The sequence below is a fragment of the Amblyomma americanum genome, chromosome 2, assembly GCF_052857255.1.
Source record: "Amblyomma americanum isolate KBUSLIRL-KWMA chromosome 2, ASM5285725v1, whole genome shotgun sequence".
Classification (NCBI taxonomy): Eukaryota; Metazoa; Arthropoda; class Arachnida; order Ixodida; family Ixodidae; genus Amblyomma; species Amblyomma americanum.
In genome coordinates, this window is record NC_135498.1 from 108630585 (window position 1) to 108702673 (window position 72089).

At 46.7% G+C, this 72089-nt stretch overlaps 1 protein-coding gene across 1 annotated transcript; it reads right to left on the minus strand.

Moving 5' to 3' along the window:
- Positions 1 to 9270: 9270 nt before the first annotated feature.
- LOC144118950 (monocarboxylate transporter 12-like) lies at positions 9271 to 51096 on the minus strand. The gene is made up of 6 exons (XM_077651709.1): positions 50841 to 51096; positions 50411 to 50532; positions 21570 to 21813; positions 17710 to 17853; positions 12550 to 13401; positions 9271 to 10141 (listed from the first exon to the last, which is right to left on the minus strand). The coding sequence occupies exons 2-6, from the start codon at positions 50471 to 50473 to the stop codon at positions 9651 to 9653; spliced, it is 1794 nt and encodes a 597-aa protein (XP_077507835.1). The 5' UTR covers positions 50474 to 50532; positions 50841 to 51096; the 3' UTR covers positions 9271 to 9650.
- Between the last annotated feature and the right edge of the window lie 20993 nt (positions 51097 to 72089).

Below are 72089 nucleotides of genomic sequence, written 5' to 3' on the forward strand. Positions count from 1 at the left end.
TTCTTCTTTTTGTCTCCCCTTCCTTATAATGATCCTAAAAATACTTGTGGCCGCAAGCACCTTCTGAGAACGCTGTGTTCAGCGCCTTTTGGTACTTTGTGAATATTTTAGACGTCGATTGGCTGAAAAAGTGCAGGACGTAAATGTGAGTACTATTTGCACCTTTTTCATCTGACAACAGTCTTCACCCAAAAGAAAATTCACAGAAATCTGAACTATGGTGTCACTTCTTTGTCAATAATATACCAATCGATTTGGGCCTTTTTTCAACAAAATAAACTTTGGTTCTTACTCGGCCTTACTCGCCCGACCTTGCACCGTCGTTATTTTACTCTTCTCGTGTCATGGAGGTAGACATGAAAGGAAATAATTAGCCGACAAGCAGTTTAGTGTAACTGCTCTAAGTAAATGATGGCACCCAGAACAGGATCAGAGGGAAAAGGTCTGCAAACAATTTCCACGGATGTGAAGGCTGTTTTAGCAAGACTGGTTAACTTTTGTTGACCTCTCCAAACTCCGCCAAAAAAACGCCCATAACTTTTTATCTATCCCTTCTATGCACATTTAGTAAGAAAACATTTTGCGGGTTAGTGCTTACATGAACCGCGCAAGTGTCCCCTCTCGCATCCCAACGGGAAGACACTATCGACTATTATCAGGTGCACGGTATCCTATGTGGCTGCTCCACTGCGATAATCATTACTGAAGCATTGATTTAGCCGCTATGTTTAGAAATGGTCTAAATTATAGCGCACCCACTCACTGTGCGATGTTCCTTGATGTTAAGGGCATCCAGGTGGTAGGAACTATTCCACAGCTCTCCCTACTGCGACTTTTTCTCTTTCCCTTCAACAACTTTTTTCATTTCCTTCTTTGTTGCGCCTTTTGCTTCTGCATAACCACACACGCACACGTATCAGCAGGTATGTGCACGCACACGAGCATGAAATTCATTTCTAAGCGAGTTAAAGCAATTAGTGCAGTGCGTTATCTAAAGCTGAGCGCACACATTCCTACGATGTTATAAAGAGAGATGTCCACAGGTGCGCTAGCTTGTAGTTTTTCGATTTAATAACGTGCAGCGTGCGTTGCTAGCTTCCGCAACGGTGACAGTCCGGCAGTCGTCGGCCATGCAAGGCAGCTGATTCTGCCCTTTACCGCGCGCCGAATGAAACCACGGCCGTAGGGGCGCGTGCAGCCACGATTACGCATCGCGGCAACCTGTGGTTCAAGTGCGCTGGCTTCGTTTCGCTGTCCCTGTTTAGCAGAGGTGAGCAAGCACATTGCACGCACGCGCACACACGCATGCGTGAATGAATCTTTATTTTAGTGTGATGGTCGTGGCCTAAACGAAGAATGAGGATGGTGAGGGAAAAAGTAGGCGCTACATTTCTCACTATTAGTGAGCCCACAGGCCAAGGTTCACCACAAAATACTACAAGAAAAGTAAAGTGTTAGTACTAATAAAAATTCCAATAAGAAAGGGTGTCAAACTGGGAGACCCGATCTCGCACATGCTATTCACCGCCTGTTTACAGGAGGTGTTCCGAGGCCGGGTTTGGAAACAGTTAGAGAAAAGAGTTAATGAAGAATACCCAAGTAATATGCGATTCGCTGATGATATTGCCTTGCTAAGTCACTCACGAGATGAACTGCAATGCGGGATAAATTAGTTAGACAGGTGGAGCAGACAGTAGGTATGTCTTAAAATTAACATGCTGAAAACCAAAGTACTGTTCAACAGTCTCGCCAGGGAACAGCAATTCACAATTCGTAGCGAGGTGCTGGAAGTAGTAAGGAAGTACGTCCGCTTATACCAGGTAGTGGCCGCTGATCCAAATCATGGCAGGGAAATAACTAGAAGAATAAGAATGGTTTGGGGCGCATATGGCACGTTCTCTCAGACCATGAGTGACAGTTTACCAATATCCGTGAGTAGAAAACTATACAACAGCTGTCTTACCGGTACTCACGTACGGGGCGGAAACCTGGAGTCTAACGGAAAGGGTTCAGCTTAAATTAGGACAACGCATCGAGCCATGCAAACAAAAATGATAGCTGTAAGGTTAAGAGACCGGAAGCGGGCAGAGTGGGTGAGGGAACAAACGCTGGTTGATGACATCCTAGTCGATATCAAGAGGAAGAAATGGGCTTGGGCAGGGAATGTAATGCGGAGGCAATATAACCACTGGCCTTTAAGGGTGACTGAGAGGATACCAAGAGAAAGCAAGCGGAGCACGGGGCGGCAGAAAGGTTTCTTGGATGATGAAATTAGGAATTTTGCGGGGATACGGTGGCCGCAGCTGGCAGTCAGCATCATCGTAAGCCTGACTACACCCACTGCAGGGCCAAGGCCTCTCCCATGTCTCTCCAATTAATCCGGTCCTTTGCCAGCTGCGCCCACCCTATGCCTGCGAACGTCTTAATCTCATCCGTCCACCTAACCTTCTGCCGCTCCCTGCTACGCTTGCCTTCTATTGGATTCCACTCCGTAACCCTTAATGACCAGCGGTTGTCTTGCATTCGTATCACATGCACTGCCCAAGCACATTTCTTCCTCTTGATTTCGACTAGGATGCCATTAACCCGCGTTTGTTCCCTCCCCGACTCTGCTCGCTTCTGGTCTCTTAACGTTACACCTATCATTTTTCTTCCCATGGCTCACTTCGTTGTTCTTAGCTTAAGCGGAACCCTTTTAGTTAGCCTCCACGTTTCTGCACCGTAGGTGAGTACCGGCTAGATACAGCTGTTATACACTTTTTTTATACAGCTGGCAAAAGTCGGGAGTGATTGGAGGGACATATGGGAGGCCTTCGCTCAGCAGTTATCGTAATAAGGGGTATGATGATGAAGTTGCGAGCAATGTCCGCGAGATAAATCCAGTTTTTCGGGATGCCCGTTTACTGTTGCTCGAACCTGCGCCGGAAGCTCGCGAGGCTCGGACTATCCAGAGCAAGTGTTGGAGGTCGGGAAAGGTATCAGTGGCACTTAACACACACATTGCTGCACAATATTTCCAGAGCCACAGTCTTCGTAACCACGCTTGGCCTCAGAGCCAGAGCCGCATTGGTGCTTTCCTTCCCCTGCGCTGCGACCACGTCCGCCATGTACGTAGTGTCAGTCCGGGCTCTGTGGACGAGCATTTTCTACTCCACGCTGCGAACTATGAGGCAAGGAGTGAGGTTTTCGCGGTGAACTGAAATGCAAGCGCTGCCTTATTCGTTCCGTGTGACTACCGCGCACCTTTTTGTGGTTTTGTGTTCCTTCGGAAGGTGAGCCGTGGTGGCTACCAGAGGGTTCCTGATGAGCGACCGGTGTCTAGTAAAGCATGCTCGTTCCAGCGCGAGGAGCCCCCTTGCCGATGCCACCCGCCAGCCCGGTACCCTATACAGCAGCACCTCAATGCCGTGTAGATCCTACAAGGTTATAGCTAAAAGCGTGATTTAGAGAGAGCCGCGAGTGCAGGGCTCGAAATTTTGTGGTTTCACGACTATTACCGAGTGCGGATACACCGTCCGCTCCAACCTGCACTCCTCGATTTTCAACGGTGTACCTTATAAAGTATGCAACTCTGGACCTTAGCCCTATGTCTGTTTGATTCTTTGAATCCAGCGTAGGCGACCGTATTGAAAGTCTTGCATAAATCAAGCACCATAAGATTGACGGTGATTCGGTGAAGGCAACGACGAGTGAAGACGACGGGGTGCCGCAGGTAAAGTTTGGAAAGGTATCGTTTTTTTTATAAGGAAAGAAACTAAAGGAATTAAAAAGAGCGCTGACACGGGCAGGTTGGTTTATTTTCTTTAAAAAAGGCGGTAAACAGCGCTTAAAGACGGCCCACAAAAAGATAACACACCAGACAACTGCCTTGCTGTCTTTGTTTGTCCTGTCTCTTAGCGCTGTTTCTCGTCTTTTCACTGAGAATACTTGCCCCACTAACGTGATGCTTACGGATGAAGTCGAGTATTTTAAGGCAATGAACATGGAGAAAATGTCCTATCGTGAAATATACTCGGAAAGTATTTGAGCGGCGAGTCTACATCACAGATCATAACACAAACTAGGAGAAATGACAAAATGCCCCCGGCAGGAAAGAAATGCGAGCTTTCCCCGTATCTCTTCTCGTGAGCTACAACGGGTGCTGTATACCTTGGGTGTTTAGGTCACTATAGTTGATATTTTCTTCAAAACTACACGACCGGAGCGACATTATGAACAGCTTCAAAGCGATACGAAAAATCTCTCCTTGCGCAGCAGACTTCACTGTTCTATCTACTGGAGGTGTTAAGCAGTAGGACTCAGCGCTGCAAAGCAATATTTCCTTGCTGTGCGCTTCTTCTGCAAAAAGTAAGCTTTTAGTGCGACCGAAAATCGCACACTATCTGGTTTTGCTCGCCTGCGCGTTTTTATATGAGCAAGGATTTGGGCTGTAGTGTAGAGGAGCAGCTAATTAATATGTGCTAATGTTTTGGCTGATGTCTAAACATACAAAAGTATTAGTAACTGAAAGCGCAGCAGTGCAATATTATTAGAGAAAGAAAATAAAAAGAATATAATAATACAGAGGTGTACTGCTGCTGCACAAAAAGATTAAGAATTATCTCACTACGCAATATCTAAATTACATTGTACAACACCCTAAATTTTCCCAATGGCAAGCAGTCTCGCTGTCTAATAAAAATTCTTAATGTGCGCAGAAACCGAATAGACGAGAAATAGGCAGTCTGTTGACCGTATTGAGTACTGCATTAGGCGAAAACACATTATCGAACACGATTCTGGGAGGCATACTGTTCACAATAGATTGCTTGGGAATCATACAGTCGCATGCCTTCTTATTTCCCCTCGTTTAAAAGGCAAAGAACACGCGTCATTTTTACTGCATTCGGATGCCCACAATGTAGCAGTGCCTTTCCGAAGAATATAGTCATTTCTGCAAAGATTAATATTTTAAGAACTCTGTATTTAAATGACTTATTTTAAATCAATATGATTGGTTAAAGTGATGCCCTCGGCGATAATGCAGTCATTCAACAAGCTTAAAGCTACGATCTCCACCAAAATCTACATTTATGGCTACAAAAAAGGTATACTGTTTTTCTTTTAACTTTTGTAGCGGACTGGCTCCACGATTGAGCCACCCTGGTGAATTCATTAACCAGCACGCTATTAATAGTGTGCTGAGCAGCCTATTTCGCTAGCCACGTCTTGGCGCAGCAGCTACGACGCACTACTCGCCCAAGATTGGATGCGAAATAGGATCTAACTGCTCTTTCTTTCTCGCCTGAACCATAGTCAGCCTTTCCCATTCATTGTGCCTGCCCTGTCTTCAAGCTGGAGAGGAGCGCAGCGATGTAGTGTTTGCCGGCTGGACTTCCACGGCTCTCCGAGAACACTAACCGCCGCTGGGCAAAAGTCAGTCGATCCCGGGTTGCTGCGGAATCTCGGCTTTAGGTTTAGTGTTGAAGAGGTCTGGACGCCCGTCTCTTGAATATGTTCTTAGGCTGAGTGTTTAATACGTGGTGAACATGTGTGAGTTTACAAAGACGGAAGAAAGCGAATGTATCAAAAGTAGGCAGGCAAACTGCCCAATTCGTAGCTATCCACCTGGGGAGGAGTATAAGGAACAAAAAGGAAATAAAAATATTTTCAACTTTTACGCTTGCTGCCTTGTGCACGATGCTCAGAAAAACACCTTAGCTCCGTTTGCTCGGGTTATCTGAGACGAAAGCACTGATGTCTTGTGCCCAATCTGCTCACCAAAGAGAAGCTCAAGTTGCGGCTACCGTGTGCGTCTCGTTTCGTTACACCTCAATAGGGAGTGTGCTAGTCTGATACGCAAGTCATTCTTGACTGCTGATCTTTCTGTGTCGTTCCGGTTTTTCCCAGTGCTGAGCAACCGGCCAGAGATATGTTCCTTTGTCAAAACTCTCCACCGTTCCTGACATTGTACCTTGTTTTCTCTCCCATCGTGAAAGTGTTCCTGCCAGTACAGCTCGACCACAAATTTTGTGCGGAACCTAATAAACATAAAAAGTAGGCGTAGAAAGTAGAAATTAGGAAAGTAGGTGACCTATGCTTCAGGGCTGCCATATCCCAGATCTGAATTATATCTTGTGAAGCTGTTGTAACGCGTTGCATTTAACAGACACGAAAATAAAAAAATTCAATAATGCTTAGCAATGACTATATTTCCCTAAAGTGATGTTATGCCATGAATATATACCATTTAACCTAATTAAAATCTCAATTTTTAATCCCAACCGTTTTCCTCTCAATTCATTCATGATGGCTGCATGAATCCACATTTGCGTCGCATGTAGTCACGTTTGATATGCAGCTGTATTTTGTGTCTTGTCGCATGAGGCGGCTGTACAAATCGGTTTTCTCCAGGTTTTGCTCAGTGGTGTAATTACTAAGTTTATGCTTGTGTTTTAAAGTAGCCAGCACTAATGCGTACAATGTTTTACCGCATTTGAGTTCGCTTCATTATTCCCAAAAGAGAGCATGCAAAATGGAAAAGAAAGAGCTTGGAAGGACGACTCTTATGTCCAACTGTCTCGATAAAACATTTGAAAACTGGAAGATTGTGAGATACTGTTATAGAAACATTGAAAGCAATGCCCCATTATTGTGACGAGTAGCAAAATGTTTCATTTCAAGTGTTTTGAACGGTCGCATCGAACAGTTAAGGCTGCCATAGGGCAGTTAGAAAACCAGTGGGGAACGCTTTTGACGATAGCGAAAACTTTATTGTAAAAAAATTACAAGTCTGCCATCATGTGATCTGCGGATATATTCATTGTTGTAGTGAAATCTTACATTCTATAAAAAATTGTGTTCATAAACGGTTTCCCGCTCAAAACTGTATTTGTATAGATTTGTTGGGTATGAAAGCCCACATTTGCGGTCTCCTCTTGGTAGCGAACACAATCTGGGTCAGCGTTAACAAAGATTGGGGAGGGACGGAAGCGGTGACGCTGATATTTTCGAATGGTGAACGGTGGCGCCGCCGGCAATTTCATAGTATGGTGCAGCACCGGCTAGAACTGTCGGAGAATTCTTGCTGCAGAACACTTCGTGTACCCGGTTTGCAGCCATATATAATGTGTGCTAAGCGGACTTTGTCCTGACACTTTAGAACAGGCGGCCTTTTTAGAACATTCGTAGCGAAGGGTTGTTAGCTACTGACTAGGAATCACTCAAAATTTATGTCCTGGCGGTGCCTTTGGCCCGGCGTAAATGCTATAGTTAAAGACGAAAAGTGCACAAAACGCTCTGTGAACACACTCATCATTGTATACGGATGGTGTCCTTCAGTCCCGCTATTATTCAGTGATACAATTCGTGCATTCTTCATATTGTGGTTGCATTTCTTGCAGTGCACTCTGTTTGAAGGCTGTCAGTTTTTCGAGACGACTTTATCGTATAGCGAGCATCGGACTTCTCCGCTGAAATACTGCTCCGTACATTCCCTGGCACGAGGAGCACAACCTTACAGTCCAGATCACTGCATCTGTGCAACGAACTCTTTTTCCCGCGTTTTTCCTTTATGAGGCATTTTGAGTACAGACGCAGCTGCAAAAAGTACCTCGCATTATGTGCGTCAGGCGTACCTTCATCTCGCCACTCTCGCTCGATGACTCATAGGCAGAGGAAGTTCATGATAGTAACATAGTAACATAAAGACGGCACGTGTACCTGATTTCCTCACAAATCGGGTACGCACAGCTGCTCGATAAGGGCAAGTTATGCAAACTGAAGAAGAGTGCACGCAGAGCCGGGGTGGTCGTATAGTTCGCCTTTATCCAAGAACTGAACAGACACACCAATCTTTTATAAATGTCCTCAGTGAAAGGTTCCTTGAACGGCAGTGCTGCCTCCTGTACCATTCACATGCAAATGCTATCTTCAAAGAGAGGAACGCTGCTCTGTGCTATTATATGCCCAACGTGTACGACGCGTACGAGTAAACCTTGTTTTGCTTCCATTGTTCTGTGGTTCTATGAGGTTTAACGACCCAAAGCGACTTAGCCTTTGAGGGATGCTGCAGTGGAGGGCTCCGGAATAATTTCTACCAATAGGGACCTCTAACGTGCACTGGCATTACGCTGTACACGAGCCCCTAGCATATCGCCTCCATCGAAAATGCGACCGCCGCAGCCGGGATCGGACCTGCGTCTTTCGGCGTCAGCAGCCGATTACCATAACCGCTGAGCCTCCAATATTTTGCATTCAACGAGGATATTGGAATCTATATAACGTTTTAGTTTTCTTCGGTGACCAAATTCTGTGAGTAAGGTCAGTTCCAGGCTCGTAGTACGCATAGAACACATTGCAGCTGGACGAGAAAAACCACACTCACTGCACGTATCGGCATTTGGCAAATTATTAATGACTAGCTCGGTGTTACCACTTTTGTTGAGGCACATGGAATAATATACATTGTGTTTAAACTGCCACTATCTCTTTTAAGTGGCAGTCGAAAATAAATAATAACTACTCGCAATCTCTTGTGAGTGAAGAAAGTAACTAAAGGCAGATGGACTATTAAAATATAAGCCATAGTCAAGTTAATTTTTCAAAAAACGGCACAATGTTTAAGGTTGACCATTGTCTTTAGATTGCTTACTCTGCCCTTGGAATGGGAAGACAGCAGAAATCGTGTGATTTTGGGTGTCTGGACGGAAGGTGTACTCACTGGGCAAACAGAGAGTATTTTTGGACCGCAAGTTTCCGTTGCCGTTTGCCCTCGTTCAACAGGCCCAGCGCCAGCGACGTACTTTTTAGTCGTGATTAAGAGCTGTGTGCTCACCTCTGAAATTATTATCCAGATGGCCAAAAATGATCTCCCTCGATAATCAGCTTTGTTGGTAATGAGTTCCAGAGAGAGAGGTGGAACAACTTTATTGTGCACCCCATCTATTAGTCGGTTTGTGTCGGTGGGTTGAGGCTGCGGCGTGCGCAGTAAGGTTGTTAATCAATACTGGTGTGGTGTGGGCAGCGAGCAGTGGCCACAAGTGTGCTTAATTCACGTAGGTCGTTTTACTTCGAGCTTGGGTCGTGCGCGAAGGATCGCTCTACAGCTCTCGTTGCCGTTGGTTCTCCTAGTGAGTATTAGATAAAGGATGCAGCGATTGGGTTTCGTGATTTGTAAGGTGAACTCCTGCGCCGTGGATGTGTCTATATAATATTGTCCTTCGAGAGAAAGGTAAAGAAAGATTTTGAGTTCTAAAGAAAATAAGGCAGGCTGTATTTGATGTGCCGTTGTTGACAACGGCCAATTTATTTTTTCAAATATATATTTCGTCTGTAAAAAAAGTTCTGCTTGAATAGTGCTAACTAAGAAGTCAAGGTACTGCATACAGACACGTACGAAACATTCATTTATGCCTACACCAAAACGATGTTGCTCTATGCCGTGTGAAACAAAAAGATAAGAGGTGTCAGAGCCTGTAATGTGGCAAGGCGAAGAGGATAGTTGGCATTGCACGACTCCGTACCTTGAATGCGCTGAGTGGTTAAACGGACGAAGCGAGAAAACGACTGTGCGTGGCCCACAGTCGAGCGCCACGTACAGTGTTTTTCTGGCTTATTTCTTGTAACAACAAAGCTACTTAAGGCCACAGAATCTGTAATGTGACATCAACTCAGGAACCGCCGACGATCTTCCGCTCGCTGTTGAAATCAACCACGCTTCCGTAGTTCGACACTGCTGTCGTGCACACCGGCTGCCGCTTGCTAGCAATCTTAGCAAGTACTAAGCTATCACAGTTCTGAACGGTCCGGTCGCGACCACTTATTCCATCAGGGTACGCCACGGATTCCAATGTTTTGCTCGTAGCCCAATCACAGCCTTCTTGATTACTTCTCGGTGCCGCCGCGAAGCCGTTGCAGTGCTTTGGTGCCGGAAACTCGCGAGGCGGCGTCGGCTGGCAACGATAACTTTCAACAGTCGATACCAAGTATGAATCTTTTGGGTCCGCAGTGTCCGCTTTATCTTTCGTAGGCGTGCTCCAGGAAGAATTTCGTCGACGCTCTAGGTACGCAATCACCAACCACATCACAAACAGGACCACCTGCATCGCTCCGAGCAGCCTGTATAGGTCGTCGTACGAGCCCAGTGTGTCCCGGAAGTAACCTGCGCGTGGAGGTAAAACAATTAAAACAGTATGAAGCTTACTTTGAGCTTAAATCATGAAAGAATTCTCGGCTATAGAGGCATCCTAAGCTACACTGCAACACATACTTATGTATAATGTCATTGATGACCAACTAAAACAGAAAAGAACGTATGTGACGTCTCAGGACGCGGCCGTATTTTAAAAAACTGTCAACCTGAATTGTAACGCGGACGAAAAAACTGCCACATGAATAGCAAGCAGTGCGAGTACACCTAGCCAGAGATGGTTGAAGATTAGCGCATTTAAATTTCATAAATATGAACTGAAGTGTGCTAGGTTAAAGGTATAGACCAGTCTTCCATTCCGTTCCAGTACTAAGTATATTTGTTGTTCCTTTTTCTAAGCAATTTAGCTTGTTCTCTTCTCATTTATTGCAACCTGGTTGTCATAAACACTTAGTCATTATATACCCCAGCGGCGAAAAAAAGGAAGAGCCACGTAGACTTCCCGCCCAGGCAAGCAAGCATGTAGACAAATGCTAATTTTTGAAAGCGCGTTATTACAACGTTAGAATGCAATATAAAACTTCGCTTTGGTTAATGGACGCAAATCCTGCCTAAGTGCCTCTCTCAGAGCATTTATTAGGACACGCAGACTATCCCTACTTGTACTAAAACGAATGTGAGCAAGTAGGATATCTTTTAAAACAAAAACTGCTTGACTGTTTCAAAATCATGGTTTGCATACTGATGGGCAGCGCCACCGACTATCTTTAACGGACAGAACAAAGGAACCAGGAGAAAGGTGCTCAACATTTCTTATTTTATTTTTCTGGAACGAGCGACAAGTTGCGCGCAATGTTTTGTTATGTAGGACCGTCTGAAAGTGGATTTTTATACGTGAAACATGTATGCGATGCTTGGAAATATTTTTCCATGAAACTTAAGTCCACCCTTAAAGGGAGCGATCATCAGATGTGCACTGTTAACACCGAGCGCTTTTCACAGAATCAAGAGCTTACTTGTAACTAAATTTTAGTTCAACGGGATATTTATTATGTAGAGACGTAGGCCAACGAATATTGCAAAGAACCCTGTCATTGAAAAAATAAATTTCTGTTAAATTGAGGAGGAAAAACGGCGTGCAAAGTGACGTCCTCTGACGGATCCCCCTTACTCGGAGCTAAGATAGGATAGCCCGCGCGCAAGGCACTCTCTCGCTGGCGGCATCTTATCTACACAGTGCGCTGCAGCGCGCTTGACCTAGAAGGGTCGTTGCAGAGGCTCTCCTTAGATGCGACACCACCTGCTTTTTGAGTAGCGCGCTTAGCCTTCACTAGAGGCACTGTGTTCAGCTGGAACTTCCAAACGTGTGCCGGTCTTCGCGCACCACAGACCACGTAGACGAACCATCTCGCAGAAAGAACTTTAATGAAAAAAACTCGGCGACGCGAAAACTAAACCTTTCGCATTCCCACACGCAAGCCGTCTTAACTGCTTTTACCAATTTCCATGTCACAACATATTTTGTGTGATAATGTTCTGATTAATCTTGTTTTATACCAACAGCTTACGAAACCTGAGCGGCCAAAATTAGTGCTACAATATTGTTGTCCACTCACTGCCAGAAAATATTCATTGAGTCAAAAACTGTTCTTGGCTTTACTGTATTTTATTTATAAACAAGACATTTCTTCCCTCATTAACCCATGTTGACCTTTGTAATGTATATTTCTTTTTTATTACGGTGAAGCGCTGCACATCGTCATCATCAGCAGTAGCCTGACGGCGGGCACTGCAGGGCAGAGGCCTCCCCAATATGTCTCCATTTAACCCTGTCGTGTGCGAGCTCAGGTAACCCTATACCCGCAAACTTCTAAATCACATCTGCCCACGTAACCTTCCTATCCCCCTGCTACGCTTGCCTTCTCGTGGAACGCAGTTCGTTACCCTTAACAGCCGTCGGTTGTTCCATTTGCATTTTATGCCTCTCCAGACCAATCCTTCCGCTTGACTTCGACTAGGATGTCATCAACCCGTGTTCCTTCCCTAGTAGACTCTGCCCTTTTCCTGTCTCTTAACGTTACCATTTTCTTAACCATAGCTCAATGCGTTGTCCTTAACGTACGCTGAACACTTTTCGTAAGTCTCCACGTTTCTGCTCCACAGGCGAGTAGCCTAACAGCGCTACGCATTCAAATTCGAAGCGCATATAAAGACAGGAAGTGTGCATGCATTCCTTCTTCTGATTCGTATTATGCGAAAATTAGAAAAACACCAGCTCGAGCAGCATGACTTTTGGCTTTATACGTACCTTGTAGTGGTATTTGTATTTGCCTTATTACTTTATTTAAGATAAACGCGACAGTTTAGTTGTCTTAGAAGGCGAATTAACCCTTCGAAACTAACATCGATGGACATCTTACCTATCAGAATCGGCTTGATGAGCAGCAGCGGAACGACAAGAATTCCGGCTACGCCGTAGCCCACCGGCAGGTGATCCATTCCAATATAATCCGCCATGAGCACGCCATGCATTGTCATGCCGCATCCATTGAAACACGCAGCAAGCAGAGTGGCGATTACTAAAAAAGCGTAAGAATTGGCTTGCGGCAGAATGGCGATGGAGGCCGCCGTGAGGATAGCATTCCCGCCCACCAGTGTGCTTCGCCGGACAACTTTGCGATCTGCAAGCAGCGGCAGGCCGATGCGTCCTATGGCGTCCGTGAAAGATAAATACGAGAGAAGAGGCACGGCCCACTGTTTTGAAATACCTTTGTCAACGGCAAAGTCGACAATTGTTGTGAGAAATATGTCTTCATTGTAGCACATCACAGTCCACGTAACCAAAATTACGTAAAACATTGGAAGCCGCAGGACTACGCCGGCGCTCTCCAATACGCTCGGCCTCACATTTGTACTGGACGAACTAGTGGAGGAGTCGCGCTTAGCGCCTTCCTTTTTTTCGATATTTAAGTTGACGTCTTGGTTGTTTTCTGAAGTTTTCCTCTTATGGTCTTGTCGAGGAGATGAGACTGGCGGTCGTCTTGCGCGCAGGAGGAAGCTGATCGGGACGAGGTGTAAGAGTAGGCCGCCGAAAATAAGCAGGCAGCCGTCGAAACCGTACGCACTCTCCAGGGAGTAAAGGACGGAGGGTACCACCAGGGACGACAGTATTGAACCCATGAACATGATGCCATGGGCAGTTCCACGGTACTTCACGAAGCACATGCTGAGAAACACTTGCATGGTCATGCTGACGGTGCCGGCTCCCGCACCTGCGTGGACACCGAATCAATCTTTATTACCTCGGTGCAAGTCTTCAAAAAAATTATGTTTTCGTTGAAAATGTCAGAAAATGCTTACATTTCAGATGTTTGTAAAATTTGAACTGCACCACAGCTAATAAAAGTTGTATGATGAATCAACCTCCTACATGTTTCGTCATACAAATGTCATACAATTTTTAAGTGATTGTGAGAAATCTGTATGACAAATGTAAGTTTTTGCACAAATGAATGACATTTGCATGACAATTTTCTATTTGTATGATAACTGCGTGATATTTGTGTGAAAAAGTGCTTGAGTTTATTGCATCATAAAACATTTTTCAGCAGGTGGGCCGCACCTTCTGACGGTATAGATGTGTGCGCGTTTACAGGAGCTGTCAAAAATATGTATCCTCTTCTGCTATTTAACATTTTAAGTAGTCTGAATATATTTTCATAACATTTGTGACACTTTAAATTTTTCCACAAGCTATTATATTTGGGAGAGCGCCAAAAAGCTGTAGAACACTGCTTTTGGAGACATTGAAAACAAATGTGACGAAATGTTTTATTATCTACAGAAGGATATCAACAGCCAAGAGTTCGTTTGAATATGCCAATATTGAGCTACAATTGAAGCTTATTCTGAGAAAGCTACTTGCCGAAAAAGAAGTGTTTTCATGTTCCATAGTCTTTATCTGGTTTAATATGTTTGTTAGTGGTATATGCACTAAAAGTGCAAATCACACAAAGTAACCTAGATGACAAGTGGATGTCGTGTGACATACTCGCAGAAATAAAAGTGAAGGACTTGCTTTGAGCCTAGTCTAAGCGAGCCCTGAATTATTCCTACCTACGACGCAAATTTTAGCAATTGAGATATAAATTTAATGTAATGGTCAGCAGCGCGAAAGGAATACACTTTCGAGATAAATTTAAACCGCCAGTTTCAGTTGGAAGAGAACACGTCGTTAATTAACAAACAGACAGATACTAGTACCCGCGATAATATAGAGAATTACCTTCCTTCAAATTCATTTAGCGTTCATTCCTTCATTCATTCCTTCAAATTCATTCATACTGCTGATCAGTTTAACAGCTCCTTCTCTCGTGTAACTAGCAATGCAAACTCATATGTAGGTTTCTGCACTTTGCGACACAGTATTAGTGGATCAGCATATTTGCTTTTAGTTTCTCAGGAAGACCTAAGGTTTGTTGTTTCCCCCATAAAATGTAATAAATAGCCTGGAACTGGCAGTATTTCTACCAGTGACTTGCTTAGAGCATATAAGTATATTCAAGATGTTTTGCTAGCATTGCTTAAACGCATTATTATAAGTGGTGATAGTCCTGTAAAACCGTAAACAACTATACTTATACTCCTTTATAAAAGCGGAGCGCGTAATAGGATAGAAAATTATCGTCTGATTTCAATTCTGCCTTGTATTGCTCAAGAAGCTGAAAAATATTCATTGTTAATGATGACACTCTTTCTTACAATCAGAGCATTTTTCGCCTAGCCAGTATGGTTTCCAGCAACTCAAATTCTTCTAGAAGATTTGCCTGATCCACTGAATTTCTCGTTTGATAACAATAAAATGCCTTGCGGGCTCCTTCTTGACATTATCAAAGCTTTCGATAGTGTTCAGCACTGTCAGTTGTTAAATTTAGGCTTTCTTTGTAATGATTTGCGGGCGCTTCCTGGTCGTTGCAGGAAATTTCCTACAAGATGGGCGTTAGTTTGTTTCAGTTCAGGAAGTTCACAGTGCTTTTTTAGTGATTAAAACTGGAGTTTCACAGGGTTTTATAATCAGTCATTTATTATTTAATCTTTACCTAAATGACCTCCACATCATGATACCTGTTATCTTTACCAATATGCCGATGATACTTTGATTCTAGCGTCTGCCAAGAACCCCTATGCCGTAATTTTGTCCAACCAGCATACTGCTACAAAAGCGATGGACTGGTTTCGAAATAACCTATTTAATTTAAAAGTATCCAAGAGACAATTAATGTGCTTCCATAACCCTTTGAAGAGGACAACCCTTGACTACCGTCTTGTTCTGGACTGTTCTGATTGCTCATCTTACTCTTGTAGACCGCTACAGTCTTGCTCATTAGTGAGGTATCTAAGCTTGCATCTTGAGAGACACCTTTCTTAGAACAGCCACCTTGCTTACGCTTGTAAAAGACTTCGCGCCGTACCATGCCTACTGTACAACATTAGATATTAGACGCCTTTGTCGGCAAGGAAACCGATAACACATGCATTAGGCTACAGTACACTGCGATATGGAATAATAATTTATTGGCACGGTGCAGTTCACTGCCTCAACAGATTAAATTCTATATTGCACTCCCTTCTAAAGAACATAACTTACAATTTAAGTCTGAGTGCTGATATAGGTCGATTCAAAACACTTGCGGTGCCGAATCTTAATAATCTTTTGATGTAGACGTTTGTTTTGAAATACTTCTGGTCTAATGAGTTCCTACTTCCGTACGTTTCCTCCTGTTGCTTACGACCCGAATGTCGCTTTTACAGGCCACGGTGTGTCCACAGGGTATGGCACTATGACGTGCGTTCATTACATTTCTACTTACTTCAATAATTTACGCTTCCCTCCAGCACCTTTGTTACAAAAAGTAAACATAACTTAAAGAAATTATTAAGTCGTAACAGTTTAAAAACCACACTTGTGTTCTTATTTTTAGACAATCTTATTTTTAGACAAGGTTTACCTCTATTGCTTGCGTTTTGCATGTGCAATTCGCACTATACCATAGCGGCCTGATAGACATGTGCTTGTGACAAGCATTATTACAATCATTTTGTCCGCACACTTTGTTCTGTTTCTGTGCTATCCGAAAAAAATATTGTTATAGGCACTGTGAACTCCTGTGCTTTAGTGTGCTGTGAATGGTTTTGCAGCCGGCCATGCGCTGCCGCATCAAGCCAACAATGGCTTCGGCAGGCCTAAACATGTACTCGGGTTTCAGTATTGTCAATAAAAGTATTATTATTATTATTAAAATATACAGCTTTGCATATTTTTGCGGTGTTTCTAAACGGTCTCTTACTGATGTAAGATGTAATTGCATCTTCAAAAAACGCTGTGGGCATTTTCTGAATAGTTGTGCGCGCTTGGTATTGTTTCCTTCAGAACGTCAATCTCTGATATCCAAATAACAGCTTTGAAAGGATTCATAGGTAAGGAGCTGACTGAAACAAAAGAAAAGATTGAGTTGTCACTGCTGCAAAATGCACAAAGGCTAACACCCGTCCCTTAAAAGCAAAAACGACACCTTGTTTCAAGCCTGTCACTTCGATACATTTCGATTGAAATACTGCGCCTAAAAGAATGGTAGCTGGTAAAATTTTTCGGTCATCCCTCCAAAATTATATTAAAACCTAAGACTACTGCGACAACCGCCCCTCCCACCGTATTTCTGAAAGCAAATCTCATAGCGCTCATCTCAAAACAAATCTCAAAACATGCTGTAAGCTAATTTACTACAAAATGTAGCCCACCATTCACAGCTTCAAGGTGCGCATGCCAATGAATGACGTAGTTATTTATAATTTCTGCATAGATTTACTTTCTATATATTATGTAAGCCTTTACTTTATCAATTCTATACGTTTCTAAGTTAGCCTAACCAGTTATATTTAATTTTGCAGCAATTATATCTTTAAAAAATTCACCAATTTATTACATACAGATGCAGGAAGCAGCTACGAATAAATGCTCGTCATCAATTCCTTTACTCCCAGTTTCATGACCCAGAAATGACTTGGATAAACTGTATACAAGGCGTGCATGAAGGCCCTGTCGATCAGAACTACCAGAGAAGAGAACGCGTTTGGAGAATTGGTACCTCAAGGCTAAATGAAGCTCATATAGCGCACGAAATGAAGACAGGACAAAAGAAAAATAGGTAAGGGTAAAGACTAAATTCAAATGAAAAAACATTACTTGAAAGTTAGAGCTAGTCTTGTGCTCAATCACCTTTTGTTCAGTTTTCATTTTGTGTCCTGTGACTGTCCTTCAATATTTACTGCAATATTTTTTCCAGCACTAAAGAAAAAATTGACATTATTTCACCGCAAGTGCTTCATAAACCTCTCCCTCTGCGTGCGACCACTGGCTCAGATGTCATATTCCGAATGTTCCTCACTTCGCGACCTGACATCAAAATATACATATTGTGCAGTGCCAAGATATAAACACTTCATTCTCCAAGTCACAGATTGCCATTGTCATTGAATTGTCATATAAGGCTCCAGAACCTTGCGGTTGCGCCGCTTCTCACCGTGGATAACGCCTAGCGTGACCGCCATCCAGGGGATGTTTGGCGCGAACACAGAAGCCATGACCCCCACTGCAGTGACGAGCGCTCCAGCTTTAAGCGTAGGGCCGGCGCCGAACCACTGGCACAGCGGGCCAGCCAGAATACCTGGGAAGGAAGAGTAGCACAATTAAAATTAGAGTCGGAAGGTAAAAAAGCCTCATCTCTTGCGCTCTAACATTCCCCTCGTACAACAACTAATTGCACGTATTGACACTCACATATAAAAGAATCCTTCGCAAGCTTTTCATGAACGATGGCCCTGTTATTTTATCAGACAGGACGGCTGCAAGTTTGGGCGCGGAGTGGTAATTGTGCCTTTTCACTGGCGAGTGCCTGTTTTAGGAGCTTCCCTTTCGGTCAAAGTGGCGCTGGCCGTTTTTCTTATTAAGCACGAAACGCGGCAAAAAAGTAACCTTTAATGTTGGATTTAACCTCCGTGTAAGTGGAGAAATAAGCACTTGGCTTAGATGAGCCGCATCGATAGGGCTAGACCCGTCTTAGCGGGGCAGTCTCAAGGCTTTGTTGTCCATACTACAGAGAGGCGAAAAGAATGGGCATTCACGCAGCAATCAAGCGCTTTATGAACACAGATGTTTGCTTCCGAAATAAGCAGTATAGGTCGATATATTATTTGATCTGTATTAGTGCTTCCAAACCAAAATTCAATTACAAGTCATATAAAAACAGGAAACTCTCGGCTGCATTTTTCTAGAAGAGAAAAGCGAACTCGTCATTTTCCTGAGGTTTGGGTAAAGTGTAAGGCCCATGAAGCCGCGTCAAAAAAGCCGGGTAGAACAATGTCGTATAACCTCGAAAATGTCACAAAACTTCCATGTCGATGGATGGATGGATGGAAAAATTATTGGCGACAAATTTAAAATGTTCTTGACCCTCACAATTCACTGGGCGCCGTGGTCGATCCTCGGACCAGGACGCTGCTCTTGACAGCTGCCAGCGTGGCTGCGCGTAAGAGAAATCATTGCGCTTCCTCGTCCTGGCTGGCCAGCAAGTGCTCCCACTTCATCACACTCGGGTGGTCTACTTTAGGCTCTAACTCTGCCTTAGGGCAGGTCTATGTGGCCTGCTCTAGTGTGGGTTTACGCTGGCACTACGGACATTCGTCTGCATATTGTGTAGGGAAAATCTTGTGCAGTTTGTGCAGGTGCGGGTAGGTACCAGTTTGTAGTCTGCGCCAGTCTACCGCCTCCTCTTTGGATAGCCTTTTGTGTGGGGCTGCATACCGTTTCCGCTGACCCCTGTAATGATCGAGTATGTCTGAGTACGGGGGGGTAACAGGGTCAAAGGTGCCCGTGGTGCAAAGTGTTGAGTCTGCTCGGTTGACGTACCCTCGAGCTAACTCGTCTGCTGCCACATTGCCTCTCATGCCCTCATGTCCCGGAACCCATACCCATGTCTTCTCGTCGTGTGTTGAATATGATACGCGATGCTGTCGATCCTCCCTCTTGTGTAGTTTCTGCATGCTTGTCTAGAGTCCGTCACTATAGTGAGGTTCTGTCCTGTTGCGTTGCCGTGCGATATTGCCAGAGCAATGGCGGCCTCTTCAGCTGCCTCTATGCTTCAGTTTTTTATCGTTGCGCTGGTTATTTCTTTCTCTCCGTCGCCTGTTGCAACGGCGATCGTTTTGCGTTTGTATCGGTACTTTGCTGCGTCCGTGTAGACTACGCTGGGATTGTCGCTGTATTCCCTGCTGAGTGCTCAGAATCCGGCTTGACGTCTTTCGTGGTGTATATTGGGGCCCTTGTGTCTGGGGATAGGTCCTACCCGTATGTTGTTTCTGTCTTCATTATTAATTTGTTCGTTGTTATTTTGTGTGCCCAAGGGCAGCACTAATTTCTCAATTACATGTCTTCCCGTTCTGGTTTGAGTGAGTCTGTCTAGCTGAGCACTACGTTTCACTTCTTCGTCGAAGCTGTGCGATACTCCCAGTGCCATTAGCTTTTCGGCTGGTTTTGACATTGGAAGTTTGAGCGCCGTTTTGTACGCTTTGCATAGTACGGTGTTGATTTGTAGAACCTCTTGCTTGTTTAGTTCGTGGTAGAATATGATACGCGATGCTGTCGATCCTGCCTCTTGTGTAGTCTCCGCATGCTTGTTTAGAGTCCGTCACTATAGGAAGGTTCTGTCCTGTTGCGTTGCCGTGCGATATTGCCAGAGCAATGGCGGCCTCTTCAGCTGCCACAATGCTGGAGTTGTTTATCGTTGCGCTGGTTATTTCTTTCCCTCCATCGCCTGTTACAACGGCGATTGTTTTGCGTTGGTATCGGTACTTTGCTGCGTCCGTGTAGACTACTCTGGGATTGCCGCTGAATTCCCTGCTGAGTGCTTGGACTCCGGCTTGACGTCTTTCATGGTGCCCCATATCCGACCAGGGTACATCACTTGCTGCTGTCGCCATGCCATTGCCAACTGTGGCGATGTGGGCACCGACAAACCGCCATATTTTATAAATTCCCCCTTCCAACAGGCGCCTCTGGGTCTGTGCCACATGAGTTAACATTGTCGTGCTTCATGAAGGTCTATGACTGTCTATGAGTCTTAGATTGTCCTGTTTTCTCATCCCCTTCTTTTTACTGCTGACTCTTCGCACGATTCTGGCGACTTTCTCCATGTCGAGGCTTCCACAATGACGTCACTAGCGCTATCCGTGAAAAATGGTAATGGCTGCAAGTTAAAATTCTTCTCCCTAACAACAAAAACCAACTGCTTCCAAGTGCGCATTGAATGCGTTCTACATGGTCCCGGACTCCCGATACTCTCGGCTGTAATTACTGAAAACAACAAGACTTGTATAACATAGTTTTTGTGTGCTCTGACGGAAAGATTTAGTACTTGAACGCTTGCCGCCCCATATCCGCCCAGGGTGCATCACTCGCTGGTGTCGCTATGCCATTGACAACTGTGGCGACGTGGGCGCCGACAAACGGCCACGTTTTCTAAATCCCCCCTTCCAAAAGGCGCCTCTGGGTCTTTGCCACATGAGTTTACATTGTGGTGCTTCATGAAGATTACGAATAATATTGTTACGAATAATACGAATAATAATAATTTCTCTTTCACAGTGCACGCAGCTTCCATTGAAAATTTGGTAGTGCTTGCAAATAACGCCAAATAAAACGCCAGAGGTTTAAAAGTTATCAATCGCTCGTGTTTTCTTCATAGAATCGTAACTATAAGAGGATGCTGAACTGGATAATTGGAGAGGCTTCATAGCTAGATATAAGCGTGAACAGACGAGGACAGAAGAAAGGCGAATGCGCACACAGCATCCGTTTGTATATTCTTTCGTTCGACTTCGCCTGTTCATGTTGAAGTCCTACTACGAATACAATATTATGTGACTAACTTTCGGCTAGCGCTGACTTCAACCGTGCTTGTCGTATTCTTGTTGGAACTTTGGCGCTGGCATACACGCTAAAAACTCTTTTAGTTTGGTCGCATGGAAAAGCTGAGGTACGTGTGTGAGGTCACACGTGTGGCTGAGGGCTCACGTGAGTATCTTTACTCTAGGCGAAGGTTTAGCTTTTACACTATTCTTTAAACGAAAACATGGAACCAGTAGAGCAGGCTGTCGTGTCTGGCCGCCGCTGGCGATTTCGGCAGGCACTGTTCCTCAGAGACGCTGCTATCATAAAATTTATAAAAGTTTTCTGGCTCCATTTCTGAACAAACAAACAGGAACCACAAAAAAAATTTTAGTAGCGGCTCCATTTTTGTGTGTTGCGCAATTTATACAATTACAAAGTATTAGCGCAGTAGTGGGTTCATGCACTTTAGCTCAATCACACCAAACGCGACCTTACCTCCCGCGTCCACGATCGTGCCCAGTACACTGACAGGCCAAGATGCTGTGCCGTGGTCAACGTCGAAGTGGTCCATGAGGGCGACATATATGAATCCCGACGATCGAAACACAGCCGACTGTCCGAAATCCATCAGGGCAGCGATCAGGATCACGTGCCAGTGCGAGCGAAGTTCCGTCGATTCGTCACCTTCAGGGGGGTCATCGCAAGCACCCGCTTCATCTCCCGGACACTCTCCTGGCGCCTGTTACGACACATAGGAAGGAGAGGGCGGCAAGAAAATGGTAAGCAAAAACAAACGCCAGTGATATTTTCTGGAAGAGATCTTGAGCACATTCCTTAGTGCACAATAGTGCCCATCGCCTAGCTTCCGATCTCTTTGCCAGAGTTCTGGCGCAAAACACGCCACCTGTTGGGCATCACCACTAGCCTGTGCTCAAATCCTGCCCGGCTACAGGCAAAAAGTCTACAGTATCCACCCGCTGACAGAACCATAGACAAGAAGGAAGAAATATGGCTTAAAAGTGCAAAGATATGCTCCTTTATTACGCTTAATATACTGCCCATTTCGTACAGCCCTTCACCCGCCGCGGTGGCTCAGTGGTTAGGGCGCTCGACTACTGATCCGGAGTTCCTGGGTTCGAACCCGACCGCGGCGGCTGCGTTTTTATGGAGGAAACACGCTAAGGCGCCCGTGTGCTGTGCGATGCCAGTGCATGTTAAACATCCCCAGGTGGTCGAAATTATTCCGGAGCCCTCCACTACGGCACCTCCTTCTTCCTTTCTTCTTTCACTCCCTCCCTTATCCCTTCCCTAACGGCGTGGTTAAGGTGTCCAACGATATATGAGACAGATACTGCGCCATTTACTTTCCCCAAAACCCAATTAAAATTAAAAAAGCACAGCCCAGATTGCCCACACCGGGATGAGCAGTCCGACCTCTACCACAGGCTCTCGGCCTCACAACACAGTCCAGTCATACCCAATATGTTAAACCAAATGACATAGCAGTAGGAGGCCGGCTTTCTCCCCTCAGACCATCGTCATCATTAGCATGACTACATCCACTGCAGGGCAAATGCCTCTCCCGTGTACCTCGAATTAAGGCTGTCCTTTGCTAGCTGCGGCCACCGTACCCCTGCAAAGATCTTAATATCATCGACCCACCAAACTTTGTGCCGCCCCCTGCTACGCTTGACTTCTCGTGGCATCAAGTCCGTTATCCCAGCGCAGTAGCAAGCGGCAGCGCGCCCTTGACTACGGCAGCCGGCAACACGAATGCCTGGAGCGCACGGTTATCGCGATGCAGCTGCTCCCTTTTCAGCGGCTTCTCATTCTCGCTCGTGACCACCTGCCGCGGGTACACAAAGCTTCTATATCTATCTGTGCTCTCGAAACGCAGCGCCCGAAGCGCGCATCACCCCGTTGCGTTCCACGCTCCACTCCTTCCTAGCCCTTTCTTTTACCGTGCACGTGTCTAAGGCATGAGGACTGGTGTATGTCTGCGGCCACGGGAAAGCCACTACCGAGCGCTAGAGAGTAGTGCTGGCGACAATAGCAGGTGTCCACAGATCTCGCATGTGCAGTCAGTTCTGAGCGTTCAAAAACGTGCGAAAAGGCCTAATGGGTACTGTCATGCCTCTAGTTCCTTAGTTATCTCATCTGCGCTAAGTTTCGAATAAGACCGTCGTTGGCAGTAAGCTCCATTGTTTGAAAAATCCGCAAACTTTGAATAGATTGTCCGTCCCCGCCAACCTCCAGTTACTAATTTATAACTGTAACACACTAAGTTCCAGGACTTTTGAACACTGCGAGTGAAAGCGGCGAGCTCGGATCGGCATCTTCCACACTAGTGGGGTTGACAGGCGAGGGCGCGAGGGCAGAAAACTTTAGAAGCCGTCGCTTTGCCCATGTGGCGGCACTCCTATGTAGTCCTACTTATGTGCTGGTTAACGTCGAGGAAATAAGCCGTTCATTCTGGCAGGCGCCTTAGAGCCCTGCATGAAATGTACATATGCTTCCCACCAGAGTGCTACCTGAAGCTTCTCCTGTAAGCGGGCGCTTTGCCGACGCGCCGTAATCATCCCCCGCGATGACGAGAAAAGAACGCGGCATGGTTCTGCGAGCGCTGACGTGGTCGACGTTTTGCTCATCGTCGCTTATGCGGAAGAAAAGGAGGCATGGCGCCAAACAGGTTGGCGAAGCTCTGCGGCTGGACGACTGGCGCCGACACTGTTTAACGCGATGGCGTTAAGGGGATCGTGTCGCAGAAATTTCCGGGTGGGCGTCGCTGACCATCAGCCAAAATCCGCGAAAAATCCCCTGAGAAAAAGCCTAGGAGGCAGGTGGGTCACCTAGGTCACGTGACCTTGTGGCGTCATCACAGCCTGCCCACCGAATTGTGAGCGAACTGAACACCACAGCAGGTGGCTTTTAAATTAATCACTGGTCGCGAGGTCTTGCTTGCTAAGAGTAACATGGGTCGCACAAGCACCACCGGTGGCAGCGCCTGCTGTCACAGAATAGTGGCGCACAGCTTAACCACTGCCGTTCTGCGCCAGGGGCGTTATGAGGGCTGCCAGGCATTAGTGAATGTTAAGTAGGGAATGAACAATTCTGCTTGTATAGGTGTTAACCAATTAAGCCGTTCGCGTCATACCCTTAAGGTGGAGCTTAAAGGTGCACTGAAGAGGAATCTGAACTCGTCTTTCTACCGCGAGAACTTACACGTTCCGGGCATTCTTAGAAATTTCTTATTATTGTCCTGCGTGACAATTCCCCTAATTAAATTGCATTAAACGTCTCGGTTCCCGCCTTATTTTTTTTTAACTCAACGCGGTTGGTAGGAGGAGACAACCTACGCGTCAGCCAGTGCCGTGGCGGCTTGCCGCTCTTCCATCGGCGAAGTGATACGTAAATCAGAGTCCACGTGCATTTTTATTTCCGTGGGCCTAACTTGTGGCTATATTGTCTGTGACTGAAACTGTTTTATCACAGAAACCTAAAAACAAAATAAAAGGGAAAGCGAAGCCGCCGCTGGACTGGCAGAAAGGCACTCCACGCGTTGGTTGACCCCTCCTACCTACCGCGTTCAGTTAAAAAGAAAGCAGACAGCCGGGACGTTTAATCCGACTTAATTAGGGCAATCGGCCGCACAACACAATAATTCTCAGTTTCTAAGAATGCCCGAATCGTGTAGATAGAGTTCGCGCGATAAAGAGACGAGTTAAAACTCCTCTTTAGAGCACCTTTAAGCATTCTTCTCCTTCTTCTTCTTCTCCTCAAGTATTCCTCGTTTTTCCTCTTTCTCTTCTTCTTAACATCCTCGTAGGCTTCTTTTTTTGTACTGGTCCTCGGCGGGTAGCCAGGGCAATGCCTTCCCGGTTCACCGCTCTTTTTCTGTTTCAAGTCCGCGTGTGCACAAGAAATACACTTAGCGCTGATCGCGACGGTGTGGTGCCTTCTTGTAATCTGTTCCGTCCGTGTGCTCACATATGTAAAGTATTCCAGTATTAACGCTCTGTTTCGCGAATACTGATGCCTCACCGTTGTGTTGCTCTCTTGACATCAAAAGGACGATGTGTGGATTGCTCAGTTTCAAGGAATAGTGTGCCCTGCGGACGCTTTCAGGCCGTCGTCGTGTCAGCAGCTAAAAATTACATAGTAGGCAACTAGATTTGTAGATATGCATTTGCAAGAGCATGCAAACGCCTTGGAAACAAATGAATATACTAATCTACTTGACCATTGCAGAGTCTGCAATGCTTGCTTCCCACTGTTGCATTACAGTGAGGTACTGTTCTGACATTCAACATGGTGAGCACGAGAGATTATGGAAGCATATCACGTGAAGAAAAATACAAGGTTTCGGGTCAGCAAGCTGCCCGAAACCTTGAAAAAGACAAAGTACCCATAAAGCACGAAACACGTGCACGAACACGCATTCACACACTGGCCTTCACCTATCTCCCTTTCCAAACCAATCACACACACAACCCTCTAAATTGTGGAAGCATCCTGAGCATCTTTGAACATCACATTTTTCAGAATTAGTGCAAATTTTTTGAGAGTTAATGTTTTTTTGTGAAGATGAAGTGTACCATTTTGTGTTTATTATCACATTCAGAAAATGTCTTCACCGTGTGCCACAAAGTTGAAGCCATCACACGTAACTCTAGAAGCAACATTAGGCCATTGTAAAATTGCAAAACACCTGCACAATTGCACAAAGTATCCTCGTTAAATTAGGATTTCGGGTAATATAGTTCTAGAAGTTTAATCTGCAATATGACCTTTATAAAACCGTTATCTTGAGTTCTTGCAGCGAAGAAGCGCTGATTAAAGTTTATGGCGATGAAGTAACGGCAAAGTAACGTGCGGTACTTTTTTTTCGGTGACGGTAATGGTAACGCCATTCCTTTTTTCTACCTAACGTAGACCGGTAACGCGTTACTTTGTTAGTGTAACTAGTAATGTATTTAGTTACTTTTTTGCGGTAACATCTAAAACACTGCTCATGTATTTTGAGTCGCTTTTGGAAGTTAAACACCCATAAAGCAAACGAAACTAAACTACCGTTTGAAGTGGACGGCGCTGCATCATCGGCGCTATGTGAAATCTGCATTTACAAACAGCTGTTTGCATCACTTTGGACGGCCTCCAAGTTCACACTGTCACCACGATTGATGAAGTAAGTGTGTGGAGCACGTACATGTATCCCCAGGTGGTCGAAATTATTCCGGAACCCTCGACTGCGGTACCTCTTTCTTCCTTTCTTCTTGCACTCCCCCCTCTACCCTTCCGTTACGGCGCTGTTCAGGTGTCCAACGATATGTGAAACAAACGCTGCGCCATTTCCTTTCCCCAAAAACCAATTATATATATATATATATATATATATATATATATATATATATATATATATATATATATATATATATATATATATATAAACATACATCGAAGTATACACTTCATTTAAGGAAAGTTTTTTATTTTACTCGACGTTTCGATCGGAGGACCGATTTTTTGCCGGACTCTTGAAAAAGATCGGTCCTCCGACCGAAACATCGGGTAAAATAAAAATGTTTCCTTAAATGAAGCATATACTTCACTTCGATGTATATTATTTTAAGCAGTCAAGTACCTCATGTTTTCGCAACTATATATATATATATATTGTGAGCACAGTGCATGACCGTCGTCTTCATCTGTGAATACTCATCATCATCTCGCATCTTCGCCTTTTGAGGAGTGGCCGCCATATTTGCCAGCGGGAATAAAGAGCTCACTTGGTCCACAGTCTCACAAGTGGTGGAGGCTGCTCTAGATCCCGCGACCTCTCCGTCGCCACACTGCAGCTCCGTTCCGGTCGTCACCTGGTCGTTCCGGTCGTCACCTCGGAAGATGGAAACCGTCTGCCAACAACGCCGTGACGCTTCCCCAGGCCTTGCCGGTACCTCCGCAGGTGTGCTACCCCTACCTGCTTATTCCTCCGCCCGCCACCCTGACTCCAACGCCCCCGCTGCTCCTTAGTCACCTGGACACCCGACATTGACCGTCACGACCCTTCAGCGCGAGCCTCCTACATTTGCGGGTCTCCGTGGTGATGACGTCGAGGACTGGCTCGATCAGTACAATCAGGTCAGTGCCTACAATCATTGGAACTCTGCCATGAAGCTTCTCCACGTGCCATTCTATTTAACCGCCGCGACTAAGACTTGGTTCGTCAACCATAAAGATACCATCCCGGACTGGACCCACTTTACTTCGCAGCTTCGACAAATTTTCGGCACTGTTGGTGCCAGCCCGGCCATCTACAAACAAAAGTTAGATGCGCGTGCCCAGCTGCCCGGCGAATCTTACACGTCTTACATTGAAGATGTCTTGAGCCTGTGTCGACGTGTCAACAGTGCCATGTCCGAATACGATCGGGTCCGTCAGATTTTTAAAGGCATCGGCTCCTTTGCTTTTACCACGCTGGCTGGTCAAAACCCTACCTCAGTCAACGATATCCGCACCACATGTCACCGTCTTGACGACCTCCAATCCCACCGCTTGCAAGACGCCTGGGACCCCCGCCTTTCAACTGATGTGGACTTGCGCTCTCTCATCCGCTCCATCATCCGCGAGGAGCTGCACGGCTCCACTTTACCGCCGCTGGATTCCCATCAGCACCGGCCTCCGACCTCGCCATTGCGTGATCTAATCAAGGACGAGCTCGCTTCCGTCACTCGTCCCGCGGCGTCCGAACCATCTGTGCCTCTTTGTGCACCCACGTATGCCCAGGTCGCTGCGTCTCCTGCTCCTCCCGTCTATGCCTCACATTCGCCGCCCGTACAGCCGACTGTCGCGTCCTTATCCCAGCCGCCCGCAATGTACCCAGCGGTTTGGCGGCCGCCTTCGCCTCGCCCTTTCTGCTACTACTGCGGAATTCGTGGATATGTTGCCCGCGTTTGTCGTCGGCGTCAGCGCGACGAGCGTAACCAGTTGGGTCCCGTTCGCAACGACGAAACCTACTCCTCGTGTGGTCACCGCCCTACCTTTGCCTTCAATACTCCTCATCACGACGACACATACTCATCGTTTCCTTATCGGCCAACGTTTCACCCCAACGGTCCTCCCCGCTTCTTCTCTCCATCGACCTCTCCCGACCGCTCGCCGATTGTCCGCTCGTCGCGCCGCCGCTCCCCGTCACCGTTCCGGCGCTCTTCTTCGCCTCTACGTCCAGCCTCTCAGGCACCTGGTCGCAATACAGAAAACTAATATGTGCAGTTTCCGGAGGTAAAGCTGCACCACTCGCCCACCCTTCAATTCCTCCTACGCTGCCGTCGAACTTGTTAGCTGTTAATGTTGAAGGCAGCATTGTAGACGCATTGATTGACACCGGCGCCGCTGTTTCCATCATCAGTTCTGCTTTGTGTTGCCATCTTCGTAAAGTGCGCACTCCTTACTGCGGTCCTTCTCTCCGTGCTGTTAATGAAGAATCCATGCACCTTTCCGGTCTGTGTACAGCCCGCGTCCTTATCAACGGCATCCTGCACCACATCGAGTTCGCTGTACTTCCATCCTGTACTCACCCTCTCATCCTCGGCTGGGATTTCCTCCACTCCGCGCAAGCTGTCATTACATGTTGCCCTCCTACTCTGGAAGTTGCTGACTCCGACCCTTCTGACGCTCCTGCATTTCCATCTCATCACTTGATCAACACCGCGGACCATGTGCTTTATCCCGGCTCCGAAGATGTCATCTCAGTTGTCTCTGCTTACGGACATGCTGGGGACGTTTTCGCCACAGCCGTGCCCCGTCTTCTCTCCAGGGGCATTCTCCTCGTCGCATCCCTTCTTCGCTTCGTCAATAGGACTGCCCTTCTGACTGCGCTCAATACTACGTCGGAGCCCATTCTTCTGCGCGCTGGTACTAAAGTGGCTTCTGTGTCTACCATTCAACCTGTCACCGTTCTTTCCTCGCCACCATCCAGCTTCGCCATTTCGTCCCATCCTTCTTCTCCGGCAGCTATTTCCGCTACTATCAGCGACGATCTCACGCCTGCTCAAAACGCAGAATTGCTTGCCCTCTTGAACAAACATGCCACTTCTTTCGATACCCAGTCGAAAATTTTGGGCCAAACATCGGCGGCTACGCATCGCCTCCACACTGACGGTTAGCGCATCATTCGCCGCCGCCCGCATCGTGTGTCTTCTAGTGAACGAAGAATTATTCAAGATAATGTGACCGACATTCTCAAACGCCGCATCATACGACCTTCTTCAAGTCCTTGGTCCTCACCGGTCGTGCTGGTACAAAAGAAGGGCAATTCCGTAGGCTTTTGTGTCGACTATCGCGCCCTCAATAAGATCACGGTCGAAACGTTGATAAATAAAAGTAACTTTGAAGAAGTGCCCACTTCTCTTAAATCTTTATTCTGCGGAGCCAACGCAACCTACGTTCGTAACATATATATATATATATATATATATATATATATATATATATATATATATATATATATATATATATATATATATATATATATATATATATATATATATATATATATATATATATATATATATATATATATATTATACGAACGTAGGTTGCGTTGGCTCCGCAGAATAAAGGTTTAAGAGAAGTGGCACTTCTACAAAGACACTTTTATTTATCAACGTTTCGACCGCGGTGCGGTCTTCTTCAGGACTGTAGTGGTCTCGCGTCAGATGGACGTTACTATACTAGTTTTCGCGCGTTTTTTTTTTCCTTTATTTCTATTTTTTTGCTTCCTCCCCCAATATTGTCCCTGTCTGCTCCCCGCACCCCCGTCTTTATTTTTATTTTTATTTTCAATTTTTTGAACTGTTGTTGCTATTTGCGTGTTACACTCCTTTCTCCCTCCTCTTGAGCTCACAAACTTAAAACGTCCATCTGACGCGAGACCACTACAGTCCTGAAGACCGCACCGCGGTCGAAACGTTGATAAATAAAAGTGTCTTTGTAGAAGTGCCCACTTCTCTTAAATCTCTCTATCTCTCTCTCTCTCTCTCTCTATATGTATATATATATATATATATATATATATATATATATATATATATATATATATATATTTATAGCACTTGTACATGCAGTATTCAATCCATGCATATAAGAAAGATTCCACGCGTATGAGGTGAAAAATTTTTTGGAACTGCTACTCACAAGTACACGTAGAAGAGGCCCCCTTTCCTGTTCACCTTAGACATACTTAACTTTTTCTTTTCCTTGCATTATGACCATAAGTGTAGTTCTGTATATAAATATTTATCTAAAATTTTTGTTCTTTTCCTTTTTCCAGTATTAGCACTCGTCATACTACGGTCGATAACCACGGATCGTACCTTTTTGTTTGTTTAACCGTAAAAGGCTGTTTTCAGTCTTCCTTATATGGGGGGCAACTCAAGGTCAAACCGAGATATTGTTCCGCAGTCGCTGAAGAGCCGCAGTAACGCACATGCCAAGAGAAATCGGTACACACGAAAATAAATTATAAAACAGGGCACTCGTACGGAATGCCGCAGAGGTTAAACGGTCGGTGGCGAAGGTTATCCCGCAGTCAGGATATGAGCAGGCACACGTGGGGTCAACATAAAGCAAGCATTCAGCGGAGAGCGGGCTCTGCCGAACTCGGGAAACGTGAACAACAGGGTCGTCCTTGCTGAGGCGCAGCGCAGGGCAAAGCACCTACAGGAGCACGCCTCTGGAGTTACTAACGAGCAGCTATAAACGGTACAGGACACTGAAAAAGAGAAAAATTATACAGCCGCGAGCATCATTACAGATCGCCGGCACACCTGCGCGCCCTATCGATATGCGTCACAGTCGAGGCTTCAATGTTGCGCGGCTGTAGAGCAGGACAGCCGTTGCAGACTGGCACTTCCACATGGAGCCCTGTACAGGACAGAGATCAGACTTAGCCTAATGACTAGACGCAGATAACGATAGAGCTCATGTAATGTTGTAAGGACGAGTTAGGAATGTCTTGTAAGGCTAAGAGCCACATAGTAGGGAAGAGGGCGCAAGGAGAAATGCAGAAAACTGGTGGAAATTAATCTTGAGAGAAGCTGTCAATGCAGAGCGCTTAGAACATGAAGAGAAGGAGTTGACTAAAAGAAGGACCTTACATAGAAAAGTGGGCTGAACTGTACGCGGAAAAACGCGAGAGTATTCTGCCGTACTTCGTATGTACTTCTGTTACCTGCCTTACGCCCTAATTTAAGTTTGAATTCTAAGAGACTACGCCCTTCAGGGGATTTATTTACTCGACAAAGCATCGGCCCATTAGCGAAGAGATATTTTCGCCCTTTACTAAAACTTTGTGTCCTTACTGACTGTGTTCCGGTGGAAGAATTCCATTCCATTGCCTGCCGGTTTTTTTTTTCGTCGCTTCCTGTCGCCCTGCCGCTATCACTAGCAGCAACTCTCGGTGGCCATGACTCAGTTATTGATCCTTGTATTAAGCACACGTGTATGCTTACTGAAGCTTGTGGAACTGTGAAGGCAACGTCGTAATCAACACGTGTGTTCGAAAAGCTAATGCCATGAACTGCGCATATACCTTACTTTTTTCCTGTGGCTTGTTTTGAACCAAAATGTAAACAGTATTTAACCTGTGTGTGGTTGTGGCTTGCCGGAGATAACCACCGTGAAAGCAAACAAAACCATCACTGTTATCATCCGGAGCCAGTAGCAGCGCAAAGTATAGCTAAACAGCGTGTAGTTTTAATCAATACAATACATTTACAGTAAACAACTTGATACCTCTAACCAAAATTTTTAATTTAAACGCCCCGATCCTTCACAGCCGGCTCTACTCCTTCTTCGGGGGGGGGGGGGGGGGGGGCAGGGCGCCGTTGGATTGCGTTTTTAAGCCCATGATTAGTTATCAACATTACCAGACAGGAAATTCTGTCGAAATGTTTAGTTTCCAGAAGCTTATATTGCAATCGGCAACTAATCTTTGCTGAAGCAAGTCTTATGGATAGCGCATCTGTCAGCACGAGGTTTTTCCTGCGGTAGGTTTATTACGCTTTGGTTAGTCAAAACATGCATTGTCACCACTAACAACATACTACCGATATTGCGACCAGTTAAGGTCACTGTCTTCTGCTAAAAACAAATACGCAAACAGTCATGTACACATCATGGTGTCGAATTGAATGATCGACCTGATCGAATAATCGAAATTCTGTCTACACAAAGTGATCTCGCAAGAAAGGTACCCAAGGAGCAGTTCTCTACTCGCTCTGATGCTGTGCTTAGCTGTGGTCTCGCAATTTCGCAGCATCAAAACATAATTCTATTGGTCCAAGCGACAGTTCTGTGTTCAAAGATAACGTTCATTCGTCTTGTTTTAGTTCGGAGAGAGATTGGATTATCGAAAGATGGCCGTTTGTAACTTTTATCTCCGCCTTTGCCGAGGAGACTCAATGCTTTCTGGGCCTCTCCGAAGATACCGGGCTTGTTTTCAACAATTCCGCACCGCCGGTGCTGTAGCTATTCCAGTTATCTGAATGTCGGGAAGAGGGGGGCACACAAAGCTCGTTGATTTTTTTCTGTCGCTAAGAAAGTTGAGCATGAGTTCTGTAACGTTTAATGATTTTTTCGTGGCAACGCTGAAATAATTTATTCTAGATTTTCACTCCTTTTTTTTCTGACTGGATATGTTCAATATTTCAGTGACGTTTTATGGGATCGGAGTGTAGAAGAGCCTTATGTAAGGTTACTGGACGGTATCTATAAGGACTGCACAGCTACCATAGTCCTCTATAAAGTCAGCAATAAAATTCCAATTATAATGGTGTCAGGCAGGGAGCTAAAATATCCCTAATGCTATACACCGCCTGTTTAGAGGAGGTGTATTCCGAGGCCTGGATTTGGAGCATTTGAGGATAAGAGTTAAAGGAGAGCACGTAAGCAATCTGCTATTCGCTGATAACATTGCCTTGCTTAGTCACTGAGAAAATAAGCTGGTAAGCATTATAAATGAGTTAGGCAGAGAAGAATGATCAGTCTTAAAATTAACATGCAGAAAATCAATGTAACGTTCAATAGTCTCTAAGAGAACAGCAGTTCACAATTCGGACCGAGGTGCTGGAAGGGGTACAGGAATACGTCTACTTAGGGCAGTTAGTGACAGCTGATCCGTATCATGAGAGGAAACTACCCAGAAGAATAAGAATTTGATGGAGCGCACATGGGAGGTTCTCTCAGATCATGAGCGGCAGTTTACCAATATTCCTCAAAATAAAAGTATACAACAGTTGTATCTTACCGGTACTCACCTACAGGGCAGAAACGTGGTTCAGCATAAGTTCAGCATAACTCAAAAGGTTCAGCATAAGTTAATGACAGCGCAGCGAACCATGGAAAGAAAGATATGTGCAACGTTGTGAGACCGGAAGCGGGTAGACCGGGTGAGAGAACAAACGCTTGTAAATGACGTCCTTTCCGAAATCTACAGAAAATAAGTGGACTTGGGCGAGGTATATAATGTGAAGGAAAAATAATCGCTAGTCCTTAAGGGTAACGGCTTGGATTCCAGCAGAAGGCAACCGTAGCAGGGGCGGTAGAAAGTAGATGGGTGGATAAGATTAAGAAGTTCGCTGGAATATGGTGGCCGCAGCTGGCTAAGGACAGGGTTAAAGGAAGAGACGTGGGAGAGTCCGTTACCCTACAGTGGGCGTAGTCAGACTGATGGTGAAGCTGTTGACGTGATTTGCGAGGGTGTGAAATTGTGACAAAGAAGTTTTGTCTTTTGTAAGTAACATATTTGTTCTGTCTTTTATTTATATTGTCACGAAGTGGTGACTGCACTCCGGAGAGCAGAAAAGCTGGGAAAATGGTGCCTAACCAAAACTCTTTCTTTGGACTCTCCTGCGCCCACAATGGACTGAATTACTCGGCGGCGGCGTATCAACAAGCGTGCTCGGCGGTCGTCGAACAGAATGCCCGCCGCTGTCGGCCGGCCTCAATTTAAAGGTGATAGCGAACTTTCGAGATAAAGCATGAAAAGTTACTAGAACATTCCGGAAAAACGTAAAATGAGCTATGGCTGGTTGCGATCAATCGAGATAAATCTAGTGGCGTCTTGAGTCGCAAACAAAGCGATGAAGTGGCGTGGCGGGAGATTTGAAAAAGGAACAAGCACTGCAAATATACGCGGAATTACTCCCCTCACAAAGAAGCATCGACCCGATGCATTAAAACAAATAAGGCGACCAGCAACAGACAAAAAGGATCGTGCGAAAAAAAACTCAGAGTGTGGAAATGCAGCGTCTTTTGGCGCGCATAATAGAGCTTCAGACGGACGGCATGGACAACTACTGGGCGTACGCGCCGTCGCTGGGATGCAGTCACTGCGTCCGGGATGACTTCATAATATAGTTCACCTTGCCGACGAAGAACCTTGTAAGGGTCGAAATAGCGGCGCAAAAGCTTTTCACTCAATCCCTGGCGGCAAATGGGCGTCCAAACCCAGACTTGGTCTCCTGGCTTGTATTCCGCGTTGCGTCTTTGTCGGTTGTAGCGTCTGGCGTCGGTCCGCTGCTGGTCTTTGAGCCGTAATCGGGCAAGCTTTCGAGCTTCTTTTCCGCGTTGAAGGCAGGCGGTGACGTCGGCGTTCTCTTCTTCGGTAACGTTGGGCAGCAGGCATCCAGCGTGGTCGTTGCGTTCCTGCCATGGACGAGCCTAAAAGGCTTCATCTGGGTGGTCTCCTGCACTGCGGTGTTGTAGGCGAAGACGACGTAAGGCAGGATGGCGTCCCAGGTAATGTGTTCGGCATCGACATACATGGCGAGCATATCGGCGATGGTTTTGTTCAGGCGCTTGGTCAGCCCGTTGGTCAGCGGATGGTATGCTGTTGTCCTCCGGTGGCTGGTTTGGCTATAACGCAGGTTGGCTTGCGTTAGTTCTGCCGTGAATGCTGTTCCTCTTTCCGTGATGAGCACATCGGGGGTGCCGTGTCACATAAGAATGCACTACACGAAAAATTTGGTGATTTCTGCTGCTGTTCCGTTCGGTAGGGCTTTTGGCTCAGCGTAGCGGGTCAGGTAGTTTGTCGCTATGATGATACACTTATTTTCAGACGTTGAATTTGTGAAAGGACCAAGCAAGTCCATGCCGATCTGCTGAATGTGCTTGAGGGGTGTTCAATTGGGTTCAGAAATCCTGCTGGCCGGGTGGGAGGGGTCTTTTGTCGAAGACAATCTCTTCAGGGTTTCACATAAAGTGCGACATCGCCAGACAGTCGGGGCCAGTAATACTTGTCTTGAATGCGGCGGAGGGCGCGAGTAAACCTGAGATGTCCAGCTATTGGCTCGTCATGTGAAGCCTGTATAACTGCTTCCCGGAGACAAGCAGGTGCAACAAGGAGGTAGGCTATTTTGCTCGCTGCGAAGTTCTTCTTCATGAGGACATCTTTCTGTACCCAGAAGGAAGAAAGTCCTAGCTTGAATGTGGCGAAAGCGATTTTGCCTTCCAAGTACTCGATGAGGCATTTTAGGTCGTGGTGCGAGCGATGCTGCAAGGTAAAAGAGCTTGAGCTAATGGGTACCAGGAAGGCGTCCTCATCGTCGTACTGCGGCGGCTCATCCACAGGGGCTCGTGAGAGGCGATCGGCGTCATTGCGTCAGGACTTGTAAACGACGGTGACGTCAAACTCTTGGAGGCGTAGACTCCATCGAGCGAGGCGGCCAGAGGGGTCCTTCTCATTGGCAAGCCAACACACCGAGTGGTGTTCGCTGACTACCTAGAACGGTTGTCTGTACAGGTAGGGGCGGAATTTCGAAGTAGCCCAGAAGATGCCAAGGCACTCCTTCTCAGTCGTCGAATAGTTAGCCTCGGCCTTGGAAAGGGAACGGCTAGCGTATGCGATGACTTTCTCCAGCCCGTCGCTTCTTTGAACGAGGACGGCGCCTAGACCCAGACTGCTTGCGTCGGTATGAACTTCAGTATCCGCGGTTTCATCAAAATGTGCGAGAATCGGTGGGAACTGTAACGACGCTGAAGTGCTTTGAAGGCTTCTGCTGGCGGGGCTTCCCATTTAAATGGCACGTCTACCTTTGCAAGTTTTGTCAGGGGCTCGGCGAAATCGTCGGTAATATGCGCACAATCCGAGGAATCTGCGCATTGCTTTCTTATCTGCCGGCGGTGGCAACTGTTCCATAGCAGCCGTTTTCTGCGGGTCTGGGCGTACTCCTTCCTTGCTAAAGACGTGACCTAGAAACAGCAGCTCTTCATAAGCAAAGTGGCACTTCTCTGCTTTCAAGGTTAGGCCAGACGACTTGATGGCGTCCAGTACTGTTCGAAGTCTTTTGAGGTGCTCTTCGAAGATCGAGGCGAAGACAACGACGTCATCTAAATTTGCCACTTCAGGCCTGCCAGTACTGTATCATTTATGCGCTGAAACGTCGCTGTTGCCGAGCAGAGACCAAATGGCATCCCCTTGAACTCGAAGAGCCCACCCAGAGTGATGAATGCCAACTTCTCGTGATCTCTTTAATCGACCTCAATTTGCCAGTAGCCGCTCTTGAGGTCAGTCGATGAGAAATACTTGGTGTTGCAGAGCCGGTCCAGTGTGTCGTTAATGCGGGTGAGGGGTTAGGAGTCTTTCATTGCTATGTTGCTCAGGCGACGGTAATCAACGCAGAATCGAAGTGTGCCGTCTTTCTTTCTCACTAGAACAACCGGTGCTGCCCAAGGGCTGCTTGATGGCTGGATGACGTCGTCGTGAAGCATTTCTTCCACTTTTTCCCGGATGGCTAGATGTTCTCGCGGCGACAAACAGTAGGGGCTTTGACGGAGAGGTCGGGCGTGCTGGCCGGTTTTAATGCGATCCTTGGCAATCAGCGTTGGTGGGACCTTCGGCGATGACGGAAAACACTCGCTGTAGATCGCAGCAGATTGCGGATCTGGTCTTCTCTGTTCCGGGGCAGGGGCAGGGCTGGGTGGATGTCGAAAGTGATCGAGTTCTCTTGGTCAGGGGAATCTTCTGCGGAGGGGTCGAAGACGGCGAAGGAGTCTCGTGCGTCGGATATTCCGTCGAATAAAGCAATCGTCGTTGCTCTGTTAATGTGCCGGTATTCTTCACTGAAGTTAGTCAGCAGTACTTACGCCTGGCCACTGCAGAAATGTGCGATTCCTCTTCCGATGCTGATTCCTCGGTCTAGAAGCAACTGCGTGTTCCTCTCGATGATTGCTTTAGCGTTAATGGCTTTCGTGACGCCTACGGTCACGATAACACTTGAACGAGGTAGGACGCTCACTTCCTCCAGGACACTCAGGGCAACGTCAGCTTTCCAGAGTTTCCATCGAAGGGATGGCCTCGTCCGTTGAAAGCGTGATCAGCTTGGATCGCAGGTCGATGATCGCCTGATGCTCATTAAGGAAATCTATGCCCAAGATTACTTCGCGGGAGCAATGCGGTAGCAAAACAAAGGACGCAGGATAGCTAGTCTTTTGACAATCATTCGCGCTGCGCATGGCCCAGATGGCGTAATGAGGTGGCCTCCTGTGGTGCGAATTTGTGAGCCGTCCCAAGCTGTCATGACCTTACTCAGCTACGCAATGAATCTTCCATTCATCACCGAGTAATCGGCTCTTGTGTCGACTAGAGCGGTAACTTTCCGGCCGTCGATAGTCACTTCTAAGTCGGATGTCCTGGCTCTTGTATTACAATTCGGTATCGGCGTCGGCTCACGGCATCGTCGCGTATGCGAATCGCGGGTGGGACGTGTCGTCGAAGCTTTTCATGTGGCGGCTTCGTTTTGAATGAAGATCGTGTCGTGGTCTGGGATGTCCTTTTGTGCGGCGTTGGTGCAGCGAGTGTAGCTACTTCTTGCGGAGTAGCGGGCGGAGCGTCTTCATGGGGCGTTATCGGTGGAGGATCTTCGGTGTTTCGGTCGTGAGCAACCTCTCCTCCAGAGGTTGCTGTCTTTAGTTTCCCCTACAGGGGCTGGGAGACCTTCCTCGTACTGCGGCTGCGTAGCTGTGGCGTGGTGACGCAAATCGCGAGATTGACGGCGATGGTGAGAGCGTAAGGCGGTTCGGTGTGTGCTGCCCTTGAAGCAGGTACTTGTCGATTTCCTGCGGACGTTGGCCGAAGAGTGGTCGTGGGGCGTCAACGATAAGTCCTCGAAGGCCGATACGTTCGTACGGGCAGTGACGAAGGATATGACCGGCCTCACCGCAATGGAAGCACAACGGCCGGTTCTCGGAAGTCCTCCAGGCGTCGCATTTCCTGGGGGCTTAAACGTCGCTCATAGGCTGGGCAGGCGGGGGCAGGGAGGTTCGGGAACAGGTGGTTCATGTCGGAGAGGATGTAGGGGCTGTCGTTGGGGCTGAGGAGTGCGTCGGGCTACAGCAACGGCGTAGGTCATGGCCTGGGGTTCTGTGGCCGTCGGGGTGTCAGGTGCCTGTTGCAATTCTTCCCGTACCACGTCCATGAGAGTCGCTGCTTGCGGCTGTGTGGAGGATGGCAGTAATCGGCCTAGCTCTTGGCGGAGGATTTCGCGCATCACTTCCCGAAAGTTTTCGCTGGTGGTGGTCGTCGTGTCCGGACACATTGCACAGACAGAGGAAAGGCGGTTGTACTGCCGCGCCCGGAAGTCGAGGGTCATTTCGATCGTGCAGGCTACTTGCATGAATTCGTCGACGGTTTTTGGCGGCTGGTGGACGAGGCTGTTTCTTTGCGAGTTGTTCCTTTGCACTGCGCATTAAAAACTGAACTTTTATTTTCCTCGGTCATACTGGGGTCGCCGCGGCGAAAGAGACGCTTCATTTCTTTCACGTATCCGCGGACGGGCTCATTCGGAAGCTGGATCCTGGACTCGGGGAGTCGTTCTGCTCTTTCTTTACTCACGACACAGGTGAATACCTTCAAAAGTTACTTCTTGAATAGTTCCCATGTCGTTAAGGAAGGCTCGTGGTTTTCATACCACGTGCGTGCTGAGCCCTCCAGTGCGAAAAAGACGTGCCGGAGTTTCGCCGCAACATCCCAATTGTTGAATGATGCCACGCGCTCATCTTGGTCCAACCATTCTTCGGGGTTTTCGCCTAGGAATCCATTGAAAGTTGGTGGCACCCGCGGCTGCTGTAGGATAATCGGGGTCGACATCTTTGGCGTGGTTGCGGTGCTCGTAGCAGCGTCTTTTCGCTGTCTGGAGTGGTCCGGCAGGGTCCCGAACTCAGGCTCCTCTCCCTGGAGACGTCGGCTGGCTCGCTGAGGTGCTGGCTCGTCCACAGTTGCGAAGCGCAGAGGGCTGGCGTCACGACTTGAAGGGGGCGTCCAGAACATGGAAGGCTACCCCGCACCTCAACCAGCTGTCACGAAGCGGTGACTGCAGTCCGGGGAGTAAAACGACAGAGAAAATGGCGCCAAAACAAAACCCATTAGGGCTGACTTGCGCTCACAATTGACTGAATCACTCGGCGGCGGCGTAGCAATAAGCGTGCTCGGCGGTCGTCGATCAGAATGCCCGCCGCTGTCGGCCGTGCTCAATTTAAAGCTGATAGCAAACTTTTGAGATAAACCATTCAAAGTTACTAGAACATTCCGGAACAGCGTAGAATCAGCTCTGCCAAGCTGCGATCAATCGAGATAAATCCTGTCGCGTCTTGCGTCGCAAACAAAGCGATAAAATGGCGTGGCGGTAGATTTGAAAAAAGAAAAAAAAAACACTGCAAAGATTCGCGGCATCAAAATTAAAAAGAAAATTCTATTTGCTCACTATGATGTCCTGCAATAAAAAAAAGTTAATGGCTGAAAAAGCTTTTTTCAGACCACCCTGAAATTGCCTGGTTCCCCTTTTTAAACACAGATTTAGGAGGGCAATCTGATAGCGGTGCATTCTATAGTCGGATACAACTTAAGTCTGCGGTGAAGCTCCGCCCACATTTAGGACCACCTGAAAGATTTCCTCCACGACAAAAAAATAGACCAATGTTAAAACTTTTTCTTGTTTCCTAAAGAAAAAGCTAATCACAAGAAAAAAATTTAAGAGCTAGAATTTTGATACATGGCTTGTTTAATACAGTCAGACGTTAAAAAGTTGATTTCGTTTACTATTACGATGGGCCAGCGAAGTAATAGAGTATGCCGCGGACCGTGTCCCAGTGTTAGCAACTGCTGTTTTTTAAGTTGCATCCTATAGATTTAGTGCGCCAGGTTTGAAAAGTTTGAAAAGTATTTATTTGAAGTGTGTTTCATACACTTCAGGAAGGAGGCCAAAAGGCGTGGTGCCTGACGAGGGCCTTCCTCCCTGGGGGTAAGCAAACTGCACTCGGCACATACACACACAAAATAAACAAATACAATAAATGTAGCGGTCGCCATTACACTTACTGGCATGTTAAAAGAAAAACAAAGGAAAAACTGTACAACAATGTTAAGGTATCTTCGAAGTTGTTAAGATGCGTGCTGTTGGGTTACAGGGAATTATAAAAAGGAAAAAATATATATATACAATCATGTTGACTGTTATCAATTTATAATATGTCACAGGATGTACCGGTTAGTCATGAAGTCAACAGTGCAATCACTTTTCTCTTGTATATTTTTTGAGTTCTGCATTGATGGAGGAGGTCATGGAAATTTCTGTTTTCATTCAAAAAGGTAGTCATCTGATATCTAATCGTTTGGAATCCGTAATTTGTTCTTGATTTTGGTGCTCTTATTGTCATGTGTCGAAGGGGATATGGGTTATGCGGTAGTTCTGGTGTTGCACAAAAATTAGTTTCAAGATGAAATCTGTTATATGTTTCAAGTGCTAGCCGAAGAGTTTTTAATTGAAAAATTGTCAGTAACCCCAAGCTGTTCCACCACGAGTTAGTGCTATCCAAGTAGCCTAGATTAGCAATTGCTCGTATGGCCTTTTTCTGTAGTAAAAACAAAGCATTTAAATTAGTCTGTGTTGAGTCTCCCCATATCAGTAAACAATAGTGAAGATGTGAACGAATTAAACTGAAATAAAGTTGCTTTTTGAGCCATACTGGCAATAGAAGTCTAAATTTATTTAGAAGGCCCACTGATCGCGAAATTTTTTTTCTTACTTGATTAATATGGTCAGTCCACAACAGGTGTTCATTAAATATAACTCCAAGGAATTTTATTGACTGTACTCGTTGTAAAATATTCGAATTGTATAATATGATTGGCTCATTACCTATGACTTTATTTTTAGCTCTGAATATTACATACTTCGTCTTCGTGATGTTTAGTTCTAACCTGTTGGCCCTCAACCATAATGTAAGGTTTTCTAGCCAGAGATTAGCTCTACATTCTATTGCTTGTAAACTCGCGTCATGAAAGAAAATATTTGTGTCATCAGCGTATAAAACTGTTTCGGAGGAAGGAAGAATATTAACAATGTCATTTATGTGAACTAGGAATAGAATAGGACCCAGTATTGAGCCCTGTGGCACACCAGTGCGTATAAGGCCGTGGCTTGAAGGTATGTCGTTAATCATTGTGAATTGTACTCTGGATGATAAGTAGCTCTGAATAAGATTAAGTGCGGAACCTCGTATCCCATAGAATTGTAATTTGCGCAGTAAAATTTTGTGACAGACCGAGTCGAAGGCTTTTCTAAAGTCTAAGAATAGTCCAAGTGTAAAAATTCTGTTTTCTATATTGTTAATTATTTTATCCTTTATGTGAAGTAAAGCTTTTTCCGTAGATTTCCCTTTCTGAAAGCCATATTGTTCTTTCGCAATAGCTCCGATCTTAATGAAGTACGAAGTAAGGCGGGTATTGATGACTTGTTCAGCAATTTTTGAGAAGACCGGTAAAACGGATATTGGGCGATAATTGTTAGGATCATTATAGCTTCCTGTCCTATGTACCACACAAACTCTTGCTATCTTTAATTTATCTGGAAACCTGCCTTCTTTGAGCATTTGGTTGCATATATGGGACAACAAAGGTGCGATAATATCAGATACGGCTTTTACTACCTCACCCTTGATGTTATCAGCTCCAACGGAGCAGTTATTTTTTAGACGTATTATATACGAAGAGATTTCGGCTGTAGTTGTTGGGGAAAGAAATATCGAAGGCTTTGGTATGCCTTTAAGATATGACATTGGATCAGTGCATGTTGTTTGCGCAGTCTGATTGTCACCAACCGTCAGGAAGTGTTCGTTAAACATGTCTGATAAGGGACGACCTCTGAGTGGAACGCCATCTACCACAATCTCTACTGGAGTTGGCTCGGTTCGTTTTGAAAGTAAGTTCATGAAGGCGACGAAACCCAAAGCACACTGGCAGTAAAACACGCGGGATGTTCGGCTACGGCAAATAATCTTTATTTCCTGCTCCGATTTATTGGTTTTCTTACCTCTCATTTTTTCAATGAAAAGTGTAATAAAGCGGGTGCAACGAATGTGTGTTCAATCGGCCGCGAAGACATAATTTTTAAGCGTCACACGTCACCTTTGCCTGTCGAAACGTGCCTTCGTGCTTATGGGACCTTTGTGCCACGGACAGTGCACTACCGTCTTTATCAGCAGTCAGAGAGTTTTGATCATTGGCTTGCGCTTTGTCGGGATGCTGTGTTTTTTGGGCACGTTCTTCAACGGATTCTCAAAGAGGGCATTGTGATCAGGGTTATAGTTTTCTAGCTTTACCTGCAATGGAAGGTTGAAAGCTTCCATGTGATATTTATGTACTCATGTAACTATTTAGCCTGTGGAAGAGCAGCATGATAAATCGCCGCGCAGAGCCGCCACGTCCATTGATGTCTTCGTTGAGAAGCAGTGTGCGTTGCTGCGGGGTTTATGTTTGGTCAAGGCCGACCTTATGTCTGGCTGCTTTCATTTGTTGCATATGTATGTCTCCCAGGATTTTTACGTGGGGACAGAGAGATAGCAAGATACTGGTTTGATTTTGTATGAGGGCTTCCCGGGATGCGGCCTTGTTAAGTTAGGCTAAATGCCTCCTTCCAGTATTGTACCCCTATACAATAAATAAAAGAACTGCGGCGATTGCGCAGTGATCTAATTCAGTAGCCAGCGAAGCTCACAAGTTCGCGCCGCCGCTGGTTTGAAACCCATTCGCGCCCATAAATTACTTTATTTTAGTTACTTATTTCCTACGTCGCACTGTCCACCTGTCACTGACGCCCCCTGCACGCTTACTCCATGTTTGCGATGTCGATATTGCCGGAGCCTTCCAGTTCTTCTGGTGGTGATGGGTTTTGAAATTCGTAATCGGTTCTTTGATCTCACGTGAACTTGATGGCGTCACAACTCTCTCCACCAATTGCTGAATTTTGTGACAGGTTTAGCTTCGATGACAGATTAAAGCTATTCGATTAAAACCATGAACTTGAGTCTCGTTGCTGATACTTATTCTCAGGTCTTGAATACGAGCTGAGTTGAATCAAACTTAATATTCCCACTGAATCTCATTGAGCACTTAGAATAGCTTGTACAAATATTTAAAAAATTTTCAAGCTGGTTTGTTTTAAAGGATGTTAAGTACAAGATCGCAGCGGGAAATGACGCGTTTTTAGTAAGCCTTTTGCTCACGTCAAGGCAGAGTACAACATGACCCAGCTGTATCTAGCAGCAGTTTACGCAAGAGCCAGCAGCACGTATCACGCATGACGTTTACTCAGCCCTAGGTAACGCCGCGGCAAAAAGAAACAAGTCAAGTGCACTTGATTGCACCTGCAGCCGTGGTACTTGTCGAACGTCGCGTTGTTTTCTGTATATAACGTATGTTAAAGTCAAACAAAATAATACGAATGCCCCATATTTTCTGGCGATCTCTAACGGTGAAAGTGAGAACCACTCAGCGCATTCCTGGAAACTAGAACGGCTACAACTGCTGCTTTGAGTGTAGACAGGGCGACCTGTTTTCCGCGGCCTGAGCCTCGACCCTTAATTCGCACAGAGAGAATTCAGTGGGAACACGTGCAGCACCATACTGCGGTCACCAGTGCTTCGGTATTTGCACCATAGGCGCCATAAAAAGGCATCGCGCGCATTTTCGGCCAGAAAAATGAGTACCATTTTTTTTATACACAGCATATTATTCTGATCAGTCGTTTGCAGAGGGCTGCGTTCGGGCGGCCACGTTTGTTTTTACAGGCAGACGTCTACGAGTGCTTTTTGTTCATCTCTTGTATAGCTTCAACCGAGCCTCCTAGCCGAAATTTTTGCCTAAGTGAAACAAATCTTTCGATAAATATAACAACGAAGAAGGAAAAGAGCGGCAAAGTAATAATTGTCAACAAGCCGAATAATGCCGCTTTTTGATGCCTGCACATAGCTAGCTAGTGACCACTCAGATTTCCTGCGTCTGACTATGGACGTTTTTTAACTCCTCTTGTTTATTAGCCACAAGCTCAGTTCCTCTCAGTGACATCACAGATGCATGCGAAAGACACGTTCCTGGGGAGATTGTGCACCATCTAAAGCTGCCTGAATTTGGAATTGCCTTTCCGGCTGGATAAACTTTTTGCTTTGTCTAGTTCATATCAGTTAAACTTGAAGATCAACCAGCATCTACTCAATCTAGTTCACGTGGTGCCGCTTATGGTACAGTGCTAAACTGAACGAACTGTACGATCTTCCACCTTGCACTCAATGGGCTTGTCGGCTTGCTGCCACGCTCGCATAATCTTTCACTGTATGCGGACTATATTTCTATCTAGGCAGCACATCTGATAAGGTAAGTATCGGCTGCAACGATCATTTTGTTTTAACTTTGGCGGCAATCTTCGCAGGCTTCCTTTAAGCAGTGTTCTGCCTCTGATTCCTGGAGTGCCTAGTTTCCCTCGGGCTCGGCAGATTATCAGTCCATGGGGGAGCAAGCGCTCTTCTTCACTGGGCTTAGTGCTGGACTTGAATACTGTTCTTCTGCCTCCTCCCCTTCCTGCCGCTTTGACAAGCCATGTCGGATTACATAACACGAGCAAATTATTGCGTTTCCTTAGGAAGAAAGGCCATTTCATTACCGTAGCCGAAATCTTTCGGCGATCATCTATATACTCCCGTGTAAAAAAAGAGACGAGCGTCTTTGTCAACTCTCTTTTCTTTTGCGGTGGAAAGTCATATGTTGCATCCTTACGATCCTTTCTGAATGTCCATGCCATGAGGGCATAGCACGTTGTACAATACATTCTACCTGAACTTGCGGCCATTGGCAATTCATAAAATTGAAAGCACATTCCCTCTTGATGTTTCTGGGCCTACCAAAATAGGCCACTGCCAGTTCTAGAAATTATTAATATTGCACGCGACACTTCTGCTCCTGCGTTCACGGCGGCTACACCATGTGATCATATATTCGACAACTAACTTGACTCCTCTCTCACAATTTTGGAAGAATTGGTGCCGCTAGGGCAATAAAAACATAAAACTTATTTTATGCAGCTTTTTCAGTGTTTTCGCGTCACTATTCACATAACCTTCATGTTGGCAGCTTCTTTTGTAAAGCCTTCCTCAATCTACGATGCACTGTTTCGCTTTCAATGGCAAAAAAGAGCATGTTTCCAGCTGTAATAAAGGTTTCATTCAAATGTCTTGTTGCCATGCAGAGACAAGAATTTAAATGATATGCGGAGACAAGAGTGCTTGTCTACAAATAGGTAAAAATAACATTTAGCCGATGAGCTCATCCCGACTTGCAATTTCGTGACAAGGCACAAACGTCTCGGAGGCCAATATCATTTTATGCGGAACTCGTGGCTGTCTACGTTATGTCTATTAGTTCTAAGATCAGTGGTGGCCTGACACATGGTCAATAATTATAGATGACTGAGCAGTCCGCCAAGACATATAACGTGCAATGCGCAGTTGATCCCGTGAATAGGCCTCTGGAAATCCCACGAAAGCTTCTTAACGCCATCTTCAAAGGACAGTATCCGAGATACAAAGAGATTTTGGTTTCACTAGGGCCACATGGGAAGTGACGTTGTCGGCGAGGCAGGCAGATGTACTGAGAGTGGTGGTAATTAGGTGTCCATCCCGTTTTCGCGAACAGATGAAGCTTTTAAGCTTCGCACTCTTGCACGCGAGCTAGCATTTGCCACGTGGGAGTTCGGTTATTTCTTAATTCTCTTCTGAAATCCCTACATACTGACCCGGAGATCCGTATTTCGCACTGCGCGCTGCGACGTCCAGTAAACTTTCGTTCTAAAGCTTTGGCCTTGCTCTTACGAACCATTATGCATTCCCTATTAGCATTACCGGATACCCTCTATGTGGCGCCTGTGGCTTTGACTAGATGACCAAGCATGCAGTTTTTTGAAGCCCAACACTTAATAAGAAAAAATAAACCCTGTGCTTCGCATCCACAGCCAGTCCTCAAATCTGAAATAGCGTCAACTTGCAAGGCTATTTAAGGCAACTTTGAGAACCTTTCTTTGGGTTGTCGTGGCCCCTTGATAGATATGAGTACTTCTAAATGTAAGCATAGACCCTTTCTATTGGAGAATTCTTATTCTATGCGACTTTACTTTCCCTGGAGATTGCCTAATGATATTCTTAATATAAGTGCTTCGAACGCACATACTTCCAATCTCCCATCCGATGTCCTTATCGACAATATTTTATCATCAGCTAGCGCTGCTTTCAGTTCTGCCCGTTCGCCTTGATGTTCTTCCTGCCAGCACGCTATTCTTGGGTATTACGTAGTATATGCTTGCTTGCTCATATTCTTACTGACAGCATCTATCGCATAACGACAGGAGACAAAATTGGTAGGGTTTTATCGCACTTAAATCGAGTGGACGCGCGAAAGCATGTGTTTAGCTTGCATGGCTCATGGTTTTGCTGTTGGCCGCACTGCTCTTTGACGTACTTTCCTTGTGTTTGCTACACTCTGGCCGGCCCATTTTTTTTTCCACTAAGTGTGGCCACCCAACCAACACTCCACTTCCTGCCGCCGCATAGTTGTGTCCCGTGCGAACTCTGCTGTAGAAATTCGCTTCGTGTGCGTAGGAAAATTGAAAATTGGTTTTAGAGGAGGGGAAATGGCGCAGTGTTTGCCTCACATCTCGGCTGACACCTGAACCGCGCCGTAGAGGAGGGGATGAAGAAGGGACTGAGATAGCAAAGGAAGAAAGAGGTATTTTATAAGAAGTTGTCGTTGTTTCCGTAGTGGAGGGCCTCGGAATAGTTTCGACCACGTGGAGGTCTTTAACGTGCACTGACATCGTCCTGCTCATGGGTGCCTTTGCGTTTCGCCTCCATCGAAACGCTGCCACCACTGTCGGGTTCGAACCCGGGTACTCCCGTTCAGTAGTCGAGCGCCCTTACCACTGAGCCACCGCGGCGAGGTCGTTTGTGTTGGCATTTACACATTTTGTCGTCTCTCATCAGAAGAGACGACACAATGTGTAGTCATGTGTGTTGGCAATTACACATTGCGTCGTCTCTTCTGATGAGGTGCGCTCGAGGTGCAACTTGGTGCCGTTGGAAAAATATCTAAGACCATCAGCTGCAACAGACGTCCAACATGCTTTGTCTTCAATCAGGCAGCTTTTAATCCACAGGGTTGCTTAAAACTCCCGAGGCCATAGTTTCTGCATTTTCATAAGTAGTCGTGGAAACTTTTGGCGGCTTTAAAAATATCTACGTGCTCAGGAGTTGGGATGAGACTCCTCCTCAAGTATAAGTGATTCTGAGCTCCGGAGATTTCGTATATACCTCACTGGAAAGCTCAAAAACAAACCATATAGACTGGAAACTTCTAATCAAACCGGTACATTACTATACGCATTCTCCTCAGCACCCCATTGTACAATTCCGGAGAAAAAAAGCACCGACGTGAGATATACTACTCGAAATGTGACTTGATCGTCGACCATGTGGTAGCCTCATGGAGCGCTTATTGTGCAGCATCGATGTGCGCTTAACCAAGGCGCCAGGAAAAAGACCCCCTTCGCTCTGTAGGTGGTTGCGCATTTTCCTTTGTTAGGTAGGACACGTGAATGACAGCACAAAGTCTCATGGCCATATATGCACATGGAGGGAAATGATCTCTCCAGAAAACTACAAGCCCTGAACAAGTGTGCCTTTGGCACCTGCAAGTCTGCCGGATACAGAGCGCTGAAACAGCGCAGCATTTTGGCTTTGGCTCATACGGATTTTACGTGCCTATTTCGACAAGGCGGAAAGCCTGATATAGCAATAAAAGTAGGATTACTGCTGCAACGACCCAACGTACCTGAGCGTGCTAGACGGGCAAATGACCCACATAAACAATGTGCTCACGGGTGTGCTGCAGCTGTTTCATTGGCTTGACAACGGATATCTCACAGCTTGGACCGAGGAAAAGTTTTGTAGCATTTGTACTCCTCCTAACCAGGGAAGGTGAAAGGAGAACCCGAATAAAATGTGACGCCGCAAAACGACGTCTTGATCGACGCCCCATCATCAAGGTACGTCTAGGCAGAAGAAATGACGGAACGCTAGATGGGGCATATCGCAGAAAATAATCGGTATTCCGAAGGCTGACGATCATTGATATGCGAGATACGAAAATATTTCTCAACCAGCTGTAAAGTTCATAAGCGAGCAGCGCCTGCTGCTGGTAAATGGTAAATATGTTAAACGGCCTGCGAACACCTCGTGGTGTTTGCGAAAACTGCTTTGGCTTGAATAGCTTTTCAGGTAAGGAGGCGCATGGCCACAAAAGCTGATATGCTGCTACAATATATGTAGCGAATGAATGCTCATGAATATATTGTAGAAAACAAGTAAGATGTATAATTTATAAATTTGCCTTATGTCGACGACGATATCGATGCGTTTTATCTGGGAGTGTAGAAAAATTCTGGTTTTTGAATGCAAACTGGAGACGAATACCTACTTTTGAAAACCGAATAATGAAGCGCTGATGCTTATTCAGAATGCAATTTTCATTTTGACATCATGGCTACGTTTAAGCTGTTGAAGGATTAACAAGTAAACGTTAGCGCTAAAGGATTGTTTGCAATCATTAGAATCGCCCACTGAAGGACAACGCTTGTTTAGTAGAACAATGCGACAACCATTTCATAATCGCAAAAGGTCCATGTGCAACGTACAGAATATATTCCACGTTAGAGGGCTATGATGAAGCTCACGGTAACAAGGAGTCATAACTTATTCTTTGCAAAACCCGCATTATATATCACACGTTCTCAAGTCAAACTGTTGAGTTGATCGTTTCAAGAACAATATATGAGGTAAAAATACCATGGCAATGAAAGGGGCCTTGAGCTTCCATAGTGCTTTGAACTGTTAGTGGCGCCAGCCTAGCCTTGCCAGCGAACAGTAAGACTAATGGTTTTAAATAAACTCTACGATATTACAACTGATTCCAAAATGACCTTTCGTTTCAAAAACAAGGTGTATAATATAAGATTCACAGTTCCTCTTACTGGTCTAGTTGGTGCAACATTGCGTAACAAAAGTAAAAACAGCACTAATTTTTACACAAACCACAGAGAAAGACCAGACAGGAGGGGCGCCCGTCCTGTATGCGTAGCTCTCGTTTAAAAGAGCTACACGCGAACGGCAAGTATACTCAGGAGGCATGATAACAGTACGAGCGTTGATAAGTTCCTTTTAAAATTGCAGGACATTTATGATCATCTCAGCTGCCGGTACGCGTTTAATGCATTGGTTGCTCCTCGAATATTTTCTTTTGTGCACTTCAACGTTTGACCTGTGATAATTCATTGTGTGCATGCTTCTCTGTTAAGGCACAATTTATCCAAAAGACAACAGAATTGAAACTGCGTGACGTGCCTGTAATTTTGCAGTGTACATTTTATATCATACGCCGCACGGCTAGCGGAGCTGCCGGTGTCTCTCTTGGGACGCTTTTCGGTGGAAGAAATTTCAATTAAATATACCGCCAGGTAGGCGTGCAAGGCCTCCAACGGAAGATCGACGACACCTTCTCCACACTTTATTGCTTTTATTTAACTCCGCAGTTTATGACGGTGGAGATTGCATTGACACCCATTAAATCTCATTTTGATCACCATTCTATGTGCCTAGGAACAGAAATCCTGAACACTGTTCTTTAATATATGCCTGCAGTATATGCCAATGTTGTATTCAAACAAGTGCGCGAGTAGCTGAGTAGTCCAAAATTTTTATCTAGCTATAGGTACAGCCCATCTGTTATACCGTTTATTTTTTTAAATGCCAGCGCGTTTTCAGGTTTTGCTTTCATGGCGTGCGTGTGGAGCAGCTACATTCCGGCGGCCTGTGTTTGGTGCACATAAATACAGCAGCAGACAGGAAGCTCGCAGGCAGCTGTTTTGTAACCAAGGCAGCCTTCAAAGCAAACATTCAGTACTCACTGTTCCGCCATGAGTTTTCTTTGGCCCTCCGTACAGTTCGCCTTCCTGCTGCATGCAACCCATATACACAGCGTTGTGAAGACACTCAACGTGTGTGGCGCCGGGCTTCTGAGTTTTTCAACCTGTAGATTTGAAGGGGACAGAGCAAATCTTTGAAAGACCAAACAACTGCAACAAAGGCGCGCGCAAAAAAAGTGATTAGTGTAGGTTATACTTTACAATGTGCTCTGACCATATCTACATAATACTTCTGTTATTTTTTCACCTTGCTTCGGTTTTCATCTTGTTTTACTACATCGCGCAGAATGCGTTGTCTACATAATTAGCATTTGCTTATCTACAGCACTCTTCTTGTGAATGAAGCGCATTTAGCGACAAGGCAAAACAAGTCAAGCATAGAGTAGTACCGTATAGAAAGCAACCTACTTACCGATGACCGTATTCCGAGGCAGACCAGCGGCAGCAGTACCTCGTGTCAGCTCCCGTACTGAGTCTTTTTGTCCGCGGACGACACGGCAACTGCCACTGGCATGCTCAGCAATATCCTGTAGAGAGTGCGCCTACTCCTAACCAAACGCAGGTTTCGTATGCAACGTTCCCGGGACGTTGTGGAGGGTTTCCTTCCAACGTGAGCGCCCGACTACGAAGCAGTGTGAAGCATCCACTCATGCCACTTGCAAATCAACATCTGGCAAACGCAGCGCGATTCGAGTTATGTATTTTTGGGAAGCTTCTTTCTTTTGTTTTTTGTTGGCTTCCAATACCTGTACGCCGTGCAGGTGCTGCCTCTCTTGTTTAGCCGGAACTGACGAAGTTTTCCGGCTGAAAAACGCGATGCAGCGATGAAACTACTTTGTACCCGCACGGGATGCGCTGCAGCTGTTCTTCCTATCGAAGCAATGGTATGGTACTCCGGGAAGCAAAACATGATAAATCGAGACGCCGCGAGCTCGCGGTGAAATCGCGAGCGGAGAGCCTCAGGGACGACTTTGCAGGGCTCAGCGCTCGAAGTGAAGAAGGTCGAAATGCGCACTTGTTGGTCGCAACAACAAACCATTTTTGTAATTATGCGAATATCGCCAAGTTCACAATGCACAATGCACAAGTTCACAATGCAAGGCGAGGGGAGACTAAAATTCTACTGGACGCTCTCGCAGTCGTATGTGGTTTCTGTTATAATCGCTCGAATAAACAAAGCAACAAAATCGTGACGCCGTATTGTTTGCTTTCTGTCCCTGTAGTGCGGCATATACCGTACCGCACAAGCTCGAAATCTCTGTAAATCGATGCGACCTCTCTACTCACCTTTTTAAACGCATTATTCTCAAAGGATTGCGTAAATCCGTGTTTACGTGCCTTTGGTAAGAAGCACCTAAATACGATACTCTGGATCTGAATGCACTCAATAAAATATGAATATTTCATATCATTTAGGCGGCATTCTTCGGTTTTTCTTGGTCGACCTCCGTCTGGTGTTCTCAAACAGTTATATATATCCACCCAAGTCGATCACTCGAGCACTTCTTTAGTGCGGTGGCAAATGAGCGTTGCGTTACATAGCTGAAAGACGAAGACAGGAGAAATATGGCCGGTGTTTAAGCATGGTCCCACGAAATTCAAAATAATGTGCTAGTATTTTGGTTTTCTCTTGGGTTCCGGTGTACGGATCAATAGTTCACGGGTGTAAGTTGTTTGGATGGCGATTATGGGTTGATGCCCATATATGTGAAATGGTTGTCTCTAGCGTTCGTAGATCATTGGTGGTCCTCATACAACTTCCGGAGCAGTGTTGCAGCGATTAAAGGATTAAGCGATGCGCCATCACTGCCCCACTGGCATCAGTGGGGCTTGTAAGACCCAAGTTCTTTTCGACTTACCTCTCAGGAACAATCAATTACTGAACTGCCACCTACCACGGTGGGCACGTTGTCATGGCGTCACAAGGTGTCATGGCCCAGCTGGCCTATGCGCCTCCTAGAGGGCCACCTACAGCAGGCTGCCCACAAACCGGTGGGCAGGGGCACTTCACAGAGAAGGGTTAAGTGACGGAAGGGAATGCCTAGTTTTAACTCATAAATTAACTTTGAAACCGCTTGACCTTTTCAGCAAAACAGCAGGGTGCAATCGGGGTTCTACTGGAGCCATGTGTGGTAAACATCATTGCTCAATGTTAATTGTGTAAGGAAATATGCAAGGTCAATAACTGAAGTCACCACGGTTAGTTGCGAAAACTACGGCTGGAAAACAGACCAGTATTTTTCAATCATTTACTGCGTTATATCTTTACGAATGTCGAACGCACGAGATCATCAAAGTATTTTTTATCTTACTTTTGGTAAAGAGAGTTTTATCAACGTCAACAACAACAATGACTGTGTACCGTAACACTACCACCCACCCCCTTTCGCCCCGAGGGAGAAGGCTTAGTCTCGGGGCGGTCTAGACGGGTGGGTTCGAGTGGTAGGGTTTAAGACGGGCGACGTGCACAAGCCGTGTGGAGGGGGCCACGGAAGGAAAGTGGGGGTGCAGTGGCGTGAGTTCATAGGTCACATCGCTCAGTTGCCTCAAGACGCGGTAAGGACCGACGTAACGAGGCAGGAGCTTCTCACACAGTCCCACACGGCGAGCAGGGAACCAGAGGAGTAGCAGGGAGCCGGGAGGGTAATGAAAATCATGATGATGAAGGCCGTAACGACGTTTTTGAGCGGTCTAAGAAGCGTGGAGACGATCCCTAGCGATTTGGCGGGCGGCGTCAGCACGGGAAATGGTGTCCCAAGCATAACTGCTAGTAGAAGGGTCAGAAGGCTGTAAGCTCTCAAAGGTTAGCAATGGGTCGCGGCCAGAAAGCAGGTAGAAGGGGGATGTATCCGGTGGTATCATGGCGTGAGGAATTTTAGGCGAACGTCACGAAGGGTAAACTGACGTCCCAGTCACGATGGTGGTCGGAGACATACTTGGACAGCATGTCCGTCAGGGTGTGGTTAAGGCGCTCAGTAAGATCCTTAATTTGGAGATGGTAGGTCGTGGTGAACTTGTGACGGGTGGAGCAGGAGCGGAGAAGGTCGTGAACCACTTTAGAAAGAAAGCAGAGGCCTCGGTCTGTAAGCAGATGACGAGGAGCGCCATGAAGCAAGACGACGTCATGGAGGAGAATTCGGCGACATCGGAGGCACAGCTGGTCAGGATAGCGCACGTGGTAGCATACCGGGTAGTGCAATTGGTCGCAATCGCAATCCACTTGTTCCAGGAAGTTATTGTGGGAAAAGGCCCGAGCAGATCGAGACCAACACGAAAAAATTGCTCAGTCGGAATGTCGACGGGCTGAAGCGGGCCACTAGGCGGGAGCGGGGGCGTTTTCTGGCGCGGAAAACGTTCGCAGGCAGCAACGTAGAAGCGGACAGAGCGGTAAAGGCCAGGCAAGAAGAACCGCCGGCGCACTATGTCGTACGTGCTGGACACGCCGAGGTGCTCTGCAGCAGGAGCGTCATGAAGCTGGCCAAGGAATGTGAAACAAAGATGCGTCGGAACGACGATCAAGAGGTCGGCGCCATCAGGGTGCATATTGCGACGGTACAGAACATCATGATGTAGCACGAACAGGCTTAGATCAGGATAGTTAGTGCCCATTCCGAGGCGGTCGATTATAGGGCGCAGAGATGGATCACGGCGCTGCTCATCGTCGATGTGTAGAAAGTCAGAGATGGACAAAACACAATCATCGGTATCTTGGTTGCGGGAATCAGGAGGATCGAGAGGATTGCGGGACGAACACTCAGCGCCTTGGTGCAACTGGCCGGACTTGTAAGCAACAGTAAATGTGTATCCCTGCAAGCGCAAGGCCCAGTGACCTAGTCGTCCTGTGGGGTCTTTAAGAGAGGAGAGCCAACACAAGGCATGGTGGTCCATAACGACGCAGAAGAGCCACCCAAAAAAATATGGGCGGAATTTTGTTAACGCCCAAACAAGCGCTAGGCACTCCCGCTCAGTGATGGAATAGTTACGTTCACAGAGAGATAGCAGGCGGCTGGCGTAAGCAATGACACGATAGTGTTCGTGCTGGCGCTGCGCAACGATGGCCCTAATACCATGGCTACTGGCGTCGGTGTGAAGTTCCGCAGGCACAGAATGGTGGAAATGGGCCAGCACAGGTGGAGCAGTGAGAGCCGCAACAAGTGCGGTGAAAGCTCTAGCTTGGTCAAGGCCCCAGGAGAAAGGCACATCTTTCTTGAGTAGGGAGGTAAGAGGACTGGCCGTGTGGGGCGAAGTTCGGGATAAAACAGCAGAAATACGAGCAGAGCCCGATGGAACTGCACACATCGCTCGAGGAACGGCGGGTGGGGAACGCGCGTACGGCACGAACTTTGTCTGGGTCGGGCTTGACACCAGAAGCATCGACCAAGTGGCCGAGGACCTAGATTTGGCGCTGGCCGTAACTGCACTTCTTGGAGTTGAGTTATAGACCGGCGCGGCGGAAGAAGGCAAGGATAGTAGAAAGACGATGTAGGTGGCTTCCGAAAGTGGGGGAGAAAACGACAACTTCATCCAGGTAGCACAACCACGTCGTCCATTTGAATCCATGCAGGAGCGAGTCCGTAATACGCTCAAAGGTGGCAGGAGCGTTGCTGAGGTACAGGCTATCGGGGGTGACAAAGGCGGTCTTCTCACAATCCCGTTCGTCAGCAGCAATTTTGCAGTAGCCTGAACCAAAATCAATAGAAGAAAAATAGCTGGCATTGTGTAGGCAGTCGAGGGCGTCATCAATTCTCCGAAGAGGATAGATGCCTTTATTTGTTATTTGATTAAGATGGCGATAGTCGACACAGAAGCGCCGACTGCAATCTTTTTGACCAACACCACAGGTGACGCCCACGGACTGCTAGAAGGCTCGATAACATTTTTCACCAGCATCTTGTCCATTTCCGTCGGGATGACATGGCGCTCAAGAAGGGAGACACGATAGGGCCTTCTGTGTATGGGGCTGGCATCGCCCGTATTTATGTAATGGGTCACGACAGTAGTTTGACCGAGAGGACGATTCCCAAAATCGAAGACGTCACTGTAGGAAACTGGTTTGGTTTTGTTTAAGGCGGTTAACGTCCCAAGGCGACCCAGGCAATGAGAGACACCGTAGTGAAGGGCTCCGGAAATTTAAACCACCTGGGGTTCTTTAACGTGCACTGACATCGCACAGTACACAGGCCTCTAGAATTTCGCCTCCATCGAAATTCGACCGCCGCCGCCGGGTTCGAACCCGCGTCTTTCGGGCCAGCAGCTGAGCGCCATAACCACTCAGCCACAGCGGCGGCTCTCTAGGAAACTAACAGCGTGGAGAGCGCACTGGCGTGGTCAGGTGGCAAATCCGCTGCGATCATTGCAAAAATAAGCGCCGGACGGGAAGCTGCCGAGCGGGGATTAGGGAGAACAGACTGAGGCTCAGCTGTGAGAGCAGATACTGTGCATTCGGCCAAAGGAAATAGTTCAGCGAGTGCGATTGCACAGGGTGAAACTTCAGTAGAGAAGCTGAAGTTGAGACTCGGAAAGTAGGTGCGGTTACCTAGGACGGTCAGGACAGTATGTGGAACGATGAGGTTTTGCTGAAGGACAACGTCCTTGATTGGGTAAGTGACGTAGGCATCCATTATTATAAATCCAGGAGCTCACAATGAGCGACACAGAGGGGACACAGCGCTGATTGCCGTATGCGTGTGCAAGGCTCGCACCCTCTCCTGGTACGCAAGGTACGGCCGGTGCCCTGTGAACGTTGCCGGGGTTTGTGGGTTCATGGAACCTTCAAGGGGTCACACCAGAAGGTTCGCCAAGATGCTGCGTTCCGAGTGGTAGCGCCAGGCAAGACTCTTTAGAGATCACTTGAGACTAGTGTGCGGCCTCCAAGGAGATGGTCGGATGTTCCGCGAGTGGTCCACGACAACCGACAGGATGACAGAGTATTTATGGTAATTGGCAAGACCCAGGCTTCCAGAGCATGGACGGGAAAAATGCACGAAAGATGGCAACATAATCGTTTTAGGGGACAAGCCTATTTCAGCGGAGCATCGGAAGGTTTTACAGCTGGGACCGAAGTTTGGTTTTGAGCCCGTTCTTCATCTCGCGGAGAAGCTCGCTCTCTTGATGGCCGTGTATGGGTGCGTCTCTAGCAACTTTCGTCCTAGATGTGCGGACGAGTGCCTTTCGGTGCTGCAGAGGACGGACGAGAAGCAAAGGAAGCGCGGGAGCACACACCAGCTGGTTGAATATATGCTGGAACATGACAAGCGGCTGCTGGTTGCTGACAAGAATGGAGTGCTCGTCGTCATGCCAACCAGCACATTCAAGGAAAAGGCAAGTGGGGCGGTTGACAAGAATTTTAAAGAAGTGCAATTCAGAGCGAGCGCAGTGAAGAAGCAGGCAGTGACACTTCTTCAGAGCCACAACGTTCAACGTTTAGCCTCTTCAGTGAAGGCAGCCTCGGCAACCCATCTGGAAGCCTTCTTCAGCGTGAAGATGCATAAGGAAGGTATGCCCGTCCGTTGCATCATTTCGAAGAACTCGTGGCAGGATAATGTCTCAAAGTATTTACAGAGCAATTTAGGATCTCTGAAGATAGATGACCCATACAGTATCAAGAACTCAGAAGCCGTGGTCAGGTACCTGATGGATGAAAACCCTTGGCAGTACCATTTCCTCAGCATAGATGTGGAGGACCTGTACTACTCGATGCCACACAACATGTTTATGAGGTGTGTTCATTCATGCATCACTGGTGACAATGATGAAAAGGTGTTTACTGAAAGGTGCGGTGTGTCCCTTGAATCCTTCTTAGAAATTCTGTCATTCTATTTGAAGTCTACGGTGATTGGTTATGGTGACCGTTTCTTCGTGCAGCGCGCTGGAATGTCCATTGGGTCTAGGGTAGCTCCTGCTCTTAGTAGCATGTTCTTAGGCTTTGTTGACAAGAAGGTAGGTCTGAATTCAGCTGGCCTGTTTCGGAAGGCCTTTCGTTATGTTGATGACTACTTAATCATCGTCGACAAATGTGACAGCTTCGTACGCAGGGTGATATACATAGTAAAGTTGTTTAAGGATAGTGGTATGGGCCTCAAGTTCACGCACAAGGTTCCAAATGAAGGAGAGTTCCGCTTTCTGGACCTTGTAATGATAAAGAAACAAGATCATCTTTGCTGGAGTTACCATTCGCGTTCCACAAAAAGCCTGTTAAATTTTACGTCAGCTCACTCTAACCTCATCAAGGATGGAATCGCGGTCTTATGTTTGAAGTCAGCTGCATCAAAGTCTTGCCACCATCGCATCAAGGAAAGTGTCGATTATCAGGTGAAAAGACTGATTAATAGCGGGTATCCAGATCATGTGATCGGCAGAGCCAGCGAGAAGGTTATTCGCTGGGTAAAGGGCCGGGGAAAAAAACGACAAAAAGAAGAACACAGCAAACCCGTGGTAGTACCGTATGTGCATCGACTTTCACACGGGATTAAGAAAATTGCTGGCAGGTATGACATTCGTGTCATGTTTTCAGCTCCCAAGAAACTGTGAAAGCTATGCGCCGCGATTCAAGCTAAGGCGGAGCTGGGCGCAAAGAAAATAAAAGGAGGATGTGCTGTCAGACATGTATCACCGTATGTCGCATGCAAAGTGGCCACAGTATACAAGATCCCCATGTCGTCCGGAAAAGTGTACATAGGCCAGAGTGGCCGTTCTTTGAATTTGCAGCTGATAGAGCATGCCGGAGATTTGCAAAAAGGTAACACTTCAAACAATATGGTTCTTCATTGTCGTGACTGCAGCAAGCGCAAGAACAAATGTTCTCCCCTTTTTTCCAAAACGTGATATTTTTCGTCACCGAGATCGTGTAACGCGGGAGATAGTTGAAGCCTATCATATCGCCGAAACGGGGCATACATGTGTTAGTGACCTCTCAGTTGGCTTGTCTGATAGCGGGATAAGTTTTTTGAAAGAGCGGCTGAAAACCGCGTGTTAATTTTTTCCCTGCTCATTGGTCGGCATGTGGCGTGCGATTACTCTGGGTTTGTTTTGGTTTTTGTAGTATATATATATATATATAGAAGGCTCTGAATAAAAATTCTTGTACTTGCGAGTCCTGGATTTATCATCGTGAACGTATACCAACTAGCTCAGTTTTCTGCCCTGTTGCACGTAGGCATCATAAGGAACGAGGGGAACCGGGGACATTAGAACATCTAGCGCGATGACTCCATCATCGCGCGGCAGGCGTGAAACATTAGCGGCACGTAAGTGGGGTGGCTTGGAATCGGCGATTTCAGAGCAGGGCGGCAGGTCCAAAGGAAGAAGGCCAGTGAAGCAATCAATTAGCGCCACGTGGTTTGTTAAAATGTTGATGCCGAGGATTACATCGTGGGGGCAGTGGTCGAGCACAGTAAACAGGACAGCTGTAGTATGTCACGGATCTCCCCGGAGAACACTCAGACTGAAAGAATGGACTAGGCGACATGCGTACCCACACAGACGCACATTTGATACACCCTACGTGACACAGAGACTAGAATACGAAACTACCAAAACTAACACAAACCACAAAGAATAAAAATACACACGACCCGAGAATACTGCTACCAGTGTCTACTATTAGCGTTCTACTGTTAGTGGTCGGCGCTCGTTCTCACGGTTGGTTCGGAGCGGCTGCGCCGTTGTATGGATACAGTAGCCGGCGTCGAGGCGGCGTTCGACGTGCTTGGGCTGGCGTCGCTGGTGGCGAAGCTGGCTGCGTCGTATAAGCTCCCGATCCAAGCGCCTGTGGAGGTGATGCCGGTGTTGTTGGCGTTGGGGGAACCACCCGGAGTGGTGGAAAAAGCGCTGCAGACACCCCTGGCCGTAGCAGGTGGTAACGTCCTTCGTTCACTCCCAGGAACGGGTTCAGGCACGGCAGGAAGTCCACGATACGAAGCCGTAGAACGCGAGCTAACCAGAGCAGTAGCCGGCATCGCTCTCTTCCAGCCGAAGCGTCCCTGACCCGCCGGAGCCTCCGCTTCTCTGCTCTTTCCCCCCGCGCCTCGCTCTCCCTTGCTCTTTTATAGCCTTGGCGCTAGTCCACGTAAGCCCTGTCATCGTCTTCTCCTTCTTCTCTTCTCCACCAATCATCTCTCTCCACCACACCGAATGCTTATCCACCAATCATCTCTCTCCACCTCACCGCATGCTTCTTCATCTTCTTTATTCTTCGGTTAATCCACGTCGTCTTCTTCACACCTCTTTCCTTCATAATTTTATTTTAGACTCCTTTTCTATCTGACAAGGGCGCCCTGTCTCAAGAGTTTTTCTATGAAAACCTGCTCACGTCATCCTAATCTTCAAGCCATCCAGCTAACCGACTATCTTCCGTGGCGATTCTCGACCCAGCACACAACACATCGCGGATGTCCAGCCCGCACCAAAGCACACCACTAACGCAGCACCCCAAACTGCGCTTTCGGAACACTAACACACCACTTCCGTTGTCCATACAGAGTCCTTAATAAACATGTTTATTTATTTTATTTCTTTATTTAGGTACCCTAAGGGCCCGGCTGGGCATTACAAAGGGAGGGACCGCAAATATTACAAAATATTCACGAGTTCACTTCATACATAATACAGAGTGAAAAAAGAATGAAAGAACAAAGTGTTATTTATGAAATTAGGTTGGTCTTATACATCGTGGGCATGGTGCTGTGTGCAATCAACAAAAATAATATGTACACGTGCAAGGCAAAACAAAGGTACAAGGGGGCAAGTTCAAACATATGACAGTACTGCTCCTGATTCAAGAAATGTTAGTAACGATGAACGGAAAGACAATGATTCGTTTATAGCCACAATGCTAGCAGATAAAGCATTCCACTCCCTTATAGCCAAGACTAACGGGGAATTCTGATATTTATGTGTGCGACCGAAAATTGTTTGAATTTTATGCGCATAGTCGGTACGAGATATGTCCACAACACACTCCATTGTATAATGACATACCAACAACAACATCATCAACAACAACAACAAGATGCATCCAAGAAATACCTACAGCTGTTCAGTTGGCTCCACTGATGTCTACTCATGTTGGCTCTACGTAATTTAGTCCGCTCCAACATTATCTTCTGTCTTCTTTGAATTTGGAGTTTATTACTACTTTATCCCACCCCCACAATATCAATAGCTACTCTGAAACGGTAGGTCGATGGCTGGCATCTTGACAAGAAGTACCGGACCCGTCTTCCCTTCGGAACTGTGCGCTGGCACACGTCACATGAGCGAACAAAGCCCTTAACGTCACTCTGAACACCCGGCCAAAAGAACTCCTCGGTGATCCTAGACACTGTTTTTTGAACACCCCGGTGTCCGGCCATTGGCGTCATGTCCAAAGCGTAACACGTTGTCTCGCATATCTCTAGGTAACACCAGCTAAATATGCATTCCCTGTGCAGAAGACCATTTACCAATTGATATTCGAAGCACGTACGATTCTTCTTTCTTTTCAATTTTTCCCCGACTCTTTCGAAGCAGGCCCCCAAGCTCGGGTCTTCTTTTTGCCTAATTACAATTTCGCCCGGTGTTACGGTCAGGCACATCGTAACAGGAGGAGAGAGCGGACGCTGCGTTGCTCGGGCTCTCGCTTGAGCTCTTGTCTCCACTGCCGACGAGAAACTGACTGCACCAGTCTGAGCTGTCGCGGGCCTTTCTTACTTTGGCAGTTCTTCAACGTCGAGCATCCTCCATTCGGGATCGGGGTCTTCGATACTTCTTGCACCCGTAATGTTTCCCAAGATGAAATCGTAGATGGGTTGGTCTACGCATTTTGCCACTACCTGCCCAGTGTAATATGGCGTGGACAATAATAATAATAATTGGTTTTTTGGGGAAAGGAAATGGCGCAGTATCTGTCTCATATATCTTTGGACACCTGAACCGCGCCGTGAGGGAAGGGTAAAGGAGGGAGTGAAAGAAGAAAGGAAGAGAGAGGTGCCGTAGTGGAGGGCTCCGGAATAATTCCGACCACCTGGGGATCTTTAACCTGCACTGACATCGCACAGCACACGGGCGCCTTAGCGTTTTTCCTCCATAAAAACGCAGCCGCCGCGGTCGGGTTCGAACCCAGGAACTCCGGATCAGTAATCGAGCGCCCTAACCACTGAGCCACCGCGGCGGGGCAGGCGTGGACTCCACAATCCTGGTTTCAGGAAGGTACCTTACTGTGCTATTTACAAGAGTGACGGCAGACGCTTCCCCTGTAAGACCCTCGTCCTTCACCAGGCTTCTCCGAACCAAAGCTGTGTTGGCTCCGCTGTCTCTAAGCACCAATATAGGACGGTCCCCTATTTGCCCAACCACCACCGGCATTTGCTGCTTTCGACTTGGGTGTTCCACTCACCGCCTCATTTTCCGGTGAAACACCGGTGAAAACCCGGATGAAACACTAGCCGGGGGGGGGGGGGGCGAATAGATGAATTGAAGTGTACCGACAGAGACTGTGGGGTTAGGAAGCTGGATATCCAACCAACCAGGGAAGGGTTATTTAGAACAGAGTCAAGTTTTTGGAGTAGTTTTGGGTGTGAGACGGTGTCGAAAGCTTTGGACAAGTCAACAAAAATGTGGTCTACCTGCGCACCTAGGTCTAGCGACTAATGGCGAATGGTTTTCAGCAGTGTTGGGGGAGAGCATTCAATAATTTGGACGTTCACTTAATTCAGGCATTTTCTGGGTCCGTTGAAGCCCGAATTATTAAGGTTTCAGTGTATATATTAGAATGAAGAGACGGCTTGTCAACTTGTAATGCCATGTCTTTACAGTGCAGAGTCGATCACACTTGTCTAGAGTGCTCAAGAGGTGCCATCCGGGGGAAGTAAAGCGGAATTCTAAAGCAAGTATTGACTTTCACTGTGTCACGAATCTCTCCGGAGAACACTCGGACCGAAAGAATGGACTAGGCGACAGGTCTACCCACACCGACGCACATTTATTACACCCTACGTGACACACACGCTAGCACACAAAACTGACACAAAACACAAAGACTATAAATACACACGACCCAGGAACACTACTACCAGCGTCTACTACTAGCGTTCTGCTGTTAGCGGTCGGCGTTCGTGCTCACGGTTGCTCTGGTGTGGCTGCGGCGTTGTATGGGTCCAGTAGCCGGCGTCGGGATGGTGTTCGACGTGCTTTGGCTGGCGTCGCTGGCGGCGTCGTTGGCTGCGTCGTACAAGCTCCCGTTCTAAGCACCCGTGCAGGTGATGCCGGTGATGTTGGCGGGGGGGGGGGGGGGGTTGGCACCACCCGGATGGGTGGAAACAGCGCTGGAGACACCCCTGTCAGTAGCAGGTGGTAGCGTCCTCCGTTGACTCCCCGGAATGGGCTCAGGAACGGCAGGAAGTCCACGAAGCGAAGCCTTAGAACGCGAGCTCACCGGAGCCGTGGCCGGCGTCGCTCTCTTCCAGCCGAAGCGTCCCTGACCCGCCGGAACCTCCGCTTCTCTGTTCCCCCCCCCCCGTGCCTCGCTCTCCCTCGCGCTTTTATAGCCTTGGCGTTAGTCCACGTAAACCTTGTCATCGCCTTCTTCTCTTCTCCACCTATCATCTCTCTCTACCTCACCGAATGCTTCTCCACCAATCATCTCTCTCCACCTCACCGAATGCTTCTTCATCTTCTTTATTATTCGGTTAATCCACGTCATCTTCTTCACACCTCTTTCCATCATAATTTCATTTTAGAGTCCTTAATATATGTGACAACTTCCGGCATTGCAAACACGTGCAGTGCACATTCCAGCGACGGCAGCAGCATCGCCGTCGGCGACGCGAACGGCTGAGGAAACGGCGGGTGTCACAACCTTCTTCAAACAACGGCGGAAGCAAGAGCCCAAGAAAGACATTTGAGCGCCACTGTCAATCAGAGCATTAACTGGTGCACCGTCCACGCAGATATCGAGAAGGTTGCATCGAAGAGCGGGGGTCAGGAGAGGATCTTCGGCCCGGGTCGTCAATGCAGCGTCCCCTCCGGGAGCTTCGTTGGTTAGTTTTCCGAATGAGAGCCAGGTAAGTGCAGAGTGGACGGGCGTTGAAGTTGCCGCGAACGGGAGCGACAGATCTGAGGTGAAGGCAAGCGGCTGTACCTGCGCGGGGTCGGAGGGTCGTTGGCGTGTGAGAACTCGGGACGGTGAGACATCTGGCGCGGTCCGTAGTCAGCACGACGATTGTAATCAGAACGAGGTTCGTACTCCATACGACGATCATAATTTTAATGGGTTGAGGCGGGGAAAACCAACGGCTGCGGCAGTGGCGGGAAATGTGGCCGACACGCGAGCAGGTAAAGCAGGTAGGCCGGTCGTCATAGGTTCGCCAGGCCGAAGGATTGCGGTAGCGATAACGCCGCGGGATGGCCGAGTAGTCGGTAAACAGCAGCAATCAATGGAGCGCTGTTTGGTGTGTAAAAGAACGACGCGGAGGGCAGGCCAGAATTGAGACCCACGTTCGCGAACTCCACGTGAACAGCCTGAATCAGAACAATCGTAGCGTCAGGCGGCTGAGAGGCGATAGCAATGGCATTCATAGCCTCCAATTCCCTCCGTACAATTCGGGTTAAATTGGGAGGGTGGGACGGCTGTTGCAGTGTTGACAGGTCTTGGCAGGAGGATGTCGCCGAAGTGTTCGGAAGGTGGTTGAAACGGGGAGCAATGCGGCGGTGTTTGGCTTGCTCCAACTGACGGCAAACCTGGACGACAGAGTCGACCATTGCGCAGTCTTTGCAGAAGAGTCGTCAGCGATCCCCTTGAGTATGTGGCCCACCTTATCGGTCTCTTGCATGGCACTGTCTACATTACGGCAGAGCGAGGGCGTCTTGGATGTAAGAGATGTAAGACTGGGTGGACGACTGAGCTCGAGAAGCGAGGTCTTTTTTAGCGCCGAGCTTGCGTCCTATTGGCTTCCCAATTAAGTCACAGAGCTTCTGCTTACAGGTGTCCCAAGAGGTAAGTTCTACCTCATGCTTCTCAAACCAGATGCGCGACATGCCCGCCAAGTAGATCACGTTACCAAGCATGAGGGTCGCTTCCCAGCGGTTGTGCTTACTCACAGGCTCATACATGGCTATCCAGGTTTCAACATCGACGTCATCGGTGCCACGAAAGGTGCCCGGGTCGCGGGGCTGTGCCACGACAACGGTCGGCGCTGGGGTTGGCGATCTAGCTGGAGGTGCGTTGAACGGCAAAGCGATGGATTCAATGTGACGACCGCGGCGGAGGTCCAGGGCGTGGTGTAGTACCCAGCACAGCCCCCACCAAATAATACGAGGTTAGTTCAGCAGAAGGAACGATAGGCCGTACATGGAAGACACAGCAGAAAACGGATCACTCAAGCACTACTTCTTCTTCTTCTTCTTCTCCTCAAGTAATATGGCACATACCCACGTGGGGGGGATTGGCCAAGGTATAGGGTAGAATGCCAATGAAGCATTTGCGCGGGGAAGGAAACGTCAGAAGACTGAATCAAGATAAAAAAAATTGGGAAAAATAAAATGAATTCAAGAGGTATGAGTCATCCGGAATAGAATCAATCTAGCCTTTTTTGGACATGCGAAAGAAGTTTGTGTATAGCTAACAAGATAATCGATTAGTTGCACTTATGTAATCGTGAAGGTAGCCACATACACTGCTTAACGGGAATCCCTTGGCACTCGCACCGAACGATAGAAGAACTGTAAGAGACAGAGGCAGTCCTAGTCTCGAAAGAGGAACCTCCAGATATTGCTTTCTCTGAACCGCGAACCGCCGGCAAGAGAGGAGAAAATGATCGATTGATTCAACTTGCCCACATGATACACAAAGGTTTGTCGCAGCGAACCCGCACCTGCATAAGTACAAGTTTAAGTGACAGATTCTACATCGCAGGAGCGTCACGGACACTTCACAAAGCCTTGACTTACACCACCGGATATTCCATGGGTACTTTAGGTGTTGAAAGTCCGCGGTATTCAGCAACGGATCACTCAAAGTGGCTGAAATATGTTGGAACCGCTGGAAACGTGAAGCTGCTAACAGAATGAGGTGAGGGACGGGATATATTACAGGTGCGCTGAGAGCTGATCTTGCCAATAAATCAGCCACCTCGTTAAAATAGACGCCTGAATGCCCAGGTACCCAGACCAAACGGATCTCGCGCACTGTGCTCGGAACAAAAAACCTAAGTGAACGAGTCAAGAAAGATTTTTCCGAATTTTGGAGAGAGACAATAACTGAAAGGCAGTCTGTGAGAATAAGAACACGTGCGACATGTCTGGGAATTCTGAGAAGAGCCAAACCAATGGCCAAAAACTCTGCGAAGAATATAGGAGTATAATCAGGGATACGAACGGAGTAGCTCCAATCTAGATCCTGCGAATATATGCCAATCGCCGCCTTCTCACAGCTGCCGGAGGCATCAGTGGAGAGAACAGTATGATGTGGAAAATTCTGTAGGTGTTCAGAAAGAAGACCATTTAGGGTGTGTGCGGGCATATGCTTCGCATGGGACGGGAAAATAAAGTCGTAATAGAAGACGGGATCAGCCTGCGTGTCAGCAACTCGTTGCAAGGAGATCAGATCAACCTGAAGCGGAGCTAACAGATTCTGCGTGAACCTAACTTGCGGAAGCTGATAATGTGGCCAGTGATTAGTCAAAAAAAGGTGTGGTTGGGATACAAAAATTGGAATACTAACGCCTGGGGCCGGGTCAAAAGACTTGAGGAAAGTACGCACTGTTAGAAGTTGGAAGCGGGAATAGAGGTTGGGGATACGCGCTTCCAGATAAAGGACAGCGTTGGAAGCTGATTTTGGGAGCCCGAGGCATAGCCGTAGGGCACGTCTTTCCAGTAAGGCTAATGGCTGCAGCTTGTAGTTCGCGCTACCAGAGAACAAGGAAAAACCAAATTCCAGAATCGGTCTCATATAAGCCTTATAGAGCAACAGTAGCGTGTCACGACGCATGCCAAACTTTTTATTGCCAACTCGGGTCAAACGGCCCAGTGCACGTTCCCCTTTAATAACATTATTCTTAATATGGTTTCGCCAGTCCAACTTTTGGTCATAAGTAACACCTAGGTATTTAACCGACTCCACCTGCGGAATTGGAGTGGAGCGGTAGGCTAGCGAGATGTACATAGGAGCGTCGGGTGGAAATACCAGCACGCCGCATTTGCTGACATTAAGTGATAAATTGATTTGGTCCAAGCAGACTTCAAGAGGATTCAGATATGCCTGCAAATACCCGTAGAGCACATGAATATCATTTGCTGATGCGAAAAAAGCTATATCATCTGCGTATACATAAACTGTAACGTTAGGATAAATGGGGATGTCCCGAAATAATATGTTGAAAAGCAGCGGAGAAAGAACAGAGCCTTGCGGCACACCTCTTGATTGACCATAGGTATTAGAACAAAAAGATCCGTCTGTACAGAAGAAAAATCTATCTTTTAGGAATTCACAAATCAAGGCGTAGAGGTAATGCGGTGGTTGTAGTTGAGCAAGCTTGTTAATGAGGACTGTGTGCTCCACGCTGTCATAGGCCTTCGCAACGTCAAGCGTCACCAAGGCCGAAACTTCTCTCTGGCGCATTGAGAGTCGTATTCGGCTCTCGAGATCCACATGCGCGGACCATATGGAACAACCGCGACGAAAGCCAATCTGTGCGGGGCTGAGGCCGTTAATATAATGAACATGCTTTGTGAGGCGACTGTGTACTACTCTTTCTATTAGCTTTACTAAATTTGAGGTTAAAGCAATCGGCCGAATATTGTCTAATTGAAATCCATTGTCTGCATTTTTTAAAAGTAAAATTATTTTCGCAATTTTCCAACTGTGAGGAATCCAAGAGGTTTCCAATGACGCATTTACAATATCTAGAAGGTGAGTTGGAAAGTCGTGCGCTAAAATCTTTAACATGCCCACAGTAATCCCGTCAGATCCCGGAGCAGCAGAGTGCATCGAGGAAACAATTTGCAGGAGCTCCGACACGTCGACCTCAGGATAGTCCGAGCTGGGGGTGAGAGTGTGCAAAGGTTCTGCTTTCTGTACCTGGAAAGCACTAGCGGCAGCGTCCTCGTCGTCGTCGACTGCCCAGTGACACAGCAACGTATTCTTCGCTTCGTGACAGTTTACCGTAACAATATTTCAATCAACAAAAATTTTGAAAAAAACGCAAACGAGAAAATGAGATACAGTCAAGCTCCGCAAGGCATGTTGCTGGGCTAGTTGGTTTAGCATTTTTTGAAGCTTGTAAAAAATCAACCTTGGCGCACTAAATTCACACAGACAAAAGAAATGAGACAAGGGGACAACGGACAGGCCTTGTCGTTGGCGCCTGTCCGTTGTCCGCTTGTCTCTTTTGTTTTGTCTGTGTGAATTTATTTGCGCCAAGGTGGATTTTTTCCAAGCTAAAAAAAATTCATGCGCCTTTATAACGAAACGATTGGGACCTCGAAAAGCTTTTCTTTATACAGGTCAATTCGTCATTCCTAACAATTATGTGCAAAACATTTTTTGTGAGAGATGCCGTTTATGAACTCAATTCTTTTCCATATTGTAACATTTTACTAAAATAATCAATTTATCCTTCTGCTTCTATCCTTCTATATCTATTTTTTTCTGTTAACATTATTGGTATGATCAAAAGCGTTCTCCATTGGTCACTTCATCATACCTAAGAATTCTATGCAATACAATTTTTGTGAGAGCAACCGTTTATGAACTCAATTTTTTCCCATAATGTAGAGATTTTACTAAAATAATCAATATATCCTTCTGTTTCTATCCTTCTTTATCTATTTTTTTATATTAACGTTATTGGTATAATCAAAAGCGTTCCCCATTGGTTTTCTATGGCACTCTTAACTGTTCGATGCATACGATAGAAACATTTAAAAAAAAAGATTTTACTACTTGTCATAGTAGTGAACCATTACCTTGAAAATTTTCATAACACAGTCTTACAAATTGCCAATTTGGAAACTTTTTTCGAGAATATTTCACATGTGCAAAAGTCGCGCACCGTATCGCACGAAATACAACACGCTAAGTACTTTAAGCAAAATTAGGCCTTTATTTAACGTGAACGGAAGGTGTACTTAATAAAAGAATTCTTCTATTTCCTTTTCTACACTTGGTTCAATGCAATGTGCAACTGCAACCAACACTGTCACAACGATGTTTAAGTAATATTCCGTAGCAAAACTCGGGAGCGACTCAAGGCAAACCCGGAGCGCGTCGAATGACGATACTGGATTCCTACAAAATTATTCTTTCTCATGCAGGCTCTTTAGAACTGCTACCTTTGTGGGCCTTCGCCGCCTTTCCATACTTTACTGTTTCGAAGATTTCATCAGTTGTCAGTTCCGAGAAGATCATGGCGTCGGCGTTAACCACGACGTATTCTTTACCCGTCCCGCATGCTGCAGTGTTGCCAGAAGTGGCCTGAGACTTGAGCAATTCCAAGGTGCTGAACGCTAGGGCTGGAACAATTCCTGTCATCGGACCTTTCGTCAGGCGCGTTGCTGGCGCTATCCAGAGCTGTAGCACATCATGCACGCTCCTCCAAGCACTCGTGATCATTTCAAAAGCTTGGCGAAGGTGCATCTCGGTTGGCAGCTCAACCTTGTGCTCGAGGTTTAGCACAATTTGTTGCAGCATTCTTGTGCAGTCGCGTCCCCTGTGTGAACGTATTACACATTGACCTAGCGACTCCAACAGGGAGGGTCGAATCGGTGGCAAGAAAGTTACATTAAAGAGCTCTAGCACTGGGATATTGCTGTTTGCGGTACAACAGACAGCAACAAAGAAAATACAGCTATATCACTGTCTCCACATGTAACAGCTAGGCTAGATGCAACTCCGTCATCATCCAGACTTTTTTTGCTGGTCTAACAGGTATTTCGAAGGCAGCGCGCGTCTTTAAAGTCCTGTGGTGTCGCAGACCATCCATGCATCTACTGCTCCTGCAGAACTTTGAGCAGCAATGACTCGTGGCAGTTGCTGGTAAAGTCGTGCGGTGCGCTGGATGAACCTCCCGCTAAAGTTTTCAGAACGGTGGCATGGGGTTGTGTGAAATTTCTGTGCTTTTATTTTTCTTTTTGCTGGCAGGCAATGATTACGGCAAAGTGTTGGTCCGCTCAGCCCGCTGAGCCGTTTTCCGGAGTCCACTGTGAGTCATCGCATGGATGTGGTTCGTCGAGGGTACTAAGCATATCGGCCAGGAGAGAAGGGTGAAATAACGCAGAGGGGCAGTGATGGGAGAAATAAGGGCCGTAAAAGAGGGAGAGAATTTGGGACGCCGTCGAGAATAGAGAGATAGAAAGAAGAGCGCATGACGGTTGCATTCAGAAGCGCGAAGGCCATTGGGGACGCGAGCCAGAGTAATCGGTTCTGTTTCTCACCCTCTCCGAGTGACTGCAGCTCGGAAGCGCAAGCTCTCCTTGAGAGGGAACTCAGCCAAGACTCCCTCTGCTGGCGGGCGGGGAAGCAAAATAACAAACAGAAAACCCAGCACGCGCGGATGGTGCAGCAGCTTCCGTGCCTCAGTGCTATGGGTGATGCGGAACGAAGCTCGTCGCTCTCAAGATTCCCGATGTCACCGCAGAGAAGATCCACTTGCGCTCGCCGCCGAACGAAAAACGGATATCTGGCAAAGCTAGACCGAAGAACGTAGTCGACGAAGGGAGTCACAGCTACAACACATAGCGGGTGGGCCTTCTACTTTCGGAACTTCCGTCTCAGATGAGGTTCGTTGTCAGAAGGGGTGCGCTATAGCAAGAGCAGACGACGCGTCAGTATCAAGCAGCCGCCGCCACTGCCCAGCTGCGCTTCACGCAGATTATTTAGCTGGGCATTTGCATAGTCTAGCTAATATTTTGTTTTCTTTGATGCGGCGATTACCATTGCAACTGCGAAGCTTCAAACATATGCCCTATTGCTTCGCCGAACCCGAAAAATTTATTGCAGGAAAAAACATTTGGAACGTCAAGACGTGTCCAAAAAAATAGATGAAAAAGTTATTCACTCCTGGATGGGCAGTGGAAGCAAATTAATTTTCACTTGGAATGATTACTACTAATCAAATTCATATCAAACCAGTGCAGTAATTTTCTACAGCTATTCTAAAGAATTGAGATTGCATTTGAAAAAAATCACATGAGTACGTATAAGTCCACTATCATCTGCAGATTGAAATACTTTGCAAGTTGGGAGCACATTACTCACGTTCATATCGTACACGTTAAAAAGCGACGGAGACAATATGAAGCCTTATGGTACACCAGCGTGGACAAAAATACGGAAGCTGCAAATTTTTGAAATAGAAACAGGCTGGGAACATACTCCAGGAAAATATCCCAAGACCAAGCAAAAAAAAAAAAACGGCGACAAAACCTTGTACATGTTATCGAGAAATATTACATTGCATAGCATGTCAAATGCTTTTTCTTCATTTAAAAAGTGCACATGGTACCACATTACTTTTAAGTGAGAGAATTAAATATTTACAGAATTAAATAAGTAAAATAATAAAGGAGGTATCCCTAGGGCGCCTACAAGGTACGACGCTATCAAAGGTTAAGCGCACTAGATGTTTCACGTGGTTGCCGCGAACCAAAAAAGCACCACCCTGTTCTTTGCGAAAACTGTTACATAATTGCTTCTAACATAATTATATTCCTTTTGCTTTCATTTTTTTTTCTGGCAAGCCAAAGCAGTTCCCTGTCTTCTACTCTTACGTTCTTACTGAAAAAAGTATATGGTCTTTATCAGCTTTGCGCACGTTGTTCAGTTCATGACACGGCGAAAGATATTCTTCCACCGTGCTTCATGGCGACAAGCAATCCAAGTTTCTTTTATTGATACTGCGGCAACAGCCACGGGAACGACCGGAGTGTTGTTTTTTTCGGCTCGGTAAGCGATGGAAAGCAAAGATTCTAGGGAAGCAGAAGGCTTTGGTGCTCAAATTTCTGCCATACTTGCCTTAAGAGTCCATAATTTTTCTTTCAGAGTAGCAGGAAAGCCAAGAATTTTCTTGTTTGGACGGCGACTGTACTTCTCCTGTTTATTCACCTCCGCTTTAAATGCTTGGATCCCGTCTGTAGTCCTGCACTTTGAGTTCAAGTGACTAAACCTTTGAGTTGGCTTGTTCGATTTATGTTTGACTTGCTTCTATCTTAACGAGTACATAATCTTATTTCGATGACGCGAATGTGATAGAATTCTGCATCTCGCTCACAGATTACCGGTGCTTGTCTACAGTAGTCGTCAGTATCAGTAGCTGATCAGTTTTAGCCGGAAGCGAAAGCAATGAAGTGATATCAAGTCAGATGTAAGAAAGACCATCCAGCTTTTGATCTACAACCCCGGTTTGGCTTTGAAGGGTTTGAAGTTTTTTTTATAGCAGGTGAGCCTGGAATCGCGCACCTACAGTTTCCTTGCTGGCATTTAGGACATTCACATTCCTCATGTTGAGATGAACCCATTGACAAAACCGTTGTCTCAGCAATTTGGGAATACAATGAGCTCAGAGGAGAGGCTTCTTAACACGACAGCTTTAAGAAACTCGTGTCGCAGAAAAGCTAGTGTCGGTGTGGTTGGCGTTGTGGGCGTTGTGACAAGAAAATCTCCAAATTAAAAATTTTGTGTAAGATACGG

Coding starts and splice junctions, on each gene's coding strand:
- LOC144118950 (XM_077651709.1), bottom strand. CDS start 50,473: ATGGGTTGCATGCAGCAGGAAGGCGAACTGTACGGAGGGCCAAAGAAA. Junction 21,814..50,410: donor AGAAAACTCATGGCGGAACA/GTGAGTACTGAA, acceptor GTGTCGTAACAG/GCGCCAGGAGAGTGTCCGGG. Junction 10,142..12,549: donor CATCAAGCCGATTCTGATAG/GTAAGATGTCCA, acceptor CTCCACGCGCAG/GTTACTTCCGGGACACACTG.